The sequence below is a fragment of the Myotis davidii genome, unplaced genomic scaffold, assembly GCF_000327345.1.
Source record: "Myotis davidii unplaced genomic scaffold, ASM32734v1 scaffold153, whole genome shotgun sequence".
NCBI classification, from domain to species: Eukaryota; Metazoa; Chordata; class Mammalia; order Chiroptera; family Vespertilionidae; genus Myotis; species Myotis davidii.
In genome coordinates this window covers 1,640,649-1,712,737 of record NW_006284615.1, presented here as the reverse complement: position 1 = coordinate 1,712,737, position 72,089 = coordinate 1,640,649, and positions in this window count along the sequence as shown.

Sequence of the window (72,089 nt, the reverse complement as noted above, 5' to 3'; positions counted from 1 at the left end):
CCCAGGCCGTGGGAACTGTGTTTTTCTTTTCATCATTCTATTAACATAGTTCTCTAGAAGACCACCAATCGCTCTTCCAGTTGCCATGGAGACTTTTCTGTCACTGGGACTCTAACTTTTTAAACAGTTATTAACTTCTTTCTTGATATTCTTCACCATTTAGTTTTTATAATCCCAAACATCCTTGTTTTGTTTAGTTTTGCTTTATTGATATTTTTTTTTCTCTATCTGCTTAATGTGCTCTTCTACCAGGACACTTAACAGTTGACATTCTCCAGATTTTCATTGCCATCCCATTGTTTTGCTCACACTGCATATTTCCCCTGTCTCATATCATCATTTTTGAACTTTCCATCTCTCATTTTTATGTGATAATTTTACAGCCTGTAAATTTCCAGAAGTGGATACAAGTCTATCTATTCAGATTTATTTAGCTCTACTTCTCAACTGAACACCCCCTGCATGGCTGATAGGCCACCTTAAACTTAACATGTGTAAAGCTCAGCTCATCGTGTTTTCCCCCAAACCTGTTCATCCTTCTGTGTACACTCTGTCTCAGTGAACAGCACCATGCTTCACCCACTGATAACCAAATAAATAGTATTGTTCTTGTTTTCTTGTCCCTGCAAAGTGTCATGTTACAAACACTTCTCATTGTATTTCCTAAATAATTACCTGAATCTTGTATGAGTGATGACATTTGAGTTACAAGAGATAGAAACCCAACTTAAATTTCCCTGAAGCAAAAAGGAAACTGTATACCCTTGTGTCATCTTGACTGATGAAACTACATCTGGGGAACAAGGGAATTCACGGTCCCACGTGTCTCTCTATAGCTCTCAGTCTCTCCGGTCCCACCCCATGCTGATCTCTGCTTCTGTCTGTGTCTTGGCTGCATCCTCTCTGGCAATTAAGTCCAGGCTCACAGATTCATAAAGAGAGGAAAGGTTCCTTCCTCTCCTAACTCCAATCCTAAGAATTATTTTTTTGGATCAGCTTGTGTTGTACCTCCTCTCCTTGGTCCAGTTACTGTGGTGGTGGTGGGGGTTGGGGGGCGGCATGTAGGGTGAGAGAGTAGGAGGAGTGAACAGATTTGACCTGGCCTGGTACCCAGCCATGTTTGGTATGGTGGTGATGCTGGAGGAGGAGGTTGGGGAAGAAGATGGGGATCCATTCCCCAAATAAAGAGGCTGACTTTTATTAGAAGAATCAGAGAAAAGGGTCCTGTGTAGGCAAAAATTAATAAATATCCACTACAAAGGTATTCATACCTCACTATCCTTCTACTTCCCTTGCTTATCTTTTTTTAAACTATTCTCCTAAATTACTCTTACCTTTTCTTATCTGCTTGTCACTAAGTCACAGTCTCTCTAAATCGATTTTCAACACAGAGTACAGAGGCCTGATTTCATATAAAATAAATAGTTTAAAAATAAATAAGCCTGTGTGTGTTTGTGAGTGTGTGTGTGTGTGTGTGTGTGTGTGTGTGTGTGTGTGTTTGTGAGTGAGCGTATACCCATTACCCATCTACATCAAACCCTTAAAAGGTTCCACTTCCCTCCAGGTTAAAATCCAAGTTTCTGATGGCCTTCATAACCCCTAAACCCATCCTTGTCAATCCAACCTCAAGTATTTTCACTTATGGTCCTCCACATCAACCTGCAGTAATACCAGACAGCTTGTGTTTTTGCTGAACACAGTAACCTTTCCTTTGCTTGTCTAATCATGTTGCCCTTGCTTCTGCCTACTATGCTTGCTTCCAGACTTCCTCTACCCAACTCTTATTCGGTCTTCAGAGCTCAGTGCCTATGTTATCTGCCCATGAAAACCTCTTTATCGGGTACTGAGCTCCCTTAATCAGTTGTGCATATTTGCATTACTGCAATAAATGATTCTATCACCACTCTCCCCCACCACAATGCAAGCTCTCTGAGGGCAAGAACATTGGGTTAAATTACCTTAGTATTCCCCATATTAAAACATTGTTTGCTGAGTGGTACACACTCTACAAATACTAAAAAAATAAAATTGAGAATAAAAATACCATAAACTCAATCAATTATATGTCATTAATTCTGAGATACTGACAGAATTTTGCCTTAACACATTTTTAAAAATCACGTATTTGACCACCTGGAAATCATGTTGTTGTACCTTGATTATGTCTATTATACTTGAAGTTCAATTAAAATCCTTTAATTAAATGGTCTGTATTGAAACTTAGATAATCTGATTATTTTAATTTTTAAATAAGTCAAAGAATGTCAGAATTATTTTAGTCTGTATTTTCCAACAGAACAAAGGGGCCAAATGGATTTTTTCTTTTATTCTACAATATACATTATCCCAGCAATATCATAATTGATATTATCATTTACATAATACTATCTTGGAAAAAGGTATCAGATATTAGATCAGCTCTAAGTGTAAGGTCTAGAATGCTTTTAAAATAAATCCCTTTATCAACCTATACTGATGAAATTTATTCATTAACCTCCCTTGATAGACCTGATTTTAATGACCCTATATTCCCTCTTTCTTTTATGATGTCCATCTGACTTCCCTTTCCTTTCTTCATGGTACTCACTCTACATCTCCTTGACTGCTCTGCTCATTCAGTTATCTGCTGAGTTCTTTCTGAGAGTTGGTCTTCATCACTGAGCCTCTGCTCCTGAGCCACTTTCTCCCCAGGTGTTCTTATTTGCTTCCATGGTACCATTGTTGTGCCCAACATAGACCTCCACAGACCTCTCTTCTGAGCTCCAAAGCCATTTATTCTTTGCCTCCTCAACATCTTTGCTTGGATTTCTAACTGGTAACTTGACTCCACATATTCCAACCTGAATATGTTTTTCCCCATTTCTTCCTTCTTGGCAGTGAATGGCACCATCCTACACAGAATATGTTTGTTGCAACAAACACACTGGAGTCATTTTTCATTCTTCTCTTCTCTTTCTTTCTTTCTTTCTTTCTTTCTTTCTTTCTTTCTTTCTTTCTTTCTTTCTTCTTCCTCTCTCTCTCTCTTCTCATCTCTCACATCCACTCCCCACATGCCACTCCCTCTGAGTAGAAAGCTTTTGTTTCTCTTCCTTCCCGGAGTCTGCTAGACTCCAGAATGACCCCTGATATCTCTCTCTCTCTCTCTCTCTCTCTCCCCAACCTGCCAATCACCATATCACATTTCCTGCCTATGTCATATTGCTGCCATCCATCCACTTACTTCTTTCTCCACTGCCACTGTCACAGTCCAACTCACCACCATCTTCTTTTCTGCATCACTTTAATTCACTCCTAAAAAGTCCCTAGCATCTGCTTTTGTTCCTTCCAATCTATTATTCACACTGTTGACCCAGTGATCCTTTCAAAAGGCATCGATCTGATCATGTCACTCCCATGCTTAAAATGCTAAATGATTTCCCATTACTTTTAGGACAAGCTCCAAAATATATTTCAAATGGCCTACAAAGACTTGCCTTCCTTTCCAGCTCATCATTATCTTTCTTCTCCTGGATCCCTCTCTATGCATCAATCTTGCAGTTTCCTTTTGTTTTGCAAAGAACGTTCTTTCCTACTTCAGGGTCTTTGCACACACTTTTTTCTTGTGTTTCTGTTCATATTAAAGCAGTAATAAAATAGCCACATGTTAAGAAAAATTAAGCAGTACAGAAATCTATAAAATTAAAATCTTTTCTCTCACTCCCACCCCTGCCACTCTTATCAAAAGTACCCAGTGTCATTTGTTTCTCATATATTTTGCTAAAATGTGTGTGTGTGTGTGTGTGTGTGTGTGTGTGTGTGTGTATTTGGAAGGAGGAGAAAGAATTGAGTTTACTCTGCACTTTATTCTATAATAGAGTGCAGTGATTGAAGTATAAATTCTGGAACCTGGCTGCCTGAATTAAAAATCCCATCTCTACCACAAAGAATATAGGTGTGTGAGCTAGGAAAAGTTACTTTTCCACTCTGTATCTTAGTTTCCTCATCTGTAAAAATCATTACCCTGCCTTCCAGCAAGGCAGGGACAAATTGTACAACAGGCTGGAGAGAAAAAAAATTGCTTCTGATTGCAAATAATACTCACTGAGATTTGGGAAACCCTGACTAACTGTTCCCAAACTAACTGTTCTGTAAAGTCTCCCATGTCAAAAAATAAAAATAACAATAAGAAAAAAGAAAAAAGAAATAAATAGATCTATTTGTAAAGCATAAAAACCAAAAAAAAAAATTAGTCTCCCATTTCAATTACTAGGGACCCATCTCCCCGCCCCCAACAGTGTCTTAATTTTCTAGAGGAGATCTAGTAAACCTCTGAATTAATTCTAGATTACACCATGTGACAACTGGTTTATCTACTCTTCTTTGTCTACCATGGCCCACCAGAGTGCTGCCCTTAACGCCAATTAATTTCATAGCCATCATTCTCTATCTCATCTAATCCTAGGTTTTCCCTAATTCTATGAAGCTAGTTGCCAAGACATTTTATTTGACGGCCATTTCTAAATTATTCAAGGCTCTTAGTACATAAAAGTTGAGCCTTAAGCATGGTTTTTCTTTTTATTATATTTCATATTGTTACTGTTTACATAAAATGAATCTAATACTTTTTATATTTATTTTTTAATCCTCCAACTTACTGATTTCTCTAGTGTTTTATTCTAGCACTATCCCAAGTATGTAATTATTATATCTCCAAATATTAGTAATTTTCTCCTTTTGTTCAGTATATATAGCTCATTTCTTTCTGCGTATATATTTTTTGCTAGTATTTCTAGAACAATGTACATAATAGATGTACATAATGGATGTATTGGTGGGTATTCTTGCCTTGTTTGTGCTTTTAATGGTAATGTTTTGACCAGTGGTTCACCATAAAGATTATAGGGGCTGACCTTTAGTTTGAGAGAGGTGCTATACAGTAGTAACTATTATTATTTTTGAAGTATCTACTTTTATACTACCAAAGAGATGTTTATAAAAACAGATTAAATTTCATCAAATGAGGTTTAGGATCACTTGAAAAGATTATAATTTTCTCTTTTGACTTATTAGCATGATATACTTTAACAGAATTTCTAAAATGCATCAAATTATTTTCAGATATTTCACTCATCACACTCTTCCTTTTTTCTTAATGCCTCTTCCTGCCTCTTTTTTTTTTTCATGGTTATACTAATCAACAAAATAAGAAAACTTATTTTGGGACCAAAACCACTCTTGAGATTTAATTAATATACTTAATCAATTTTCTGAGTATCATCTATCCCTCTTACAATTTCTCCCTTCTCTATTATTTCTTCTCCCCCTATCCTTTTCCCTCTCTGTCCCTTGCATAATATTGGTGGGAGAATCACATCCCAAGACAACTCATAGTGGGTACTTATGAGTAACTCCCAGTGAAATTTGGCTAAAAGAACAGATACAGGCACATACATACATGTGTCTTTGGAAATTAAGGTAGGAGATTCTAAAACAATTCAAGATTTATTAAATGCCTGCAAAATTCTAGGCATGTTGCTGAAATGATGATTATGTCAGTTTCAACCTTAAAGGAACCTTAAGTCTGATCAGAGACCAAGGGGTAACTACAATACACTACAATGACATGATACTAGGACATGCAGGAGGGCCACTACTATCTGGGAAAGACCCCAAAGTGCTCAACATCTAGTTGAGTTCAGAAAAACTAACAAAGAACTACTTTCTTGGTTTGAAAAAGTTAATAAAGATTCAAAAGAAGAAGGAATTATATATCAAATTCTAGATCTATTTGAAATATAGACAGCACTTGTGATTTTTTCTAAGTCAGATTTCTAAAAGAACAAAATGGAATGCTTTGAACTGCCTTACAAAAAAATGCAAAATTATTAGCACTTCACTTCAGAGGTTGATGTCTTCCACCTAATTGGTAGAAGTTCAATATCACATGGCATTTTTTAAAAAATATATTTTATTGATTTTTTACAGAGAGGAAGGGAGAGAGATAGAGAGTTAGAAACATCGATGAGAGAGAAACATCAACCAGCTGCCTTCTGCACATCTCCCATGGGGGATGTGCCTGCAACCCAGGTACATGCCCTTAACCAGGATCGAACCTGGGACCTTTCAGTCCGCAGGCCGACGCTCTATCCACTGAGCCAAACCGGTTTCGGCAACATGGCATTTTTTTTAAATCCTCACCCAAGGACATGCTTAAGGAGGAAGAGAGCACGAGAGAGAGAGAGAGAGAGAGAGAGAGAGAGAGATTCATGTGAGAGAGCATCATGGACCAATTGCCTTCTGTATATGCCCCAACTGGGATCAAACTTCAATCCAGGTATGTGCCCTGACCAGGAATCAAACCAGCAAGGATGACATTCACTCCATCTGGGTTCACATGGCATCTTAAAATCAGTCCCAAGTAGCTTTTCTACTCTATGATCTTAATTTTAGAGCCTTTATGAAAATTGTAGAGATAAGTTTCTCTCCATCCTAGGAAAATAGAATAACAATTGTTAAGGAAGTGTTTTAATGATATGCCATTGGTTATTATAGCCTAGTATTCAGACTAATGAATGTAAGCCTGGGAGTTACAAGTTGAGGGACATTACATTGACTTACTTGAGTACTATGTTAAGAAAGTGTTATTCTCATAAGTTTTCAGTCTTTACTAAAAGGTAGTACTAATGATAGTGTTGGTCCTAGTGGAGGCGAGTAGCTGGTGCCCAGGGGGCCTTTGTATTAAGCCATCTCATTGGAAACTGTTTTCAGAGACACCCTGGACTTATAAATTTGAAGTCATATCTAACTTTTTGTCCTCAAATGACATTACTAATTATTTTTTCACATATATTACCCATAAAACTTCATCTGAGATGACTTTTGGATGTTTCAAAAGATCAAATTTATTCTTCAAGATTGAATATTTGAGACCTCTGCATATATAAATGCATTGTAGTCTCTGAAGACAGATCAAAAATAGTGGCAATGACAGCATTATTGAAATAAGTACTCAGTTTCCAGGTATAAATATTTGAATAGAAAAACAATCAATTGGATGCCTTGATAAAAAATATTAGTTTTCTTCTATATCCATTCTTCCTTCTATGTAGTAGGAAAGTCACCAATTTTTAGCTGTATAAAGACTACATTTTCCTGCCTCCCTTCAAGCAAGATGAAGCCATACCACTTAGTTTTTTCCCTAATATATATTTTACTGATTTTTTACAGAGAGGAAGGGAGAGGTAGAGAGAGTTAGAAACATCAATGAGAAACACTGATCAGCTGCCTCCTGCACGCCCCCTACTGGGCACCGCACCCTCAACCAAGGTACATGCCCTTGATGGAATGAAACTCTGGACTCTTCTGTGGGCCAATGCTCTATCCACTGAGCCAAACTGGTTAGGGCCCTATTACTTAGTTTTGACCAATAAAATATAAGCAGAAGTGTCATGTGGCAGCCTTGAACCTTCATTAATAGAGAATTGTCATGTATCTATTGCCAGTTCTTTGTCTCTTTGCCTTCCTACTAGTTGGAATGTGACACAATTGTTAGAACTGAAGGTGCTATTTGTTGTTGTTAATCCTCACCTGAGGATATTTTTCCATTGATTTTTAGAGAGAGTAGGAGGGCAGGGGGTGAAGGGGACAGGGGAGAGATAGAGAGAAAGAAACATCAATATGAGAGAGACACATCAAATGGTTGCCTCCCACACATGCCCCAAACAAAACCGGGGATTGAGCCTGCGATCAAGGTACGTGCCCTTGACTGAAATGGAGCCCAGGACTCCATTTCATCTGTGGGCTGACGTTCTATCCACTGAGCCAAACCAGCTAAGGCTAAAGCTGCTATTTTTGGTCCAGGACATGACCTTGGGATTGAAGGGCATATAACAATAAAAATAACAAGTTAAAATTCATGCACTTAAAATTTTTATGGAATTGAGCTCTGTACAAGTCTTACAGTGTTTGCCTGAGGGTTTTTATGTAAGAGAAATAGGTATATCTCTTCTGTCACTGTCATTTGGGGTCTCAAATACTCAAAAGGAACGGCATCCTATATGATATGGGTGAATACATTCCAGTGTGTCTGTTCAAAGTATCATATTCTTCTTTTAGAATCGAGATATATTTTTAGAATAATGGTAAAAGAAAATATATTTTCTAATTTAACAAACTTAGTTGTGATTTATAGTCACATTAGTGTATCATCATTTACATATTAATTTTCAATAAAATTGCCAAATCGGAAAAAATATTGGAGTATCCTGAAGATAGCCAGGGACAGAGAAGGTGGTAAAGGGGACTGTATTCCAGATATCCTTGTATGGACTTAGGGGAGGACATGAGGTATCTTGTGGTCTATGTGAAAATCCAGCTTCTCTGTCCTTACCTATTATTTCTGCCACAAATATGTATTTGATGCTCACTGTGCTAGAGGTACTGTCTTAGGGGCTGACTGTAATGTAATGATTAAAACAAAGCTGCAACTCTCATGGAACCTTTATTTTTGTATCTGGACATAAATGACAAGTAATAAAATATACATAACATGTGAGAAGAGATGTTTTATGTAGAAAATTAAGACGGAATTAAGAAGTAGAGTAGAATTGAGTGTGTGTTGGGGGAAGAGGTGACAATTCAGAGATCTTCCCTCCCTCTGGAATAAGACAAACATGTAACAACCATATACTTTAGTCCACTGTTTTTACTATGTTCCAGAGCTTGCACTTTCACAGATGAGCACACAACACACCAATGACTCCCTCATTCTTGTCCCAAGGGCGGTCTACAGAATCATAAACTTGGACCCTCCATAGGGCTTGGATTCTAGAATGAGAAGGGCAAGATTCCACATTCTATTTTTGCCTGTTTCAGGTTACTTTTAAGTTTAAGCATAGTTATTGACAATAAGATTTAATTTATAGAAACCTAACCTGTGTTCAAATTTTACTTTTCACATATTGTCCCAGACATAATATTTTTACTACTTTTCTCAACCTAGAGATAGATATTTTTATAATCTTTTCACATTGAGGAAATAGTCCTGTAAAAAAAAAATCCTGGAATTCCAGGTGAGAAAAGATCTACATGATCTACATGTGTATACTGGCCATGCCTTCCCACTCACTACCCGAATGTCACCGAGCAAGTCAGCAAGCTTGATTCTTCATCTGTATTATGAAGCAACATTAACAAGCTTCTACAGTTAAACAAGATCCTCCCTGTGAAGAATGTGAAAGAACTAGAAAACCATGGACATTGTCAGTTATTACTATACTAACTGTTCTCTCAGGACGATGATGTTTTAGGGCATTGAGATTCCCTGAAACTCACGTGAAGTCCCCGTGAGCTGGGAGAACAGAGCTGCTGGTAGGCAGCATTTGAGTAAGTGCATATTTGTTTAAACTTGTTTTCTTAATTTATTACAACCATTATGCCCTGCCAGGAAGGGCATATTCTCAATGTTCTTGAACAGTTGCAAATTAAAGAGAAATTTACTGGAAATAAACCCATCTCAGTATTTCATCGTTACATACATGTGCACAGAATAGTTGTTTATAAGAATGAAAGACAGCCTCTAAAAGCAAAATTAGAAGGTAATGGCAAGACAGGAGAAAATCCGTGACATAGGTGACAATAAGGTTAATAATTCTTACAACAGAGGGAACTTTTAGGAATCAATAGGCAAGAAATGTATATCCTGAGAAAAGTAATGAATTATGTAAATAAACCATTTAAATAAAAGGTTAACCTAGAGAGAGGAGAAATTTTTATTCCCAATTTTTATTGGCTATCAAGGAAAAAAGATTTTAAAAAACAGGGTGCAATTTTTTTCCATTGGCAAATATTTTATAAAAACTTAAAAAACAAAATGTAGGTATATAATTGGTACAGCTGGAGAAAATATGGTAACATAAATAAAAAGCCATAAAAATGTGCATGCGATCTAAAGGTCTTGAAAATAGAACTGCTGATTTCATTTCTATTAATTGATCTAGTTAAAAACAATAAAGATGCACACAAAGTTTAATGTACCTACATGTTTATCAGAGTATTATTTAGAGCAGAAAACTGTAGAGATAGTCTAAATACATAACAACAGGGGACTGGTTAAATGAATTAAGTAGTGATTAGTAGGATCTCTTAATGATCTTAAATTGTTTAACGAATTAAATATTATTTAATGAAAAACATGCTAGAGTTAATATGAACATCATGTGCTCACTAAATGAATATATGGAGAAATACATTCCAAAAATTATGGGAGAACAAATAAAATGTTTCTCTTTCAGTTGAATTATAAATATCCAAATTATCTGCAATAAATATGTGTTACTTTATAATTACAAATAAACCCCAATGAACTGAATTTATTTCTTTAAAAATTATGAAAGACTGGAATCTTAAACTAGGGTAGATAATTCAATTCAAATATGAAAGAATATCATTATGTTCTCTAATTTACTTCCCCTTTCTCTTGAACCCATATGTCCACTGAATGGCCAATGCAAGTTTATTGTGGGTCAGGAGAGGCTAAACATTTCCAATTACAATTCTTCTGGCGTAAGGGGTCATTTTTAGGTAAATATTATTCCAGTTCAAAAATCAGATAATGTCTCCCCTGTCAAGGAGACTCCCTTGCTCCTGCTCCTTCCCCACATGTTTCCAGGATAGAGAAGGAAGATGAAGTACCTTAGGAGGTGGCCTCTGCTGCAAGCTGGCCTATGGATGTGCTATCTTGTTCCACAGGTTTCTGGGTATTGGCCTCTTTTGAAATAAGTTTTATTATTTTTCAGGAATGGTGAAGCCAACAGATCAGGAGACAATTGTCATTGAAAATATAGTGTTTTACTCACCATTCCCAAGAGGAGGGGTCACTCCACACAGGGAGCCGCATGGTGAGCACCGGGCTCAGTCAGGAGGGAACAACAAAGGCAGGCAACAGGCTTTACTGTGGTTTCCTCGAGGAAGGAATAGACAAGCCAGGGTACGGGGGTTTAGGATTGGCTAGAATGAATGTCAGCAGGCTCTGGGTGTAGAGGCTGTCCCTAGTAGTCTGGTACCTGGTCCTGGAGTGATTAGGGCAGGCAACTAGTGGCCTGGAGTATAAGAGCTCAATGAAGGAGGTGGTTGTTGGGATAGGTTTCAAGCTGCGTGGTTTGCATGTGAGAGATGCACTTGCCAGACACAGGAGTCCTTTGAAGATCTCCAGACACTAACAAGCCCCAGGATGGGCAGGGGCAACAAAGACCCAGATGTTAAAATGTCAGACACGCCGAAACCGGTTTGGCTCAGTGGATAGAGCCTCGGCCTGCGGACTGAAAGGTCCCAGGTTCGATTCCGGTCAAGGGCATGTTGGTCAAGGGCATGTTTGGTTGCAGGCACATCTCCAGTAGGAAATGTGCAGGAGGCAGCTGGTCGATGTTTCTCTCTCATCGATGTTTCTAACTCTCTATCTCTCTCCTTTCCTCTCTGTAAAAACTCAATAAAATATATTTAAAAAAAAATGTCAGACACACCTGGTTAATGCAACCTTCCTTCTTACACCCATGCCTAACATCCCCCTTCTTCCGGTCTCCAAGCAGCTGACATCTACTATTAATGCCTGTGGACTCTATACTTGATACCCACACCAGGTCCCAGCTCTTGCCAGTTCCTGGTCTGGATTTGCCTCTTGTGGTCCCTGGTCCTATTGGCACTTTCACTTCACTTTGCATGGGCATGTGGCAACTGTGGAATCTCCGGCAAACCCCGCATCCCCATGGGGAACTGAGTCCCAGACTCAGGCCCTCTCTGAGCCTAAAATCTCACAATTTTTGTTACATTGCTCTAGTCCAGGGCACACTGGAGGCAGTGTTATCCCAAAGTCGCAAAGACAGTGTGACCCAAACAACTCTGCTTTGGATAGCTTCCTCAGCTGTGTTTTGGAGAAGTAGATATTGAGATCTGGTTGTCTGTCTCTTCGTCTCTCCTCCAGCTCTTCCTTTCTCTCCTATTGCACCCTTCTCAATTATCTCCTACTCCAAATGTCAGAACTTTCCTTTTTGGGAAACTTAATTTACATGACATCCTCATTCCTCCTTACTCTATAGCTTCTAAAAACAACTGTGATAGAGTCACCTAAGCCTGGCTTTTTATAATTGGAGCTGAAGAAGGCCAAGAACTAGTTTGACTCTCGATAAAAACACAATGGGTAGTAAAATAAAATATTATTCCTGCTATTCTCTCCCCTTAGAAAATGTGGCCTCCCTACAAAGGACATTCAGCTCATGTGTATACCTTCCCTTTCAGAAGGATATCTTCTCAGACTTTATTACTCTCATCTCTTCAAGTTCATGTGGGTAAGCCTGGCATTACACAAGTCCTCACCTTTCTGAAATAAAGGTTATTACCCTTTCTCCAGGATGCAGAGCTTCCTTTACTCTTAGTCCCAGCTTAATTCCCCTTGACCACCTTCATGACCACTAGACAGCGTAGCCAAAACTGTAAGCAAAGCTTCCCCTCAAATGACATAAGACTTGGCTAAGTCTTCAACACCGGGGATGGAGGAAGTCAGCATCTATCTCTGATGAAAGGCAGCAGGACAATTCCAGCTCAGAGCTCCCACCATGTCCCCACCTCGCCCAAGTTATTATGATCTCTCTGGCCCCCAGACACCTCATTTCAGAAGGAGAGAGGGCCTGGATGGTGTGGTACAGTGGTTGAGCATTGACCTATGAACCAGGAGGTCATGGTTCGATTCCAGGTCAGGGCACATGCTCAGGTTGTGGGTTCAGTCCCTGGTATGGTGGCACGGGCCCAGGTCGAGGGCAGGGGGTGACCGATCGATGATTCTCTCATTATTGATGTTTCCATCTCTCCCTCTTCCTTCCTCTCTGAAATCAATAAAAATATATTAAGAAGAAAAAAAAGGAGAGAGGTACAGGTGGAGTCATGAAACAATGTTGCCTTTCCCGTGATCTTTCCAGCAGGCAGCAAATTCCATATATCTTGCTGTGGGTTCCCTTTCTGGCTCAGCTACATTCTCCTGCTCTGAAACAGTCTCCAAATGTGCCCCAGGCCACCGCTCCCCTCCCTGAGCTGCTGCTACGGAAATTGTAATTCCCCTCTAAGAAGAGTCCTTTAAAAGTCCAAAGTCCAAGTCAGGGAACCAAAAAGATGCCTTTCCAAGCCCCACCCTCTCTGCTATATGCTAATTACCCTACATCTACTTCTGTATATGGTTGCTTCTGCAGAATCTTGACCTTCAATTGGAAATGACATGACTTCTAAATTTGGGTCCATTTAAGGTCAATATAGATTCTGATCTCTACATTTTATGGTTTCAATACTTGCATATTAATATATAGATATAAGGTAGCATATTATTTTCATTTTCTGTAATTTAATTTAAAAAAACAAATTTTTGATCAGGATATACACATATATATCTATCTCTAGATACATACAGTGAAACTGCAGAACATTAATGCTACAGAAAAGCATCAAAAGATATCAGTGGGAAAAGACTGCATTCATTTAAAGGAACAATTAGCTTGACTGTTGAAAATTTTGCATAATTAGCTATCATTCAAGAGTTAGAATAAAACACAGATATAGAAAGGAAGACAACGTACCATCCATGACTACTACTGAAATAGTTAATAAAGGATGTAACTCAAAAACAAGAAATGTGAGTCCTGATAGAATGATTAGAATGTAAGCAACAATAAAAAGAACAGAAAATTTTAAATATATTGGCAAAAATAAAAATATATTCAATGACGAATGTTTTTTAAAATATAAAACTAAGAATGAATTAGTCAATACATGGTTTGAATAAATTAGTTGATGAACTACTGGCTACCATATGCAAATTATTTTTTACCAATTTGGCTTTAGACAATTTTGACACTGTGTTTTCAACTATACTGCAGTTCTACATTTTTGTATGGCAAAACTGTCAATCTTCTCCTTTGTAGTTTTTTTTTTTATTTGATATTTGGTTTAGAAAGTTACATTCATACTCCAAGTTTACAAAAATATGTGATTTTTAAGAACTTACATTGTTTCTCTTATTTACAAAAGTATAGCACATAAACTTATTCATGTAGGAATTAGGAATGTACATATATTGAAATAAAAATCAGGAGATACGGTAAAATAAAAAAAAATCATAATTTTAAAGATTCTGAGGCTAAAACAAGAAGAGCTATTGTCATAAAAACTTGAGGCTCTGGATAAAAAATTTAAATTTACTCTGAGAGTTGATTGCAAGTTAGGGTACCAATTATTTCTTCTAGTGTACTGAGCAGCTGCTGTCCCATCAGTAGTCTTACCTCTCTGGTATTTTTAATTAGAGATTGAGGGCATCAAATGTGATAAGACATTGTGTCTATTTCTTTAGATAGTTTAGATTATACTTTTAAGTGCTTTAAAACACTTTAAATGTGTAATGGAATTATTGGGTTAGAAAAAATTCCAATTTGATGACAGTTGATTGAAGCAAAAGGTTAATTTTATTAAAAGCTCATGTAGCTGACTATCAATAAAAACCCCAAATAAATAAAAAATAAAACATTTTTTCCTATCTTCAGTCCTATATCATGCTTTTTTCAGTGTAGACAATAGACTACTTTCATATATATATATACACATACAGAATATGGAAAAATATTTTCTAGATTCTCGTGTGTCTCCTGATGTATTATTATACATATATATATATATGCACATACAGAATATGGAAAAATATTATCTAGATTCTCATGTGTCTCCTGATGTATTGTGTTTGCATTTTGAGTCAGAAGAAACACAGCCTTTGTGGCCAAATGCTCCTGGATTAGGGTTGCAATTTTTAGCAAATAAAAATACAGAATGCCTAGTTATTTCAGCTGAAACAATAAATAAAATTTTTAGTGTATATCCTGTGCAATAATTTATCAGGCAACCTAATCCTACATTGGAGCTCAGCACCATCTCTCCTGCTATGTGACTTTGAAAAATTAACTAATCTCTCAGACTTTAATCTCCACGTTTACTACTTGGGAAGAATAATAGCCAAATTTGGAGTCTTGACATATATATTGTATGCAAAAAAATTGAATAATATCTGAAGCATGATAGGTAATTAGAAAATGTTAGATTCTTTCCTCTATTCTTAGACTCTATCCAGCCACAGGGAAATAGCAGCAGTTACAAATTTACAATCCTTCATGTCAAGAAGTATATAAATCAGTCATGGATAAACTAATGAATTTGGATGTTGGCAGCCAAAAATTTAAGACATTCTACAATTAATTGATTAATTTATGCTCATGTTGCACCTGTTATCTCACAACAAGCACTAAAATTTTCTGGTCCTGAAAGCTGGGAGGGTGGATGGAGGCTACACTAGAACATTTGGATGTTAAATTTAAATTGCTGAAAATAGAATTTTTGATTCCCATCCCCATCTAAGTGTCTTTCAGATTTTCCAATTTCAGAAAAGGATGCAATCATTGGATTCAACTAAAACCTAAGAGGATGTCAGTGTGATCCCAATTAAAATACCAGTGGGCTCTCTATAGAAATGCAAAGCCTCTAAAAAACCCAAGATGATGTTGGAAAAAGACAGAGCACACCTAGCATCCAAATTTTGTTTTTAACACCATTTCTTAATAAAAGGACCCAGGGATCCTTGGATAAAAACAAGTTCTTAAACTTGGGCAGGGAATATACTAGTTGAACCTGAAGAATTTATAGTTCCAAAAAGTAAGAAGTGCTAAAACACACACACACACACACACACACACACACACAAATAATAACACCCCAAAAACAACAACAACAAAAAGCAACCTTACATCAATGGGTATTTGTCAAGGTGACATAGGAGCAGATAGAAAGAACTCCCAGTAGCCAAAGCTAGAATGATTTGAGCAACAAAATAAATGAAGTAGTACTGCATTATAACCTAAAGTATAAAATAAATATTCATGAATTCATACTAACATAAATAAATAATTGAATGAATAAATAATGAGGGATAAGTGACAAATCTTAGTCGTATAACAATTCCAAATACAGCAGTCCTCCATTATCCTTGGAGATACATTCCAAGACACTTATTGAATGCCTGGAAACATGGATAGTAATAAACCCTATATTTACTGTTTTTTTCCTGTACTTGCATACTTAAATCAAACGATAAAGTTTGATTTATAATTTAGGAACAGTAAGAGACTGACAACAATACCTAATAAGAGAACAAAAATAACAATATACTGTAATAGAAGTTATGTCAATGGCTTTGAGCCATTTTTAATTAAAATAATGGTGACTTGAGCACAGCCCTGCAACATCACTATAGTGAACCTGATACCTGAGCGGGCTACTAAGTGACTAATGAGCATATACAGCTTGGATATGCAGAACAAGTAGCTTTATAGTGGTGAGACTCACAAACATTATCTCAAATAGGCAATCAAGGTCAACATCAATGGTGGGAGATTATGTTGTACTATGCACCCTTGATATGATGTGATGAAAATGCCACTTTACCTCTGTATTCTTCTTCCCCCCAAACCCATAACTTCAGCCAAAGATGGGGAGCAAGTGGAATTCTTATACATAATTGAGGGAAATATCTAATGACACAACCACCCTGGAAAACTGTTTTAAATGTTCCTTATAAAACACACACACACACACACACACACACACGCACACACACACACACACACACACACACACGACCTAGCAATGCCGCTCCTAGGCTGTTTATTAAAAAAGAAATGAAAGAAAAAAAAAGTGTTATAAAAAAGTCTTGGACACGAATTTCCTGGTGGCTTTATTCAAAATAGCCAAATACCAGAGGGAAAAAACCCACAAATGTCCATCAAATAGTGAATGGATTGCAAATTGTGTTCTGTCTCTATGATGGAATAGAACTCCACAATGAAAAGAAACAAACTGGGTTCATGTAACAACATGGTGGAGCCTTACAAAACATTTGAAGTAAAAGAAGCCAGACACAGAGAGTACATAACTTTAAAGAAAATTCTAGAACAGGCAAAACTAAACAAGTGTGAAAGATTGCATATTCATGTTTGCCTGGAGCTAGGGGATCAGGAGTGGGGCGTGGGGAAATGAATTCCTAAACATCACAGGGGAAACTGTTAAGCAATGGCAATATTCTGTATCTCTATTGTGGTGGTTGCTTCATAGTTTTAGACATTTGTAAAAAAAATCATTGAACAATTCACTTACAGGTGGTGTATTAAAGTATACGCAAATTACACCTCAAAAAGTTGATTTAGAAAGAAAAACGACATTGTATAGTTAGTATGTCGTTATGGATCAAATCACAGCTCTGCCACCTACTGTCCATGTGACCTACTTAACCTCTCCCTGCCTCAGAATCTCTAAGTGGGGCCAACACCAGTACTTGTCTCCCAGGGAAGTTAAGTTAGGAGGGTTAAATGAGCAAATACATTTAGGTGAAGTGATTAGAGGCTGCCTGCCACTGATCACTACATAAGTAAGCTCTACATAAGGAACAGTTGCTCTTTCTACCCTTTATTTTTCTCTTTTCTTCAATATCCTCATCCCGTAGTGATCATGATGAATCACATCACTTTTACTTCCAAAATATATATAATGCCTTCCTCCATTTTTTTTTTACTCCTAAAACAAATAGCCCTTTAATTTATTTCTTTACACCCACTCTTGTCCCCCTTCTCTGCGGAGTAGCTTTTAAATATACGAATGAGTTCGTGTTCCGTTCTTGCTAAAGTCCTTCGATGATTTTCCTTGGCACCTTAAATAAAGTTCCAAACTTCTTATCATCACCAGTGAGGCCCTTCCCCAGAGGCTGTCCACGCATCACTGCTCTCTTATTCGCCAGGCCCTGCTCTACCGGACACTCATTGTCTTTATTCGTGGAACTCTCTGAACTCCTTCATGCCCTGAGGGCTCCGGGACCAGCTGTTCCCTCCGCCTCCAGCTTCTTCAGCCAGATCTGTGAATGGCTAGCTCTTATGTTTCAGCTCTCAGCTTGGAATACCACCTCTTCCGAGAATATTTTCCTGACAATACAAATTTAAACGGGTTGCCCATGTGCAGCCGCCATCTACCGTGTTGCCGTTATGCACAGGCATTATTTTGAAACAATCACAAACAGAGAAAAAATAGAAGCGTGGTTGCAAGAAGATGTTCTTTGTCTGACTTGCTAGGAAGATGCCGCTGCCCCGGTGCCCCAATCACGCTGCCATGTTAGGGACTATTAGCTACAAACATGGGCATTCAGTTGTAGATAACTGCAATGCAAGAACACAAAGGAAATTAACATCAAAACACTCTGCCATGTAAGCCTTTGGCTGTGTTTACATTGTGCCAGTAATGTATCCTTTATAACAGAAGGATCCAGTTCAAAATCATGCATTGCATTTCGTTGTCCTCAGGCTCTTCCATCTGGAAAAGTTCCTTGGTTTTCTCTTGACTTTCATGACCTCATTACAGGCCAGCTATTTTGTAGGATGTCCTTCCGTTTGGATTCACCTGATATTTCCTTACGATGAGATTGTGTTATGAATCACTGGCAAAAACATCCCAGAAACGATGCTGTGTCCCTCTCCCTGCTCCCGCCCGGGTGGCACATGAGGTTGATTCCGCCCTTTGTGAGTGATGTTCTCTTTGATCACTTGATTACGGTGGTGTCTGTCAAGCTTCTCCACTAGAAAGCTACTCGTTTTCCTTTGTAATTTGCAAGCATTTTGTGGGGAGGTACTTCAAAGCTGTAAATATAGTTTTCCTTGTCAAATTTACATTTCTTTAGTTAGTTATTTATATCTGTTCAAACTAATGGTTCCCTATTTTATTCCCTATGTTTTAACCTGTTGTTGTCATTTATTCTGATGCTCACACTCGCAGATTTGACTGGGTAGGAGCCTCTCCAAGCTCACTTCTCTTTCCTTTTGGCAAAGTCCAATCATCGTTTCAGGGTTTCCTTCCTTTCCGGGCTCATCTTGTGCCTTCCCTGCTCTGAATCAACCAACTTTGCAAGGAGCCCTGTTTTCTTTTAGTGAAAAATAATATTTAGAACACAAGGTCTGGGCTTTATGTGTGCTCACTGCGATTGGAGTTTGGTGCTTGATTTCTCTCAGTGTAAATTTTTATATAATATATAACATATATTATACATCATCTTATATAATAAAGAGGTAATACGCAAATTGACCCTCACTCTGTCACACTGTCACAAGATGGCTGCGCCCACAGCAGAGGCAGGGTTCCCATAACACAAGATGCGCCCACAATGGAGGTGGAGGTTCCTGTAACAACCTATAACGAGTGACCAGCAGGGACCTGAGGTTGCATGGCTTTGGGCTGGGATGGGGGACCTGAGGCTGCACCCCCCGCCTGGTGGGGCTTAATGAGGGATCTCAGGCCGAAACCTTTACCCGGCAGGGCTTGATGGGGGACCTCAGGCAGTGCTCCCCACCCCGGCACCAGGCCAGGGGACCTGAGGGTGCACTGGGAGACCTGGGGCTATGTCCCCGACCCGGCACCGGGCTGGGGGACCGGAGGCTGTGCCCCCTTCCCGTCAGGGCTTGACAAGGGTCCTGAGGCTGTGCCCCAGCCTGGCAGGTCTTGATGGGGTTGAGGTCGGCCAGGTCTGGATCACACCCAATGAGGGTGGGACCAGCCTGGTCTGGGTCTTGTGCAATTTCAAGGTGTATGCAGGTGGGTGGGGACTTGGCTCTGGGTCCTGCAGTGTGCCCCAGACTCTGACAGGAGGAAGATTTTTATACACATTTTACTCATTTTCTTTCATCTCTGACACTTCTGTAATAGAGAAAGGGCAAATGGTAATATTAAAATATTCCCTCTAATTAATTTCCTTTTAATGTGCACGAATTTTGTGCACTGGGCCACTCGTCATATAACATATTCCCTAGCTATTTCTATCGAGATATAAAACATACGTTTTTAGATGTTATTTAATATAAAACACAATTATATATTTAATATATATGTATTTTCTCTATAATATACATTATGTATATTTGAAATCTTTGTTATATAAGATGTCTGCATCTCTACATATGTGTTTATTTCTATATTTTTCTACACATATGTTAGCAAGTATAAATTTCCCAGTCCAATCCAACCACACAGGCAGGATTATTCCAATTTTCCCATTTTTAAAATTAAAACTCCCTTTCCACCAGTGAGAAACCTGGCTTTCGCTACCCTCCATGCCTTTTCTTCTATGAATCTTCCTGGCTGAGCAGGTGTCCTTTGCCTGCACAGGCTCTGATGACAAACACCACTGCCTGATCCCCCTCCCCTCCTCTCTCTGTCCTGTCTGCCCCATCCAGTTGGAAGACTGAATTGTCCCAGAGTGGAAGAGAAGAGGAAAAGGTAGAGGAAGAGTTGGTCTGTTCCATAGTCTCATGGAAGTTACCACACTATAATTTATCCTGTTTATTTCTTTTATTGCATGTCTCTCCCAATGAGAACATAAACTCTGCAAAGCCAGGCATTTTTTTCTGTCTTGTTACTGAAAAACTGGAGCTCTTGGGAGGCAAGCAATGGACATTTGTTTCTTCTGCAACGCACATGTAAAGGATTAAAAAACTTCAGGCACTTATTTGTCTTTAAATTAGTAAAACTCGGTCTCAACAGTTCAGATAGCAGTCAGTTTAATTACATCTTTCACTTCAAAACTGGTTGTTTTAGGCTTGTAAAGGCACAGTGTTAAAATGATAATTTTGTCAGCTTTGGAGTTACTATCATGAAGATAAAAGTCCTACTTCTTGGTGTTTAGTGACAATGAATTATTACCTACATTTTTAAGAGTGTTTTAACTATAATACCCCCCCCCCAAAAAAAAGATCATTCAGTTGTATGGGCTTATGTTAGACAACAGAATATAAAGATTGATTCAATTGAAGATTCACTTTGTACATTTAAGTTATGTAGTTTCTTTATGTTTTTTTTATTAATGTAATATGCATATTTCCATTTTGAAAGAATTGTAGCAAAGAAAAATTTATTTAAATATAAATTACCTTCTAATTATTGATAAGTATAATTCATTATGAGAAGAGGCTGGTTTATTTATTTTTCTGTTTCCTGGTATGATTTCTTGCAGAGGGACAAGATTTTGACTTGGAGACATTCTGCATGCTACAGCACGTCCCATGTGATATGCTAGTTGCTAAGGTAACTGTAGTTTCCTGAAAATACCAAACTAAACAGGAGCCTGAATCATCAGCATGCAATTTGCTGCTATTGTATTCATTAAAATTTTCCTTAGCATAACATTCAAATAAACACATAATGACCAGATAATTCTGGATTCTTTCTATGACCTCCCCTGCTCTGCCCTTGACATTTGAAAGCACAATCACAAGGCAGTCAATTACACAAAGAGTTTAAAATATTGCATGAATTTGAACTCACATAAATTCTCAGGTTCTGCTAATTAAGGTATATGTGATCATTTGATTTTAATTAAGAATATCTTTGTAATCTCTCTGCATACACATTTGCTAAGCACAGATGAGAAGAAATTGGATTGCAGGATACCAGAAACTGTTTTTTCAGAATCTTAATCGGTTTTTATAAACAAATTGATATCTCCAATAACAATTCAGTCTTCCTTTTTGAAGCAGAACTTCAAAACATAGGTTCTTTACTTAAAAATATCTTACTAAAAATGGTATAATAGCTATGTATATGGATAGCTATACATATATATTATATCCATTTGAAAATAATATGAAAGTCTTTATTTTTTCCTATAACTAAGCTGAAGTTCTCTATTTTTTCTTATAGTTAATATATTTCCTAATTTAGACTCTTCAGTCCATAAATTAGCAAGTTTGTTTTAAGAAAGCTTTTACTCAAGAAGCAACTTAAAAGATACACAGACCTTTTTAGGCTTTGCAACATTATTCATGAAATTGATGAAACCACACATTGTTGGTTGATTTCTGTTAGTTAAAAGCGTACCTTAAAATTGTCAATTTCTCTCTTGTTGCTTTTTGATTCCCTGCACGAATTACTAAGAATTTCAACTGCTCTTTGAAAGCACATAAATATATTTCCTGAATAGATTTAGGTTTAAGAGAGTGCACAGTAACATTTTGAAAAAGAAATGTTACCTTTGGAAACAATACTCACATCTGATCCAATGAAGAAGAAATCTGCCTGAATCAGAGATTGCCACTGTTTCTAGAATTAAATGGCCAGAATTCAAATTCAGCTCTCCCCTTGTCAACAGTAGGACCTGAGGCTCGCCAAGAAAGTGGCAGTATTTTGGAATTATAATAATGTCTGCTTCTTAGGGTTGATAGGAAATTAAATCAGATGATCTCTGTAAGGAAATCATTATGATTCTTGACACACAATAAGTGCTTCATAAGTGTTATCTGCTATTATTTCTATTATTATTACTACTAGAGGCCTGTTGCATGAAAAGATTCCTGCAGTAGGCCTTCCCTTCCCCTGGCTGCCAGCACCGGTTTTCCTCCGGGACCCGGCACCCAGGCCTTCACTCCGGCCTGAGCCACCTTCAGCACCTTCACTGCTCGAGGGTCTGCTTCATGCCTATGCATGCAAATTAACCGCCATCTTTGCTGGTGGTTAATTTGCATATCTTGCTGATTAGCCAATGGGAGGTGTAACAAAGGTACGGTCAATTACCCTGTTTGTCTATTATTAGATTAGATTGAGTCCATTGGAATGAGAAACTCATTTACAATATTCTTTTATATGTTGAATGTAATGTTTGTGACTTGAGCACTGTAGACTTCATCACATGCTATTTTAACTTTCTATAGATATAAACCTTTATCTCAGAGCACTTGGTGAGGCATCTTTTGGTGAAAGTGCCATAGCATTTTTATAAGGAAATGAAGGTTTCAACAAGTTAAGTTTGAAAGTGAAGTTTGACCCCTCCCTTAAATGACAAAGCTTTCTAGTTTAGTTAATTGCAAACTCCCAAGTCTTAGTCAAATAGAAATATTTGAACATGGATTGTTATTTTCTTGATGACTCATGCTGCTGCTTACGAACTTAAAGAGCTGCAATCTAGCATTATCTTTGGGGATTTCTGAGACACATGGACAGGTTTGTCCTGGACAACTGGTGATTTTTTTGTTCGGCTTCTTTCATCTCCCTCCTTACTGTCAGCTGTCACTTCTATGCCTTTAGTAGTTTTGACCCCATCTCATCTGTAATGGAGTAAATTGGAAAGACACCAGGCTACCAAGTGAAATAAAACACCCAAGCAAGGAGAACATGGGGAAAACTTATATGCAGTGGTGAACCAGCTGGACCTGGGACCACGGCTCTGCTTCCTGTAGGTATTCCTTGCCGGGAGTTTTGAGGTTGCTATACGTCTATCAACAGGCCAAATGACACAATTTACAATTAAATGTAGAAGTGTTGGGTGAACATAAAGATGGACTACTGAAGAATGTTTCATTTAGTGGGGAGACTGAGAATACCTGTTGATCCGACTCTCAGTAGCATGAAATAACAATGAGTCATGCTTGTTGCATAATGAGTTTATCTCATGAGTCATCACTTCTCCAGAAGCAGCTTCACCTGTTTTGTGTGTGTGTGTGTGTGTGTGTGTGTGTGTGTGTGTGTGTTCCATCCACATAGTCATCCAACTGTTATTTTGGTTACATTTACAGTTTCTGCATTTTTACTTATACTATGTAGTCCTACTTCAGGCAAATCCTGAGAAGGCAGAGTTTTTTGTAAAAGATATTAATGCTTGGAAAAACAGAAGGCAGCAGGAAATGAGGAAAACTAAATATGAGAAGAACTGGCTCCATAAAAAGCCATAGGGCCTTAGCCTGTTTAGCTCAGTGGATATAGAGTGTTGGCCTGAGGACAGAAGGGTCCTGGTCAAGGGCATGTACCTTGGTTTCAGGCTCCTTCTCAACTGGGACTTTGGGCAGGGTGTGTGCAGGAGGCAACCAATTGATGTGGTTCTCTCATGTTGATATTTCTCTCTGAATTTCCCTCTCTCTTCCATTCTTTCTAAAAATCAATGGAAAAATATCATCGGGAGAGGATTTTTTAAAAAGCCATAGACATGAGTCTACAGGAACTGAGCAGGGCCGTTGAGGACAGGATACTATGGACATCACTCCTTCATAGTATTACCAGGAGTCAGAGCCAACTCAATGTCACATAACCCACATGTAGTCTGATGCAGAAATTAGTTAATTTGAAGCTTCTTTTAAAGATTTTTCTCTTAAAGAACTCCTCATGGTTTTATTGATTAGACTCTTTATCACTTGTAAACATTACATACTGAAGTCTGTTGTCTTTCAAGTTTGAAGCTTTGAAACTTCTTTCTTTTGAGATGTACAATTTTATACTAAGCCTCATATTTTCACTTATTTTTTATGACAAAAATTTGAAGACATATATCTTTATCTGCATTAATTAATCATATTGTCTACATACTATCACATCTGTTATTTTTGTAAGCTGTTATTATTTAGTTGATTCAATATCTGTATTTATTTCAATGTTTTCAGAGCCTACTTACCTAATTAATTAAACGAACATTTTTTATGGTCTTCTCATTCATTATTTTATATTATTAATAGCTACAGAACACTTGGCATACATCAGATGCTCAATATATATTCATCATGAATAAATAAAGGGATAAATATTGATACTAGGTCTGTGTTAACTTAGTTGTGAAGCTGTAGAACTTGATGAAGATATTTTTGATGCTAGAGGTGTATTTTTGCAAACCCATCAGCTTACGTGATTGTTTTCTGTAACCGGTTGAAGTTTTGCAGATTTCTTCAGTAGCAAGGAAAGGAGAAAGATCCATCGGCTCCCCTGTTGTATGCCCAGCACTTCCCTAGGTATCAAACATATGATAGATTCTCAATAAATATTTATTGACTCAAGGAATGGATTCAGAAAACACATTCTAGGATAATGAACAAAGAAGAAAAAGTAATGTATTTGCTCTTGGTGAGAGCTATGAGCGTTATGTCTCCATCACAAGTTCATTATCTCTTTGTGAATAGTTCTATGTGAGAAGACAAAGACCAACTATAATTGTTTTCAGTATTAAGTGATGACTATAAAATCCTCCCTAACTACAACAGGCTTCTTAAAGAGTATGAAAATAATCTATGTCCCAGCCCACAGACCCAGTTATTGAGACTTATCAATCAGAGCATATCCTGTGCCTGAGTCCAGTTACTTCTGCTAGTATTTCAGGTGTTCAAGATATTCCATTGTTGACCACAGCATCCCTTTGATAATTATATTCTTCATTTAACTATGAAACCACTGTCTTAAAGACCATTCTGGAGTTATACAGGATATGTCAACCTTAGAACTTGAACTTCCAATAGCAAACTTATTCACTTCCAAGTTACAGAAGTCCTTAATGGTCTTCTTAATTCATTGAAAAAAATGACTAGCATAATGTATAGACTTGTAAAAAATATATATTTAAAAATGAACCATCTCCTTGTTGCTTGCTACTTCCCATCCCAACTCAAACTTTTAAGACCAACATCTGGTTCCAGACTACAGGTCTATTGTTATTACATCACAATTATGTTGTTAGAAGATCACTGAGACTATAAATATGTACAAATAACATATGTAGAAAGCATATGGAGTGAGGACAAAGTACTATCAGTAACACAGATCATGGGAGCTAGGAGAGGCAGTAGAAACAGCCATGGCCATCACCACACTGTTGTCTCTGTCTATGGTCATAGAAAAAGGGCGGCAAGGGACGGGGGTGAGAAGGAGGTGGACAAAGGGGGGATGAAGACATTTGTAATAGTGTAAACAATAAAAGTAAAGTTTAAAAAGGCTATGGAAAGAGCTTTTACTTAACAAATATTAACTGAGCATTTACTGTGTTAGCATAAGTAATTATGGTGGAGGCAGAAAAATAGATCCCACATCCTACTTCCTAGAACTTATGAATGTCACCTTATATGACATGAAAGTGTCTTTGTAAATGTGATTAAATTAAAATCCTGAGAGTAGGAGCTTATCCTCGATCTTCCTGGTGGGTTCAATGTAATCACATGTGCCTTTATAAGAGATACACCTCGAGAGGGGGTGTGAGACAGAGCGTAGAAGACTGGCCTTGAAGACTGGAGTGACATGGCCACAAGCTCAGCAATGTCAGCAGCCATTCCTTGAAGAAAACTGGAAAAGGTAAGAAAGAGATCCTCTCCCAGAGCTTCTACCAGCACCTTGATTTCAGCCCAGTGATACCAATTTCAAACTCTGACACCCAGAACTGTGAGATAATAAATTTCTGTTGTTTCAGGCCACCAAGTTTGTGATAATTTATAGCAACAGCCTCAGAAAACTAATACAGTGTCTGAAGTTATATCAGTAGGAATCACACACACACACACACACACAGAAATCTGGTTCCTCACTTATTAAGTACATAACTAAAAGATAGGGGATCTCAGCTGGCATAGTTCAGTGGTTGAGCATCGACCTATGGACCAGGAGTTCATGTTTCAATTACCAGTGAGGGCACGTGCACAGGTTGGGAGCTCGATCCCCAGTGTGGGGTGGGCAGGAAGCAGCCGATCAATGATTCTCTCTCATCATTGATGTTTCTATCTCTCTCTCCCTTTTCCTTCCTCTCTGAAATTAATAAAAATATAAATAAATAAATAAAAGGGGAGATTTTACATCTACTAACTATTTACAGTGTGCCAGGCATGTAGGTACCTAATATACATAATTGCAATCTTTACAACACCATTGCTTTTGCCTGACCAGCACCTACATTTTTAGTGATAGCTTTCATATCGGTGTAAACTTTAGCTTATAGCAAATATTACTTGGACATTTAAATGCAGTAGTTTGAATTTAAATGGAAAGCTATGTGTAAATAGTATTTGACTGATTAATAATAACTGCTTTTGCTTCAGATGGTATATGTTTTCGAGTTTTTTATTGTTATTCAAAATAGTTATATTTACTGAGTTTCTTATTATCTTTGCCTGTAAGCTTAGGGTTACCTAAGGGTATCAGTTACTCTGTCTGGAATTAATATTAGGGAAAATCTGAAGGACAGACCATAGACTTCTTAAGAAATTATTTGTATTTGTCAATCTGTGACCAGCTACTGCTTATATCTAAATGCTTAGGAAAGAGTAGAATTGTAGGAAGCCATACACGGGGGGAGTAATCCATCAATCTTGGGATGTGGAGGGTTAGGGTTAAAGGGGTTGGTAGGTAACATGTGTTTTCATCAACTCTCTGCTTAACCAGGCTTTGGTGCTATTTGATAGTTCTTCTGAGGACACCAGCCCCAGTACAAGTTGCTATAAAATTCTGACACTAGGAGATTAGCTAAGATTGTCCCAAGGGAACACAGTGGGCAAGAGGAATAGCAAAACCTAATTTGATCTCTCTCTCTGCTGCTGTTAGCCACCCTTGACAACAGGCTCACCATTTCCCTGATCCACCAAGAGACACCCTTTCAATCACTTCCCCTCTCCGGATGGTTTTCTCCCATAACCATTTGTTATGTCTTAGAATCTGTATTTCCTTCATATGGTGTGACCACAGAAGAGAGGTCTTTATTGACTATCTCTCCAGGGCAAAGACTAGGCATTCGCATCATGGGCACCCAGCTGTCCTGACTGATCCATCTCTTTAGGGGCCTGTCGGCTTTAGGAATCATCCAACCACTATTTGCCATCTGTGTGTAATCTGGGAATCCTCTCCTTTTTTTCTCTATTGAGTCTGGAAACCAGGAAGGTAGCATTAACTCTGGTTGTATTTTACCTCCTTAACTTATATCTGGTATGCTGTATTCTTTGTGTAAATGTCAGGTTGAATAAACAGGAAACTTTCTTTTAGTTCTACCTTCAAAGCTCAGAAATTAGTCTTAACCAGACTGAACACCTGGACAAGGAGATGAGGATAATATCCAATTGAAGCCAAATAAACACTCCTAAGAATATTGTCAGAAACTCATAAGTCTGAGAAAACTCTGAAACTTATTGATTTCAAAGACAGTGCTCCAAATTGCCTTATTTTCAGTCTTCAATATTAGCATGTTTTTTATTTTACACATATTTGACACAGTCCATTTGTCCTGCTTATCACTAAAAACCTCCATCAATTCACTGAACTTACAGATTATTAGGGAAAATTAACAATGTATGCAAAGCATAATGGTACTGCACAAACATTTGATGAATGTAAACAATTTATATTATCAAGGGTGATGGAGAATATCAAATTAGAATGATATGCACAGGTGCTTTGTGGAAGTTATAAATGTCAGTCATTATAAGTTTGTTATCATTCTTACTCTGAGAGAGATGAGTCAACATATTCAAATGATAAATTCTTGTTACTTGACCTTATATTGTTTTAAAAATTCAGTCTTGTGTGTTCACTCATTAGAACTTACTGTACTTGTTCTTTCTCTTTAGATAAACAATGGTAATGTGTTCAAATTAACCCAGTTGGAATTAATTAAATTAGCCTATTGGCAAAATACCATATTTTAGGTACATTTCTGAAGACCCCATCTCAACATTAAGCATTTCCTTAAGAAATTAATAAAATCAATTGATGGTTTGTTTTATCTGACCATCTGGGTTTCTACACTAATTGCTGCTGATGAGTTGGTCTTTCTGTAGAATTTTTAAGTTCAGGTAGAAATAGCATTTTGTTCTTTGTCATTCATGCTTCAATTCACATTCACTCGATAAAGAGAATTCAAACAAACAGATTAAGAAAATTTAGCTGAGGCATATTCCAGGGTAAGTCCATAAACTCGCTAGAAAATAGGTGTAGGCCTTAAAAGTTAAAATATTTCTAGATTAAACTTAATTAAAAAGAAACAAATAAATAAAACCATTAAGTAGATGGGTCTTAGCCTCTTGGTGTAATTAATGCATAGTTCAAATTTTCTTTCCTATATACAAACATTTTACAAGTGTTTTTTGTGCTCAGCCACTGACATTGTTATTACAGAGGTTACATGAGACACCCCAAAGAAGTTAGGAATTTAGAGTCATAAGACTTAGGCGAAGATCCAGCTTCACCATTTATTAAATACTAGAGGCCTGGTGCACAAAATTCGTGCATGGGTTGGGTCCCTCAGCCTGGCCAGCTATCAGGACTCATCTCACACAGTCCTGATGGGGCTGATTGGGGCCCACTGGCTGCAGGGAGGGACAGCAAGAGGTTGGCTGGCCGCAGGAGGTTGGCTGTGGGAGCACACTGACCACCAGGGGACAGCTCCTGCATTAAACATCTGCCCCATGGTGGTCAGTGTGTTGTCATAGTGACCAGTCGTTTGGTAGACCAGTAGTAACAGTCACTTGGGCTTTTATATATATATCATATCTGATGTTCCTCAGCTGAAATATAGGAACTAATGATCCTGCATATAACTCAAGGGGGTACTGGAACCAAATATAGTAGTCCCCCCTTTTCCACAGGGAAATGTTCCAAGACCCTCAGGAAATGCCTGGAACCGTGGATAGTGCTGAACCATATATGTATTGATTTTTCTTACACATACATACCTATCATAAAGTTTAATTTACAAATTAGGTACAATAAGCTATTACCAACAGTAATGAATAATAAATAGAATAATTATAACAATATAAGTAAAGTAACGGTTACCTAAACCCAAGCACCCACCGTGATACTGTGATGTTGATCTGATAACTCAGACTACATCTGCTACGTGACTAAAGTGGGAGTGGGGGGTTGCATAAACAGTGTGGATATGCTGGACAAAGGAGTGTTACATGTCTGGGCAGGATGGAATGGGACAACTTGAGATCTCATCATACTACACAAAACAATTTAAGATTTATTCATTGTTCATTTCTGTGATTTCCGTCTAATATTTTTGGACCTCCATTGACAGCAGGTAACTGAAACCACAAAAAGCAAAACCACAGATAAGGGGGTTCACTGAAGTATTATGAGAATACTTGATAAAAGTATAGTCATTATTTATTATGTTCATTTGAAAATATAGCAATTGGTAAGCATATGCAATTATTAGGAAGGCATTATCAAATTTCTCAATTGCACTTTATAATAGGATGTATGTGTAAGAAAAAACACAATACGTATATGGTTCAGCACTATTCATGGTTCCAGGCATTTCCTGGGGGTCTTGGAACATTTCCCTGTTGAAAAGTGGGGAATACTATATTTAGTTCCAGCACTCCCTTGAGTTGTAGGCAGAATCATCACCATCAAAAGCAACATTGGTGGTACAGACTACTTCTGGAAACATTCATAACCAGGACCAAAGTTTCATGAAGTCAATGAAATTTAACTGATATTTTTCCTATATTAGGAAACATCATCACCTTGGAATTATATTTCATGCGTCTTTCTTTCTCAAACATAGATCTGATCCATCAGAAAATTGTGTTGGCTTTCCTTTCAAAACAGTCCCCAGGTCTGTCCAGGTTTCCTCACCTCCACATCCTACTCCAAGCTCCATCACCTCACTTGGCAAAGTCGGAAGTTCCCCAATGGCCCCGCCCACGTGCATTTTCTATAGAGTCTCTGTTAATTATTATCACAGTACTCAACAATTCATAAAAATGTAAATCTCATCTATTACTCCCCTGTTCTCAACACTTTAATAGCTTCCCATACATTTAGAATAAAGTGAAAAATGCTTACCAAGGGACACAATGCTCTCTACTACCTGGCCAATGTCTGCCTCTGCAACCTCATTTTCCCCTCCTCCTGCCTCATTTGCTGGCCCCAGCTTCTCCTAATCAAACTCAAGTTCCTGAAATCTCAAAGTCTTTGCTCTGGCTGGAATATTGAATTCTACCTCATACCAGATATAAAAACACAGATACAAAAAAAAAAGTTATATGTAAATAATGAAAGACAGAACAATTTGCAAAGGGCAAAACAGTAGTGTTTAGAAAGCTTTTGAGCTAAGAAAAAACTATCAAATATGACACACAGAAAACACTAACTAGAAAAGATTACAAATTGAGTACATTGAAATAAAAAATTTTTGTTGCTCAATAGATACTATTAAGAGAGTAAAAACAATGAATCGTTAAACTGTACACTTTTGTTTTCTGCTTTTCTCTACACATATGCTTTATTTTATATACTTGCATACACATAAGGACTACAAACTTGGAAGGGTGACTTAGCAAGCACTTAGAGGAGTGGTCAGAGAAGAGAGAAGTTACACAGAGAGCACAGGACCTTTCATGCTATTTAAAGAGGAAGGAAGAATTGCATGTTGGTGGTCCAATGTGGTTGGAGTGAGGAGCCCCCAAATTAAGCCCCCTCTCTGGGTTGTCTGGCAACTGTGCTGAAAAACACATCCTATCTAGTATGTGTGTGGTAGGTTATTTTGAAATAACTCAATATCTTTACTCTTAGTACTCTCTTCAATACGTGCTTCGTTTTGGGAAAAGCTCATTACAAAAAGTTGAATCATAATTAGATACAGTTTTCCCTTTTTTTTTTCTGTGGGATCTCACAGAAACAAAAATACATTCTCATGAAATCTAATTAAAACACTAGATGATAATCCCCCAGTGCTACTTTTACGTGCTGATTAATTAGTTCAAGTTTTATAATCTTCAGTACATATTAGAGAGAACAGCTGTTAAGTTAACAATTAAAACAATCCCCGACTTTCTTGTAAGCATTGGGTAAGGAGAGCTCAGGGTTTCACACCCATCAGGACGTGTGTTCTACTATAATACTGACATGAATCAAAATGTTATACCCGATATAGTCATTTTTCTCTGAAGTCAAGATTTTCAATTTGTTATTGCTCGAAATAAACTCATCATAGTTTCTAAATATGTTGACCAAGCTTTAAAACAAAAGCAGCTCATTGTAAATATTTAGCCAGGAATTATTAAATAGATCAGCCCAGCGTGACTACTCCAGCTGGAGGAGGAGAGTGGATTTCTTGCTGCTCATATTACTGTATAAACCATTCTTTAACTAAGGCGGAGAACGCCAGCACTGATTATTTCTGCTCCTGGGATTCATTACATTCTCACAAAACAATTGCCAGCTGAGATTCCGTCATGTCAGACAGAGCTCAGGGGAAGTTTGCAGTTACAGTCTTCAGGGTATTTCCACCACCTTAAATTGCCTTTGTGGGACTCCAGAAAGAGGGCTATACCTTCTACAAAGTGAGAACAGTTAGCGATACCAGTGTTTTATGACTGGACATGTGGAGTGGTCCACCTCTGGTATAAATCTAGCTCATTTGACAGAAATCAGGCCTCAATGCAAAGCTATAACTTTTCCTTGCCTCAATTCCTAACCACAATCTATATTTCACCATGTTCAAAAATAATATTCAATTGCAATTATACCTTCATCTCTGCAAAGTACTTTTGGACTGACATTGATCTCTAATATATCATCTGTATATTGTGTGTCCACCACCAAAAGTCAAATCCCCTTCTGTCGCCATATACTAGTATTTGACCCCCTTTACATTTTACTACCTCCTTCCCACCCTCCTTTCCCCCCTAAGTGTTGCTTGTGTCTATGAGTTTTTGTTTGTTTTTATGTGTTTGTTGCTTTCAGTTTTATACCCCACATAGAAGTGAAGTTATATGATTCTTGACTTTTTCCATGGGACTTATTTCATTTAACACTTAGAGGCTCAGTGCACAAAATTTGTGCACTGGGATGGGGTGTCCCTCAGCCCAGCCTGCACCCTCTCCAATTTCCATTGGGGGACATCATACTGCCGGTTTAGGCCTGATTCCTGTGGGATTGGGCCTAAACCGGCAGACGGACATCCCTCTCACAACCCGAGACTGCTGGCTCCCAACTACTCACCTGCATGCCTGCCTGATTGCCCCTAACCACTTCTGCCTGTTAGCCTGATCAGCCCCTAACCACTCCACTGGCTGCTGGATTAACACCTAACTGCTCCCCTGCTGGCCCAATTGCCCCCAACTTCCCTCCCCTGCTGGCCTGGTCACCCTCAACTGCCTTCCCCTGCCAGCCTGATCTCCTCCAAAGGGCCCTCCCCTGACAGCCTGATCTCACCCCAAATGGCCTTCCCCTGCTGGCCTGATCTTACCCCCAACTGCCCTCCTCTGCTGGCCAATTTGGTTCTGATTGGTTGGTTTCTATGCCAGTCAGCATCAAAAGCTCCATCTTCTAGACAGCCATTGGCTCTTCACAGTTGACCCAGATTTGGCTCTGATTGGTCAGTTTCTATGCCAGTCAGCATCTCTGGGCCTATCAATGGGGCCTGATCAAAAAGGCGGGGCTGATCAGCAGCCCTGGTGGAGGCCTGGAGAGAAATGGAGGTGCAGCTGCTGAACAGAGCTAAAAAGAACCAAGTGCTGTTCAACAGCTGCCACAGAGGCTACGGATCAGACCCTGCTTCTCTCTTTAGGCCACTCTCTGGGCCTGATTCGCAGCCCCCTCAGCAGGGAGTGCTGGGTCACCATGAGACTGCAGGACTGACTTTCAGTTGGTGGAGCCTCCTGGTCATTGTGGATGTGACTGACCCAGGATTTTTATATATATTAAGATGATATTTTCAAGCTCCATCCATGTTGTCACAAAAATTTGAAAATATTTATTTGTCAAAAATATGTATCTCTTTGTTTATTGCAACATTATTCATGGTGGTCAAGACATGGAAACAACCAAAATGTCTTTTGCTAGATGATTGGAAAAAGATGTATACAATGGAATACTACTCAGCCATAAGAAAAGATGGAATACTGCCATGTCATCTTTAAAGTGTTTTTTTATGTGCATGTCTATATATTTTTCCTTAAAGCAATTACCAGAAGTCTAATTAATATTAAAGATATATTACCCGTCTGCCAATAAGAATATCAACCTCAGAGACTATTTAAAATATAAAGGGCCATGAAATAGTGAGGTTAGGAAATACAATTCATTGTTATTATCACACTTCTCATATGATTTCCAATTCTGAAATACAAATTTTTTTATGGACTTTTGATAATTTTACAGTTTTCTTTATTCTTAAAATTAACCAAATATAATAGTTATTGCACTTGTGAGTGTTTTCTCTTGGTGTTGACATTAATAATTAAGCTGTTATTGTTCCATTTTGCTTTCCAGGAACTTTCCTCATTATCCAAACTTAGAAAATGAAATTTTAATTTAGACCATGTCAAAGCTCGAGAACTAACGACTCTTTCTTTTCATATGGCTTATTACCACCTCAAGAGATATGAGTCAAATCTTCCAAACACTTGATAATATTGTAAACATGTTTCCAGTTGACAGTTATTTTACTTTTTTCATTAAAAATGAATGAGAAACAGATACAATTGCCACATGTAGTGATCCTCTCATCAAAGCGGAAGGAGAAACGTGTGTCCAATTTTTACAACCGCAGTATAAGCTGTTACTCATCTGGTTGTGTTGTCCTGGCCTATAAAAAAAGAGAATGTGTAAGTGGATGAGCACAACTCATCAATCTAGAACAGAAATAACTCAAAAAACTGAAGTAAAAACTAAAGTGTGTGTGATGCATCTCAGTGTTCAAAACACATCTACACACATTACATTTTCAAATGCAGCCCATGACCATATTCTTACATGGCCAGCATCACATGGAGACAAAACTTGCCTGTGAACAGTCACCTTGGCAGTAGGAAGAATGAAACAGGAAAGAAGATGGGGTAGGATAATAACATTGAAGGATTGATGTTGCCAGGCTATCCTCAGAGAACTTCCGTGATGGCCATCCAATGTATCAAAGCCCAAGTCCCTCCACCTGCCCTGGCTGAGTGTGAACACTCCCAGGCCTCCTCTGACTCTCAAAGAAACTGAGTCTATGTTGGGACACAGTCCCTTAGGAGCAGCAAAGAACTACCAAACTAAAGCTTTCCTCCCTTGCACATGTGTGACTCCACTTGTCAAACATGGAAATTAAAAGGCAGTAAAGAAGCTCCTTTGAAAACCCTGCCCATCCATACTTTAATATTTGGCTTATCCAACTATTCCTTCAGGCCAACTGGGAGCTCCTTGACGGTAGGGGTTGTGAAGTCCTCAGGGTTAATACAGGACTAGTTGTAGGCACTAAGCATTTAGCAGTTGTTTGATTGAGTTAATAATTAGTGAATAAAATTTTAAAGAAAATTAAATATATTAAAAATAAAATAATATTAATATTAATGGATCAAGGAAGAGGTCATTAATATTCAAGAGGTAATGAAACTATACACATAAAAACAAAAATAGTCATTTTTCTGTTTCTAATATTTTCTACAGTCAATGATATATATAATTACAAAAATCTGTTAAATTTTTATGTATGTCATAATGATATAATACCTTTCTATATTTAATGCTTATTTTAATAATATGTGATGTTTTCTATATTTAATAAGTTAGCAGATATGAAAATACAAAATAAATTAATATAAAATACAGCATTTGGTCCGGCTGGTGTAGCTCAGTGGTTGAGTGTCAACTTATAAACCAGGCAGTCATGGTTTGATTCCCGGTCAGGGCATATGTCCCGGTTGTGGGCTCGATTCCCAGTGCAGGGCATGCAGGAGGCAGCCGATCAATGGTTCTCTCTCATTACTCTCCATGGAAATACAGAGAGACTCTTAGCTTGATGCCAGGCCGACAGCAGCCTTACTTGAGGAAGATATAATATCTAACACGTTAAGCGCCCACTCAGTCACCGGTGACTGTTAATCCACGAGAAATACTGCCATAAAATTTAAGCATGTTGCCGGCTGGTGTAGCTCAGTGGTTGAGTGTCAACTTATAAACCAGGCAGTCATGGTTTGATTCCCGGTCAGGGCATATGTCCCGGTTGTGGGCTCGATTCCCAGTGCAGGGCATGCAGGAGGCAGCCGATCAATGGTTCTCTCTCATTATTGATGTTTCTATCTCTCCTTTCCTCTCCCTTCTTTTCTGAAATCAATAAAACATATATATTTTAAAATAAATTTTAAAAATAAATAAATAAAATACAGCATTTGGACTATTTGAAAGAGTTTTAATAATAATACTTACTGATGGTGAGGACATAATAAAAGATACCCTTGCCGGAACCAGTTTGGCTCAGTGGATAGAGCGTCAGCCTGCGGACTGAAAGGTCCCAGGTTTGATTCCGGTCAAGGGCATGTACCTGGGTTGTGGGCACATCCCCAGTGGGAGATGTGCAGGAGGCAGCTGATCGATGTTTCTCTCTCATCGATGTTTCTAACTCTCTATCTCTTTCCATTCCTCTCTATAAAAAATCAATAAAATATATTTTTTTAAAAAGATACCCTTATGTGTCATTGGCAGTATTTAAATGGTAGAGCTCTCTTTTTGGAGACCCATATTGTAAGAATCAAGAACAATTAAAACTATAGATACTATTCATCAAGTTAATCCCATACCTGGGTATTGAACCTAAGGCATTAATATAAAATTTGGAGAGGGAGGAACCTAAAACATATATTCACTGTAACACTATCCAAAAAAATGAGGACAAATATAAGCAATCTAAATGTCCATCTGTGGAAGTACTAAGTTCTTTCACAACCGGGACATGTGCCCTGACCGGGAATCAAACCAGTAAAATATTAGGCAGCTTCTGAAGATGAGAAACATGAAATATGTATAGCAACAGAGAGGCTCTATATGCTAATGTAAGAAATGCAGATGTCACAGCTGTGACCACATTGAGATGGCAATTATGTAAATGTAAAGCTTGCTTATTACCAGAGCCTAGAAGCGTTTGAGGAGAGATAACACTTTCATTTTGTAAGTTGCATGGCTGTGAGAGAATTTTCTCAGTTATGTTAATGTTGCTGTGTTGGTACTATAATGTCAATTAAAAGAGCATGCATACCTTCAAGGAAAACTTTCTGGTGCTTTCTTCACACATAATGGGAGAGCTATTACAGAAATGACACAATGTTCGATCCAGCTGTAGAGGAAGGACATGTAGTAGGCAGAGGTCAGGAGCCTGAGCTCAGGACCCAGTTGTGCCACGTGTGATCCTGCACATACCTATGTGCAACTCAGTTCGTTGATTTGAAAAGTAAGATGGTTTGATAAAATGTACCTTAAGGAATATCTATGGGTATAAAAGTGTATATTTTCTCTTTCAAATGCATTTGTGCTTAGGCTTCCACTTTTGGCAGAATTGCTATATTTTTTCTTTGTGTAGGAAAAAAAAAAGGCCTATTATGCAAATGACTATGATCCCCAAGTCTTGAGGATGTCACCTAGCAAAGACAACATCCTTACAGAAGGTGTGAATGTCATCATTAAGAGCTTCAATATAAATTGGAGACACTTGTAAATCTGGCAGACAAATAGGTGCATATAGTGTGTTCATTGTAAAACCACCCTATAAGTGACCAAAGCCAGGTTAGGTAGTGTGTTCACTTGGTCTCATTCTTTTATGAAACAAAGACATTAATACCAAAGTTAGTTTTATTCTGGAGCAATTGGAGTAGTGCATCTCAGCACTATTTAACATATACCAAGAAAATGCACCTTTCAGCACCAAGAACACTTCACGTGAACATGCATTCAATATAAATTGATTGTCTATTTCAACACAGCAACGTTCTCTGATAAGCTAACAGCTTGGAGCCTAGTCATTCTTTTATTTTTAGTTATGACAATTTACAGTTAAAACTCTGTTCTCTTTTCACTTTGAAATATATGATAATTGGTATGATTTACTTTTTAATTGCCTGAATACACAAGTGAATATATATTTGTTAATTTATATATCACACATGTACCTATATGTGCATATTTTACATATACCTCAGATGAGATAATTTTAAAGGAATTAATAAAGTTAGGAATAAAGTATTTTAAGAGCAATTTTATCAAACTTCTACTTTTTGTCATATTCATCTTAAATGAAGTCAAAATTGATCACTATCTTTAGCTAAATAAGTTTGGATGAAATATAACCACCCTTAAAATATGTCTCCTAACTGAAAGTTGGAAGTAAAAAAGTATTTTCATCAACTTTAGGTACAGAATGTGCTGGAGAACAGTCTTGGATTAGCATGATGACAGTCTTTCTTACAATCAGAGTTGATTAATTGCTCCTAAAATCCCACATTAACCAGAAGTGTTTTCAAAATAGCAAATCTTAAATATAGCGATTTTCAGCTGAGGTGCCACAGCACACTGGTGTGCCACAAGAATTTTTAAAACATGCAACACCTGATGTTTTGTCAGGGACACTGGCCTCTTTTCCCTTAGATTATCATGTAAAAAAATAACAACCGTCCAGTGTGAATGAATCAAAATTATACCTATTTTTTTTGTCAGACCAGCAAAAAATATATTTTTGTGTGATACAGAATTTTAGTAATTAGTTTATGTGTGCCATGAGATGAAAAATGTTAAATGGAACCCTAATGAACCTACTCAGTGTCCATTCTAAATAAACCTTATCAAGTAATTTTGACAACACTATATTTGACAACACTATATCAACACTATATTTAGATATTACTTTGTAATTCTACATTGTGTCACTTAGAAAATAAATGGTACAGTACTCTAATTTTTTATAAGGAAAATGGTTTAAACATCTATAAGAGCTGTCATCCTTAATAATAATTCTTTTTTTTTATCTTGTAGTTTACTTCTGGTGATTAATTTAAATTCTTAATTATTTTTAGGGTTTTGTAGTTTTATATAATGTCTATTATTAATCATAGATATATGATGTATTCACTCTTTTAAGAAATATTTATTGAATACCTATACATCAACATATACTTTACTAGTAAATCACTTATTTACAGGTAAATGTTATTCCTTTGTAATTTATATAACATGATTTTTAATTAAGATATACTTCTATTACCATAAGCCTTATAAAGTATGCAATTCAGTGGATTTTGATATATTCACAAGATTATACAACAATGAGCACTATCTAATTTCAGAGTATTATCACCCTGAAAAGAAATCCTGAACTCATTAGCGACCATTCCTTATTCCTCTATCCTACTAGTTCCTAGAAATCTGTATCTATTTTATATCTTTATGGAATTTCCTCTTCTAGACATTTCATATAAATCTATTCATACAATATGTAACATTGTATGTCTGGCTTCTTTCACTTCGCAAAATGTTTCAAAGGTTCATTCTGTTGTAGCATGTATCAGTGATTCATTTTTTTTGTAGCTGAATAATATCCCTGTGTATGAAATACCATATTTTGTATGTCCATTCACCAATAACAAACATTTGAGTTTTGCAATTTTCAGTGTACCAATCTGACTTTTCTTTTGTTAAATATATTCTTAATTGTTGTCATATTACTAATTCTATTCCAAATAAAGTTTGTTTTCTTAATCTCATTTTTGGATTATTCATGTAAATGTACAATGTAAAAAAAACAATTGATTTTTGTACATTGATCTTGTATCCTGAAACCTTGCTGCACTCATTTATTAGATCTAACAGCTTGTTGTTGATGATTCTTAGAATTTTCACGTAGGAGAGACTATCCTCTGCAATTAGAGATGGGTTCCATGCCTCATTTGCAATATGGATAGCTCTTATTTCTTTGCCTTGCCTAGTTGCCCTGGATAGACTCCTCAGTATAATGTTGAATAAAAGTGATGTTTCCCTTAGGGGCCCTTTACCAGGCTGAGGAAGTTCCCTTCTATTTCTAGTTTCAGTGTTTTTACCATGAAGTGGTCTGCAGAGTTGCATGTTGTCAGTATGAGTTCTGTGATAACATAAAAGGGTTTTGCTTTTTAATTATGTAACACTAGGGGCCCTGTGCACGAAATTCATGCACTGGGTGGGGGTGGGGGGAGTGTCCCTCAGCCCAGCCTGCCCCCTCTCACATACTGGGAGCCCTCAGGCATTGACCCCCATCAATCTCCAATCACAGGATCGGCCCCTTGCCCAGGCCTGAGGCCTCCGGCAGAGGTGTCAGGCCTGGGCAGGGGCCCTCCAGCTCCCCATGATCTCCCGCTCCGCCCCTGCCCAAGCCTAACGCCTCTGGCTGAGGCATCCGGCCTGGGCAGCGGGGACCACCAGCTCCCCGCGATCTCCCACTCTGCCCCTGCCCAGGACTGACCCCTCTGGCCAAGGCGTTAGGCCTGGGCAGGGGACCCCCAGCCCCCTCCGATTGCTGGCTGTGCCCCCCGCCCAGGCCTGATGCCTCGGCCAGAGGAGTTGACCCTCATCACCATCCACTCGCTGATCACCGGAACGGCCCCTTGCCCAGGCCTGAGGCCTCCGGCAGAGGTGTCAGGCCTGGGCAGGGGCCCTCCAGCTCCCCATGATCTCCCGCTCCGCCCCTGCCCAAGCCTAACGCCTCTGGCTGAGGCATCCGGCCTGGGCAGCGGGGACCACCAGCTCCCCGCGATCTCCCACTCTGCCCCTGCCCAGGACTGACCCCTCTGGCCAAGGCGTTAGGCCTGGGCAGGGGACCCCCAGCTCCCCACGGTTGCAGGCTCTGCCCCTGCCCAGGCCTAACGCCTCTGGCGGAGGTGTCCTGCCCGGGCAGCGGGGACCCGCAGCTGCAGCGGCCCCGCGATCATGTGCTCCGCTTTAGTCCCAGGCAAGGGACCCCTAGCTCCCGGGACTGCCTGCTTCGACTGTGCCCAGCTCCCATCGCTGGCTCCACCCCTACTTCCTGCTATCACTGGCCATGATTCTCCGGTCATGGCTCGGGGGCAGGGCAAAGGCGGCCCTGCTCCCTGGCTCTTAGCTCCCCCCTGGGTTTCCGATCACTGTCAGTGGCAGGGGGCTTCTTCCTGCTTTCCCTTTCGCCTCCCTGCATTGTGCCTACATATGCAAATTAACCTCCATCTTTGTTGTCAGTTAACTGCCATCTGAGTTGGCAGTTAATTTGCATATAGCCCTGATTAGCCAATGAAAAGGGTAGCGTTGTACGCCAATTACCATTTTTCTCTTTTATTAGTGTAGATAATACATAATTGTGCTATTCCACTGCTTAATATTCACTGAAGGTTCCCATGTGGTTCCTGAATCAACAGCAAACTGCCCAATACAAGGTTCTCCTCTTTGTCCTTCAAGATCCAGCACACGTGTCAGTTTTTCTTTATTAGATGTTTATCCTGTGGCTTCCAAGAGCATGCTTACTCTACCTGCTTGTCTGTCTATATGACCTCAACTGTACTAAAAAAAAAAATAAATGTCTAACCTCCTCTAGACTAGGGATTTCCTGATGTAAACTTCCTTTTATTCCCATTATCTGTCATGCTAAATAGTACAGAACAGGTTCCTATATTAAATAAGTTTTAGTTCTAATGTCATGAGAACTAGCTTCTGGACAATGAGCAACTCTATCTTACTTATAGAAGACTAGAGGCCCAGTGCACAAATTCGTGCACAGGTGGGGGGTCCCTCTGCCTGGCCGGCGACTGGGGCTGATTGGGCCATATTTCCCAGTCCCGATTAGAACTGTTTGGCCGGGGGGTAGGGACTGCAGGAGGTTGGCTATGGGAGCACACTGACCACCAGGGGGAAGCTCCTGCATTGAGTATCTGCTCCCTGGTGGTCAGTGCACATCATAGCAACCAGTCGACAGGTCATTTGGTTTTTCAGTAGTTCAGTCGCTTAGGTTTTTATATATATAGATGGATTCCCTCTCCCGCCCCCCCCGCACCCCCCCTCCCCCGTTACCACCAATTGGCCCATAGCAAGGCATTTCAAACTTTTGGCATTCATAAATAACTTAATGGGCTTTTGACATATATTCACGCCACAATGTTTGGATACATTTACAGAGATATATTACAATTTGAATTATTAATGCATAATATTTTAAAAATGAACATCAATTATAACACAAACCATAAAACAACCTCAAAGAGAGGTAAGATACCATATGTAATCCTGCTGCGAGGTTTCTATAAATCTTGACGATAAAGAGCTTCTTGGTTCTTAGTCAGGAATCAAGTTCCACATCACCACTATGTTTTTTGTTTGCTTTAAATTAGAAATTCCTAAGTCACAATACTGACATACAGAGAAGGCAACACATGTTTGATGAATCTCTGATATGGTTCTAGAATAGATAGTTGGATCATAAGAAAGTGTCGTCAGGCTTGCCGGCATGAGGCAGTGGTTGAGTGTTGACCTAGATACCAGGAGGTCATGGTTCGGTTCCCAGTCAAGGCACCTGCCTGGGATGCAGGCTCCATTCCTTGTGTGGGGCAAGCAAGAGGCAGCCAATCATGATTCTCTCTCATCACTGATGTTTCTATCTCTCTCTACCTCTCCCTTCCTCTGAAATCAATAACGATTTACTTTTTTTAAAAAAGGATAGTCAGATTACTCATCACGGACTATTTCTCAGTATCATCTTAGAAGCTATGACACAAATGTACACCACTGAAGAGTGTAGAAGTCAGAAATAGAGGCAAATAGAGCTCTCATCCATTTTTCATGTTGTATTTCAATAGCAGGTGAGGATTTAAAATATACCTAATAAGATCATTTCATTCTTCCTATGATAAGTACAGAAAATTCCATGGGAAAGAATCAAATATTAATGATGGAGACATTTGTGTGTATTTTTAAGGAAGCCCTAGTACATATACTAAAGAGTAAAACTTGTTATGTTTCCTCCTGGAAGTGATAGCTTTAGGTTATCCAAGATGATTATAGCATATACTAGTAAGCAGTGGTCGACAAACTGCGGCTTGTGAGCCACATGCGGCTCTTTGGCCCCTTGAGTATGGCTCTTCCACAAAATACCGACTTCTGCGCTTGGGCCACAAAGTTTCAATCTCACTGTACATGCACGCCTGGACGTGGTATTTCGTGGAAGAGCCACACTCAAGGGGCCAAAGAGCCGCATGTGGCTCGCGAGCCGCAGTTTGCCAACCACTGGCTAGGCATCTAGGCTCTGGAGTCAAATTTTTCCTGGGGTAGAATTCTGGCTCCACTATTTTTTCTCTTGGGACCCAAAGCAATTTATCTAACATTGTTTTAAAGTGGGGGTAATGGTAATTTCTACTTCAAAGGTGGGTTAAGAGAATTAAATGATGTAAAAACGTTATGTGCTTAGGGTACTGCCTGGCACATAGTATGTGCTCAATGGCAGGGTGACTGAGCAGAGAGAAAATGGGGAAGAAAATCCTGAACCTTTTCTCTTCGTCTTCTGTCCCCAACCTGTGCTTCTTTAGGCAAAGCCAGTAACAAACAAGCTGGTAACCTTTGGGTCCATGTTAGAATCATGCCTCCCAAAAGGCCCATAACAATTTGTTCTTACCTGTCTATTTTAGCCATCTGGTCATTGCCTTATAGCTAATGCATCTCTTTTTTCTCTAGTTGTGAGTTCCTTGGTGATAGGGATAATATCTTTTTCATAATTGAATCTCAGTAGCACTTTAATAAATATTGAATTGAAAAAGTACTGTAAGAATGATACATACTCAGTCACAGAGGATGTATCTTATAAAAAAGAGGAAGAATTTTTGAAAGTAGCAGTATTTAAGATAGACAGTAAAACATGGTTAATTTCATTTTTCTTTGCGATAATTTTCATTTTTTTCTATAATTATGCATTTGAAGTTTTTCACAAAAACAAAGTCTGCATAAGCATTCTTTGTAAAAAATATTTAAGCAATGCATAAGCATGTAAAATAATAAAATGTCATTCTATCAACCTCTCCAAATTTCATTCTTCTCATCAAAAGTAACTAATCTTAATAAATCAGTATGAATTTCACCCAAACATTTCTCCACACAGTTAACATGTATGTCCTTATGGGTGATGGGCGTGTTTAATTATTTAACTGTATAGTGTGGATTCTTATATAATTTGGTTTATATTTTCTGTTGCAACGTTCTGAGTCCTGAATCTTTCACTAGGAAATATATCTTGGAGATCTTTTCTTCATATAAACCAGTGATTCTCAAACTTCTGGTCCTTTAAATACAGTTCCTCATGTTGTGACCCAACCATAAAATTATTTTCATTGCTACTTCATAACTGTAATGTTGCTACTGTTATGAATCATAATGTAAATATCTGATGTGCAGGATGGTCTTAGGTGACCCCCGTGAAAGGGTCGTTTGACTGCCAAAGGGGTCGTGACCCACAGGTTGAGAACCACTGAATTATAAACTATGCCGCAATGAACATTTTATACATGGAATTTCTTGCACATTGGAAACTACTTCGATAATATACTCTGAAATGGAATCGTTGGGTTTAAAGTTATTCATATTGTAAAAAATGACAGAATAGGAAGAATATTAATATAACATTGTGTTTAAATTTAATATAACATGGTGTTCAAATTTTTCTTTTAAAATATATTCTAGAAACTTTTACAATTGATCCTGAAGCTATTTAGGTAAATGAACGTTTCAAATGACCAAATATCAATCTACAAAGACTGGTTGAGATTCCTTAAATAAAGGTGCAAAGAGAGACTTGCTGTTGGTAAATTGGTATTTTTATTATTTTCTCTTTATCAACTTGTTCTTCAAAAAGGCTTAATATCCAGATGAGTTTCCTTTTTTTAACTTTTTAAAAATATATATTTTTATTGAATTTAGAGAGGGAGAGAGAGATAGAAACATCAATGATGAGAGAGAATCATTGATAGGCTGCCTCAGGGGATTGGTAGCCTCTGGGGATCGAGCCTGAAACTCAGGCATGTGCCTTGACCGGAAACCAAAACGTGACCTCTGGTTCATGGGTCAATGCTCAACCACTGAGTTCCTAATTTTCCATATGGTGGAGACTTGGAGGAGAAGTTGGAGGAAACAAACTAAAGAAACATTAGCAGGTTAAAATTGTTTATAATAAGGTAACATTTACCTCAAATGAACATCTTTGCATACACCAACCAAGGACCTGGTGAAGTGCCCAGAATACAGGGTTCAGCTGCCTTATCAAAACTTGTTTAGAATAAGACAGAAAGATATCTCAGCTAAAATATGAACGTCTAGATTGGATTCCTCAGAAGCAGAGCCTGGGAGGGTTTCAAGTCTCCTACATTCTCCTTCTGCTGCTCTAGGGTTACCTATTATGTATGTGGTGCAGGATAAGCCTTTGTTTCTATATTCTAATTCTATCTTTTAATATCATAAGGCATTTATGGTGAAATAATAATAGTACCTATTCCAGTGAGCAATACCATTTTTACAAAACTTCTCAGTTATCTTGCACATATCAATTTATAGACCAGTTTTAAGAGTCCTAAAGTACTTTCTGAAATTTAAAGAGGGCAGTTGAATCATACTATGTTTCTTTTTCTCCTCTGGTGGTTATTTAACAAATGGTGTTCATTCAAGGTCATGGCTATTTTGAATACAAAGCTGAAACAACATAAGCCAAAGCCCAGTTAAAACTTTGTTTTTCTGCAAGCGAAATTATTTTTCTTCGCCAACATTTTCTTTCTCACAATGTGTCTGGGTCATATTTTTCTCAAATAACAGCGACTAGATCTGTAATTTCTATAAGACATTGTTTTGTTGAGGCTGACATCCAAGAAATATGGAAGAAATAGATTACTTTCTCATTGGGAACCCAGGCATTCAAATTGACTGACAACAGTCCGCTTCTACTGGATGAGTACAATGGCACATTCTGAGAACTTAGTTACTCACTGTGACAGTCATTGCAGGAAAAAGCAACTGTTCACCGTAACAAATTTCGCTTTTCCTGTGGAACAATGCAAAATTCAACCCGTGCATTCAAAGGAACTGGCAAAAAGCCTCAAATGTGTGGGTTTCCCTTTGGATGGAAATCTCTCTGTGGTCTCCAGTCATAATGTAAACAGATAACAAATGACTTCAAGGAGTGGGACAAATATGACTAAAACTGCCCAAGTTTGTGTCACCAATAGTTCACATATATGTTGAGGTCATGAGTCAGAGGCATGGTGTGATTTATTCCACTCGCAGTCAGAGTTCAAAATTCAGGTCCCAACTCTAACCTCTTGACCTTGTGGATGCCAGGTCCTTGCGCTACAATGGCTCAAATGAAGTTACTGGCAATAAGGAAATGTACAAGTGCGCTTACTCCCCTTTCTTGCAGACATTCTAATTTTTGCCAAGTTTGATCCAGCGTGTTTACAAGTATTGATTACTGGACTTTAGATGTACTTGCTTATTTACTTCATTAGAAAAACAGATCAAGGAAACTCTGTAAGAAAATAGCTTTAAGTTATGCATTGGGGAAAAAAAATGTGTAAATCTATTACTTTCACGCCCAAATCAAATTTACCTGAAGTCTAAGGAGCTAGAATGTAAAGCTGACCAAAATGGATATTACTCTTAAAACCTAAGCCTTGAATCTGAGAACATATGCCAGTGGATCTCAGAATGCTTTCCCACAGGGTTAGCAATTTGGCACCTGACCATTTCCTTCTGTTGACAGGTTACAAATTGAGAAGAAAAACATCCTCCTGGTGAGCCTACCTATGAACCTACATTCCCACTTTTAAAAACTAAATAGGATCCCTCCAAAGCATTCTTTTTTTTTTGGTGTATGAATAATGCATACTTATTAAATTGCTTAATGTCACAACATGAAAAATTTCTTCATGCTCCTAATTCTTCTTAGAGAATAGAGCCTTAATGATCCTGCATTTATCTTTTTTGTTAGATAATTGGACATGAACAACAGTGTTTTGCCCTTTTATCTGTGTTTACTAGAAAGCTCTGCGCCTGCTTTTGTACTTAACTCTTTCCTGTATCCTAGGTTGTCATAGAATAATTCCGCATATCTTGCCTCTCATTACTTTGACCTATCATTTTACTCATTCTATTGGATGCATATTTTGTTGTAAGTACTATTTGTTATAGTGTATTCTATTGCAAGTAATATTTTTTTTTTCACTGAAACAACTAAAACTATGGAGAAGTAAGCAAGGGGGATTCGAAATGAAAGCTAGAAATGCAGACAAGCCTTTATTTGATTTCTTTTTTTAAAGCTTTTGGTCCTAAATATAGTAACTAAATTCTGATATTAAAAAGTTGCCTGTTGTAGCAAGAAGCACCGTGTGTTAGAGGAAATAGCATGGTGCTCAAACACAGGACTCAATATCTATTCCCTGTGTAAATATATGAAAAAAAAACTTGGATTTTCTGAGTTTCTGCTAACTGGATAGTGAAATAAAATATAATGCATTTGCTGAAACATAAAACATGATAATGTTTGTAACATGCTTAACACATAATGGTTAACGAAAGTTGAACATTACCTAGATTAACCTATGGCTTGTTTGGTTTTTACTCCCTGGGCCAAAAAATCATAGAAACATATTAACATCTGCTAAATCTCCCCTTGTCTAATTCTTTTTGATTTTGGGTTCTAGCAACAATTTGGTAGGTGGAAGGCAGTGTCAACTGCTTCTTCTTGCTGAAATGTCGGCACTCATTCCATTTACTGTCTGCATTTAGACTTGAGCTTTCTTCCACAGGCCATTGCCTGGCTTATGCTACTCATTTTGCTTCCCTAAATTAAATTCGTACGGTCTGGAGGAAACAAATACCCTTTGCTAACATGCGGAAGTTTCTGTTCTGTACCCTGCTTTGCTTTAGTTAAAGTCAATATAGGCTCTCCCCCTTTATGTCTCTTTCCTGGTGAAAAAAAGAACTGTTAACTTAGCCTTGAACTGACCACAATCTTTTCTCTATTAATCCACCCCAGCGTGTGGTTCTTGTTGGCTACTATGTAGACCTCATTTTTATTTTCCTTGTAATTTTAGTTTCCTTCAGCATTATTGAACTTGTTTGCAAGTGATTAAAACATTTTAAAGCAAAAGAAGAAAAGAAAGTAGAATCTCTCACATCTCTGGAGAGATAGAAAAATGCTCATTGGTTCCACGGTCCTACATCAATTTTGTGTGTGTTTATGGCCAGTTTTTATTGTATGTAAAGGATGAAATAAAAATTTTAAGTGTACATTTGAACATTAAAAGTAGTAACAATACAGATTTATGTCCCAACAATTTTGAATTTATAGTGATAATTTTTTAAAAAACACTTTACTTTTACCTCTTTGCACAGAATTTTAACTGACTGTAAAAACACTGCTTTTCTTCCCTAGGTGCCTCATCTTAGATTAATGTCCCTTTAGTGAAATCTTTTGCTTATGATTACAAATTACTGAAGTTGTGTAAAAATATCCCCTAAAACGGTCTCAAGGTTTATGAACACTGAACTGCTCCTATAAATTTATTTGGCAAGGGCAATTCACTTCAAATTCCCATTGACAATATCTTACTAAGTAACAATTTCATGGATCTTCAGAAAGGAGAGCTTGCCCCAGATATGTATGCTCCTTATCAGGAAGGCTTTACGTAGACTGGTAATTATTACATTTGGAAATATCTTAAATGAGGATAAGGCATCCTCCCCTGCTGTTAGGAGTCTTTCTTCCTTAACTCCTCATTCCCTCTTATCCTATTAAAACCAACCTCCTATCAAAACCATCGACAAAGTATGTGCTCTCTTCCTTCAGCACATTCCCAGCTGCTTCTAACCGTCCTGGTCCATGCTCTCATCCCCCCTCTCATAGGTTATTAAAATAGCTTCTAACTCCCTTCTACAATGTAGGCTTAACATAGCAACAAAATGAGCCTTTAAAAACATTTGGGGGACTGGGTGAAGAAAGTGAAGGGATTGAGAAGTACAGATGTAAAGTACAGCACAGGAAATATCTTATAAAATACAACCATAATATGCAAATCGACTGAATGGCCGAACAGCAGAACGACCATCCGGAGGACCATCCAGGACCACGCTTGACACCCACCGGCACCAGGCCAACCAAGGCAGGTGTGATGCTATTGGTCAGGGCCCAGCCATTGGCCCATGATCGCCCTGCAGAGGGAGGCCCTGGCCACTGACCGGTGGGTTGTGGTGGATGGGCAGGGCCTTCCTCAGAAGCTTGGGTCCCAGGAGCCAGCGGCTGGAGGGAAGCCCAGGTCCCGGGTGCAGGAGGGAAACCAGTGCTGGCAGCCCGGGAAAGGAAGGCCTACTCTTGCACAAATTTTGTGCATTGGGCCTCTAGTAGTCAATGATATTGTAATAGCTATGTGTGGTGCCAATGGGTACTGGAAATATCAGGGGTTTTCCTTACTTCTTCACTGATTTCCAGCCTAGAAGATTTTCTCCATTTACAAATAAACCACAGATCAAATAGCAGTTAGGCAATGCACTATCCTAAAATGCATAGGATAGCATTGTACTACTCCTCATCTGTTACATTAGACAGTCTGTTAGGACAGGTGGAATGAACCTATTAAAAGGTAATTATTGAGCACCTGCCCTGTGCTATTTATGCTAAAATGTAATTTTGTATTATTCATTAGATTAATATCTAAAGAGCTAGTCAGGTAAATATTACCGTCCTGGCATTGCTGTCCTTCAGTCATACAAGGCTGGATATACAAAGTTGGAGCTCCTGAAACCTAGTGTAAGACCAGGATGTGTGATGCCTTCATAATATTGTGCATCAGCAGATAAATATGTGCCCTTTTACCCTGATTTTCTCTAATGATCTGTCCAACAGAATGCATGAGGCCGAATTCCTTATAAGAAAGAAAACTAAGGAACAACATTGTTGGGGAGGCTCTCCTAGTCCATTTTCGTGTGCCATGCTATTCAACCTCCAAACTTGTGCCCTAGCTGGCAGAATGCCAGCCTTGCTTTTACTCTTTGCCAGGCTTCTTAGCAACACATTTGAGACAGCACATGCCCGGTCCCAAGTAGCTCAACAAAACAGTCCTTTCCACTCTGGATTATGTTTGCACAGGGAGGAGTTCCGTCAATACACCTCCTTCAGCAGAGTCAGTGATTGTTCTCTGCTTTGAGAGATTGGTGCCCTGGGCAGGTTGACCCCTTAAGCCTGTCTGGTCAAAAGCTGACAGCTCTACCAGGTATTACTTAGGAAAGGGGAAAAATGTTGTTCTTTCCTAAGTGATGTTTCTTAGCTGTAATCATTTGAATCTAATCTTTCAACTTGGTTCATTGAACACGTCCTTCAAGCTAACAGGGTTTTTTATTATTATTATTATTATCATGGACAGCACTCAAGTTCAAAAAAGAAAAGATAGAAACCATATTTTCCCCCAAATCTAAATTAATATTAAAAGTGAAAGAAAATTGTTGAGCTGAGCACTGGTTAGGCAATACGTGAATCAATCCGATTCTATTGCGGTTCATTTTGATTTGCATTGCATTTGATTTCCCGAGGATGTCCTAAATGGCCTCTGGGGTGCCTGCTGAGTCCTAGGGGCCCCACCATGGAGTCTCAGGGTCTCTGTTCTGCTGAGAGGTCCATGCTGATGGGAGTACAAAGGCCAAGGCAGTAATGGCAGCAGGAGTGTTGGTGCCCTGATAGGCAACAGGAGAAGCAGGCAAGGACAGTGAGTGAGAGAGTCAAGGCTAGAGCCCATGGAAAAGTTTAGTAAGCTTCGAGTCGTGTCTTTTCAGCTTCGACACCACCATTTCCAATCACTACAGCTGGGTAGTGGGGAAAGCGCAATATCTCGTTTTCAAAGCAATAGGCTTGTGTCTATTTATGCCTTTTTTCAAACCATTTCCTGAAGTTTCAGCCACAAGCTAGAACTTCGCAGGAGGCATTATTCAGCCCCTCATTTGTATATCCTTAATGGGCCTCAGTACTAAGTACAGTGTCTTACTAGAGTCCATATTTCAAAAAAAATACTACCTTACAAATAGTAAATGGACAATGCATTTATTTGTAGGAGGATCATTGTAATAAGAATTGACCACCTTTTTTTCTTCCTTAAGGCAGAAGAAGCGAACACCAGAATAAACTGCCTGTAGCATAATTGGGAGAACTTCCTGAGCAGACAGGCATTTGTTTAGACGCCTTCACTTAATGTAGCATAAAAGAACCAAGCAAATGAAATGCGGGGAATCCTTTTCATCAGCAGCGGACTTGTTTGTCTTGTATCTTTTCTTGGCTAAATAACAAATATAATTTATTAGGTATTTGGCTTAGGAAAGCAAAAATGATATCAATTTTTAAATTTTCTGAGTTCTCCTATGAGACCCATTTTCACTTTTCCTGAAAGAAAAATTAATATATGTGACTCACTGTTTACATAATGATTAATCAGGTGGTATAAATAATATATGTGTCTACATTTGTGACCCCTGAGAAAATCTATTAGAAAGCTGTATTGTAAACTGTATAGAAAAAAAATTCTATTCTGTAAGATTTTATTTATTGGATTTGAATGTATTAGCTTAAAAACCAATAAAGGAATTAAAGCAATGCTTATTTCATCCACAAAACCCATAGATAGAAAGAGGCCAAGAGTAAGGGAAAAAAATCAAAGTTATATGACAAAAAAAAAAAATGTTTCAAGTGAGAAATGTAAAGGAACAAAAAAATGTGGTGACCATTAAGCTATCAAAAGTGAGGTTTCAGCCAAAGGTCTGTTTCCGACAAAGGAAAATCTACTGCTTAACACAAGCAAATTTCAGGCCCTCCATCATTGGCTCCTGCTCTGGCAGACACTATGCTTGCCATCACAATAGATATTTCTCCTTTCCTTCTTCCTTGCTAAGAAAATCTTCATTTATCAGATTCCTTGATTTGGGGAAAATTGGATTCTTCTTTTAAGGTGGGCATACTACACAGGAATAAGGGGAAATTTTCTGGAGAGTTAACTGGGAAATAATTTTTTTTCCACCATAAGAAAGACGTAATCCAAGAGACAAAGTTCTTTTCTGTGCCATTCGGTGCCTTGCTCCCTGCATGTAAAATGGGGTAGGGATAACATCATCACAGCTGTGGCAGCCACATTGACCCCATGAGGGGAAGACCTAGAGACAGAGCTTAAGCCCTCATATAATTAAGCTACTGGATCGCTGCCAGTAAATTCTTACCACAAAACTTCTTGTCAGAAAACTAAGTTCCTACCGATTCAAGCCACTGTTGTTTGCATTCTTGTTATTTACAGCCCTTAGCAATCCTGACATATGCGTGCCTCCCTTTCTTCACCGCCTTGCTCCACACTTGTCACCACTCTACACTCTGCTGTCCTCTGCTTCTCTGCCTGCATCCAGCATTGCCCTCTGAATGCCTTCTGCCTTCTGTCACCCTCTGAACTTCTACTCACCTTTCATTTCATGAGCTTTCACTTTATGAAATTCCTTCGATGAAAGCTTCCCTGAACCCAGTGACTCTCACATTATCACTCTCATCTTTTGTTTTACCCACTACCATCGAAACAGAATTTCCTTTTTGGATTGATTTCTATGTTCAGGCCACACGAGTCTTCTTTCCGTTCCTCAAACATGCTGCACCAGTGCCTCCCTCACAGCTACTCTCGAGGGTCGCTTGGATTCCCACCCTCACTGTTCTCTTGCCAGCGATGTCCTGCCCCAACATCTTCACACGGTACGTTGCCTTTTGTTCTTCAGGTTTTAGTATCAACTTCTACAAGGAACTTTCAGTTCATGGAAGGCAAGGTCAGGTTCCTCTTGCATCTTTAACACATACAACGTAGCCTTGATTTGAGCAGGTTCACAGTAAATATTTGAAAGTGGACGAGTGAATTAAATTCTATACTTTAAATGGGAATCTATTCGATGTCAGATAAGGCACACTATTCATTTATGCAGATGACAGTTACATTCTCGGGGTGATGAACACAAATGCTCCACAAATGCTGACTGGAGGGGTGACTGCCATCACAGGTTTGCCTTGTGTTTTCCCTCTCTCTAGTGAAAAGCACATGCTTATTTGCAGGAAAGACTGCCGTGACAAACAGGAGTGGCAATGCTTGTGGGGTCAACGCTTTGTAGATTGATATCACTGTACATTGAGGACTTCACTGTTAGCAATCCTAAGTGTTTACTTATTAAAACTAAGCATTCCTAGAAAGACTTTGTTCCCAGAGTCTACAAATTGGATACTGGGGAGAGAGGTCGAGCCATTGATGGTTATGCATTTTGATGGATCTGTGAAAATATTTCTCTCCTAAATATTTCTCTTTATAATAGGGATGGGTGCACCAATAAAAGGTTTATAATTAACCATTTTAGTCAGTGGGCTTTTAGATTGGAAACTGGGAAATAAACCTGGCCAGTGTAGCTCAGTGGTTGAGCATTGACCTATGAAATAGGAGGACACAGTTGGATTCCTGGTCAGGGCACATGCCTGGGTTGTGGGCTTGATACCTAGTGGGGGAATGCAGGAGGCAGCTGACCAATGGTTTTCTCTCATGATGGATGTTTCTCTCTCCCCCTCTCCCTTCCTCTTTGAAATCAATAAAAACATATTTTAAAAAATTAAAAAATATATTTTTAAAAAAAGAAACTGGGAAATAATAATTAGATGGTGGATTTAAGTTAAAATTAAATCTAACTCTCTTTACAAAGTTATCCATATAAATAATGTTCAAAATGTCTACATGTTAAATGGCAAAGATAGAAACTTAACACAAATAAAATACCAAGAACAAAGAGGAAAAACAAAATCCCTAAATATTGGCAGAGACAGACACTCTGTTTCTGTGATACAAGAAGTGGTTCTGAGAATTCTTCAGCATTTCCCTCATTGTACAACTTCATCTAAATGTAGCAATATTATTTTCCATTAGTCAGCCAGTATCTACTGATGTCAGATGCGTATAAAGGGATGAAAACAAAAAACCATTGGTCCAAAATTTCCTCCTACTTTTTCATTTTAAAATGTCTGTTTAAAACATTATGTCTTAACCACTAAAACAATCTGCTTCAAAATCCATATTTGTTTCAAGATAGAAACTTGAATCAAATGCACTTTCCATTTGCTGGAAAGATAAGATTTAGACAAAAGCAGATCAGATGTTAAGTACTAAAATAGGTGTGACAGTAAATGTTCTAGAGCAGTGGTCGGCAAACTCATTAGTCAACAGAGCCAAATATCAACAGTACAAGGATTGAAATTTCTTTTAAGAGCCAAATTTTTTAAACTTAAACTATATAGATAGGTACATTGTTATTAACTTTATTAGGGTACTCCTAAGGCTTAGGAAGAGCCACACTCAAGGGGCCAAAGAGCCGCATGTGGCTCACGAGCCGCAGTTTGCTGACCACGGTTCTAGGGGATTGAGAAACGGAAAATGACTTCAGGATGGGGCAATCTCATGTATAAGGTCGATTTGTGAAGCTTAAGAATATGGAAAGGACTGAGTTATCAGAGGTGAGAGAAACCAGGCAAGCACCACAAGCAATATACATAAGTATTATGAGAGTGAAACGTTCACAGTCTGATAGTAATAAAATCATATTGCAAATCCAAACACATCACTGCACAAGAGAAAGGGATCTTTTTACCACTGGCGATAGGAAATGCATATGCTGTTCTGATTTCAATGTCACCTTTGCTGACAGTGGTGAATCAGGTCATTAGAGGAGCGTGTTCATGGCCTGTTTATTGAGGCTCTTGGGGTCTGGCTAGGGAGACCAGATTGGAAGATGTAATAGACTTTACAGGGTCATTTAGTATTTATTGCCTCTCCTCTCTCTCTCTCTCTCTCTCTATCTCTCTCTCTCTCTCTCGTTTCTCCACGTTAAATGTACACACATTAAGCATTTGAAATACACACACATTAAACATCTTTCGGATTCTTTTCTTGGATAAGAGCATCTTTTGGGATTCATCTGATGATTACCTTTATGAGTCATTATGACAAAAGAAGGGCAAAATGACCTTTTTAAGTCCTTCCTATCCAACTGAGAATTCTTTGCTCTTTGAAGACAAAGTGAAGTCTTTCATCCTAAATTTTCGGTGGGGCTACCTCCTGTAAGGTCCTGGAGCAAACAAGTGCACCAAGTAAAAACACGTATCTTCCCATCAGCCAGGTCAAGAGCATTATAGGGTAATTAACTCAGATCTGTTATTGTATTTAGCACATGGATTCTTTCAGCTCATTACTAAGTGTGAGACTGTACAAAAATGGGTAGGGGAAAGTCCAAAATTCAATCTGGAGAAAAATATTAAAAATAAAACAGAAACATATGCAAGCAAATGAAAAGGGATTTGTAGTTGATGAAAACCTGGACTAATTCGCAGGGCTGCATGGTATTGTTTCTCGTTGTAAGTGTTTGTAACTTAGAAGCCAGGACAGATCACTCAAGAAACTTGAAACTAAGAAAAATAGGAGACTTACGAACCATGTTTTCATTGGCATTCTAGATTAACCTTTATGTTTTGTTTATATTATATATAATACTCATATCCATGGCCATGCATTTACTGTATGAAATGCTGAGCAAAGAACGTCATTTTCCAAGTACTTATAAATACACGATTATGTTCCATAAAGTTAGATCTCTTGTAGGTTATTTTATTAGCTTACCATCCTTTATGTCTTCACTGGTCAGGCAAGATGAATTTGAAATGCTATGATATAAATGTTATATTAAAAACTTGAACTTATTAACATACATGGATCATGAGGGTCTGTATTGAGTTTACTTTGATCACAAAAAGACAGTGTCTTTAAAAAAAAAAAAAGAACGTATAAGTTCTGATGCATAATAACAAAATGTAAATGTTGAGAAGTTGAAAGTTGTCCATGGTAAAGAATAGACAGGTTTTTCAAATCCCATATAATATTAAAATTACATTGAAAAAATGAGTCGTTCTAACTTTTCATTGGAGTGCCCCTTTCCTTTCTTCAAATTAAGTAAACCCCAAATATGTTTTCTGATGTTTAAGATAGTCTTTGCTTAGATATTTTAAAGTAAACTTTTTGCGTATTTCATGTCAGGGAAGAGGTTGAGATTAGAATGGGAAAACCAAAATTGTCCTATTTCTTGTCCTTCAAACCCAACTGTTGTCCAATCACCTTCCCGTCCCTCTTTTTCACCATCCTTCTTTCATTTTGGTCATGAAGAAGCAAGAATTGGAAAGAAAGCGATAAAATCAACAAGCGAAAGGATAGGAATGAGTTTGGAGAAATTTTCAGCTCTTTAAAAGTGGAGGTGAATACTTTAAAGCAACAAGCATTTACCAGTATTCAGTGACCTCCATATGTAAGACATTAAATAAAAGCTCCCATGTGCCAAAGTAGAACATTGATTCCTACTCTCTCTTTCCTATCCCCCTACCAAGATATTTCACAAACAACATTCTATATTTCTAGATACAGATATAGAACTGAGCCCAAACTACATTCTACTGATAGGACAGGACAGCTTGAGGGAAACTAGACCAGGGGAGGTCTGATTTGGGCAAGCTCTATCTCTCCCTTTCCTTGTTCCTTTCCAGCTGGCCTGAAATTTCAAGAAGGCCTGGATGCTCCTCAGCTCTCTTTTCTCTGCCTCACCTTACCAACAATCTCCACCCCCCCAAAAAACTTACCTATAGGGCATCTACAAAAGATCTCCCTAGATGAGTGAATAAATGAATGAGTTACTGAGTGTTGATCTATTCCTGTGTTTAAGAAGAGTCTTTAAGGGAGTTTGTTAAACCAAAGAAATGGCTAAAATAATGAGACCGAAGGAGAACCTAGGGAACTACTGGTAAGGTAGAACAACTGTGAGAAAACATTTGACTTCGTGGAACCTCTCAAATCCCAGCATTCTAGAGGTCACATGCTCCATCACACACGGTTAGAACTACAGAATGGGGAGATCTTGTTCTGTATGACGGGGGTCAGAAAACTATTTGACTCAGGAGCCAAATCCAGCCCACTGCCTGTTTTTGTAGATAACATTGCACAGAAACACTTTCACATCCATTCTTTAGTTCATTCGCTGCTTTCACGCTATAATGGCAGAGTTGAGTAGTTGCAGCTAAAATATTTGCTTTCTGGCTTTTCTTAGAAAGTGTTTGCTGAACCTTGATCTCTAGAAATAATGATATTGAAATGTGTGGCAAATCTTTCATGTTACTTTTTCTTCTTCCTCTTTTTTTTCCAACTTATTTTTCTTTAATCGTAGAACAGAGCAATTAATACTTTTAGGTTGAATACTTAGCAAGGAAATCTTGCTTAAAAGGCAAAAAGGAAAGAACCATGGCCATATGAAACATCTTCAAATCTTGCTGCCTCTATACTATAGATATAATTGAATGAGAGTTTGTAGTTATTGTCTTGCTTTGGTAATATAACTCCAAATCAATTCTCATTTGGTTTCCTTTCATCACTTCTAAGGACTGATGTATTAACATACTGGGAATTTACTACTAATGCAGTACAGAGAAATGCATATTTTCTTCTCTTCTTACAGCACTAATGCATCATGTGCATAAAGAATGAGGCACAGTCCAGCCACAGTAGCTCAGTGATTGGGCACCGACCTATGAACCAGGAGGTCATGGTTTGATTTCCAGTCAGGGGCATATAGAAAGCAGCCAATCAATGATTCTCTCTCATCATTGTTGTTTCTATCTCTCTCTCCTTCTCTGAAATCAATAAAAATATATTTTTTTTAAAAAAAAGGAGGCAGAGATGTTAGGAGTTTACAAATATTTACAGCAGTGGTTCTCAACTTTGGCTGCACATTAGAATCATCTGGGAATCTTTTTAAAATCCTGATTTCTGGGCCTCATCCTCCGGAAATTCTGTTTCTTTGTTACTAATGTTATGGTTCCCACCCCATAACTAAGAAACAGAATTTCCGGAGGATGAGGCCCAGAAATCAGGATTTTAAAAAGATTCCCAGATGATTCTAATGTGCAGCCAAGGTTGAGAATCACCGACATAGAGAATATAACAAAAACCTGGGCTATCACTATTTTCATTAAACTTGAAAATTACGAAGTGGCCCCTATTTTTTAAATATGAAACTTCACAGTGCATTAGTAGCCCATCCCTTATTTTAGGCATTCCCCAAAGCATGCTTCCCAGAAAGTTTCTAGGTAAGTAGGTAAAGAAAGAAAAGCGATAAGGATGTCAAATAAGCTTGGGAATGGCAACGTTCAGTGGAGGTACAGTGGGGCCTTACGAGTTTAATTCGTTCCGAGACCGAGCTCGTTAAGGAGCTCATTAAGGAGCCCACTAACTCAAATTACTCTATCAACTCAATGCAAAAAATCGGACAAGAGACAGCTGGTATCTCAAAAAACTCGTTAGTCGGGACACTCGTAAGTCAAGGCCCCACTGTATTTAGGGCAGGACTTTTAGACCATTTAACATGAAAACACTCATTGTTAATTGTAAAGAGAGTGCAGAGTGTGCTTTGTTCTTCAATTCATTTATTTATTCACTCATTTAATACATGTTTCTTGAGTCTGTTCTCAGCACGCCAAATAAAGCATTTCAAAAAAGTTCAGCATTTATGGAGAATTGGAGGATCACCTAGGTTTAGAGAGTTTGGGGAAGAATTCATAAAGAAAAGGATCTCTGATAATGAGTGGAATTATGATAAGCAGGCTTGTCTGGGGGAGAGACTTGCTGGAACTAGAAATACATGACTAGCAAACGCACATAGACAGGGATTAATCCGCACTTATTGAATGCCATGACATTACATGGAATGGGACAATCGCAATAGCATGATGAAATCTCTGTGTTGCGAATGGCACCTCATATGAACTTCCAGTTTGTACATATATATGTTCACACATGTGTTCAAGACCATACACCTAAATACTGAAATAGACTTTGTTCTAGTGCATCAGGTAGCATATTACTAACCTGCTAAATATTAATCAAACTATCCCCTGAGTTTGTTTCTATTAGTTTTTACAAACTTTAATTGGATTTAAAATTCTTTTCTTCAGCATTTGATTGACTTATTAGTGTCCTTAATTTGGTCTTCTGAAGTCACCCCCCACGCCCAGTGTCTTTTTTATTCATTCTAAGACCTTCAAGCAAACAAAAATGAAACACATAATTTTATTCTCAAATGTTAGTTCAATTTAATACATAAATGATGATGCTCGATGTCTCCTGAGTTTTCTGTTGGGAGACTCACTATTTATCCAAATTGACTGCTGTTTAATTTACTGTTCTATTTAAGGGAGAGTTGCCATGGCATACATTCATCTGGCTGGGTAAGCAATTTGCATAGGGTAAAAATGAAACATATCCCATATTTAACTATATCTAACACATTTATATCTCCATTTGGGATCTTTCCAGACACTGACAAATTAATATACTTTCTTGGAATTCTAATATGCATCTCCTACTTCATGGGTCCAAAATTAAGATTGTGATCTTCTGCCTAAAACCTGCTCCTCCCCGTTTTCCCATCTCACATTCCACATTAGTCTATCCCCAAGTTTTGTTGTCTCTGCTTTAAAAATATATCCACCCTCAGGTCCTTTTCACAGCCTCCACTACTACCAAATGGGGATCAAACCCCAGCTCATCCATCTTCTGGGTGATTGCAAAATTCTCCTACATATTCTTCCTATTTCTTTAAGTCTCACCATAGCTACCACAATGGTTTTGTTCAATTACGCCACTTCTCTACTCAGAGCCTGCTGTGGGCATCCAACTTAATTTGATTTAAAATCCTGAACCTTTACAATGATGTTCAAGAGCTGGCATCTATTGTTACATCTCTGTCCTCATCTCCCACTGGCTGTCCTTCATTGCTCTGTTCCAGCCCCTCCGGCCCCATTGAGGCTCCCTGGTTAGTCCAGCCTCAGACCTTTGCACTTACCTTTGTGCTTGGAGGATCTACTGGTTCCCCAGGTATTCACAAGACTTGGCTTCTTCAGCTTCAGATCTTTATGCAAATATCAGCTTCTCAGGGGATTTCCTAAACACTCTATTTAAAATGTGAATAAACCCAACTCGGACACATCTTACTCTTCTTCCCTGTTATATTTTTCCACTGCCACTCATCACTATCTGATATACTATTGCACTTATTTAATTTGTTTACAGGCTCTCTTCCTCCTTTAGATTTTAGATTCCACGAGGGTAAGGAATTTGGGTTTATTGTTCAATGTTGTGCCTGGTACACAAGTGACACTCAAAATACATTGACTCCATGAATAAAACTATGACTTTGATTATTCAAAATTTACTTTTAGGTTGTTAGTGTCTGGGAGACTCATGGTATCATGCTATATGCAGAAGCTTTATAATCTGGACTGATTCTAACATATGTAATGGAATTATTAATTTGGGGGTTTTTTTAGAAACAAATTCCTGATATTAAATGATTAGCATAATTCAAAAGCACCTGGTGTATATTAAAAAAAAACAGTAAAAATGATAGCTATTTTATTTATGCCACCTTTTAGTAATATTGTAGTAATAATTATAATAATATCTATAATTTTCATGCTTACCAGCCATTGTTTATATTTTATCTTCCTTTACACTTTCCCCAACTCAGCCTATTGGATTTATTATCCCCATATTGGAGAAGAGGTAGGCTAGGAATTTGTACATAATCAGGCAAGTGATAGTGACCAAGCTAATTCCTTCCATTGTCTCTCCCATAAGGAAAACTCCAATGCAAAATTATCTGCAGGAAGCCAAGCACAGGAATGCAAGTGTGTATCTTCAAAACAGTTCTTTATGGACATCAAGAATCCTGTGTATGTCCCAGTACTACAAGTATCAGTTAGTGAATATTACCAGATATCATGACTCTCATTTAATCCTTTGAACAGCCGTGTGTATTGGCATTATTGGCCCATATTGCAGATGAAGAAACTGAGGCAAGGAGTGTTTAATACATTGTCCTAAGTCATATAACCTACAAATAGTAAAACTTGTGTCCAAAACCAATAGTCTCATTATGAAGCACACAGTTGTCAAATGCACAAATCACCACCTCCTGTTACATCCTACTATTTTTGGAAGGATACATTAGTGTCACAGGTAACCCAGGTCTCCTTACATAGAAGGAGATTTATGTAAGATCTTACATATTATATTTAAAAAATCTCTGTTGCCCTAACTGGTTTGGCTCAGTGGATAGAGTGTCGGCCTGCAGACTAAAGGGTCCCAGGTTCGATTCCAGTCAAGGGCATGTACCCTGGTTGCGGGCACATCCCCAGTAGGAGGCATGCAGGAGGCAGCTGATCGATGTTTCTCTCTCATTGATGTTTCTAACTCTCTATTCCTCTCACTTCCTCTCTGTAAAAAAATCAATAAAATATATTGTTTAAAAAATCTCTGTTGTCTGGCACAGTGATCCTATCAGGGTCCTGGAAGAGAATATCAGAAATTAAATCCACAGTTATTATTTATCTTTAAAAACCAGAAGGAAAATAAATTTACTAATGGTTTTATTTATTTATTTATTTGTTTGTTTGGATGGACCCTGGGACCCTTGGTAGCTCCCTATGTCATAAGGTCACTGTCACACACGTATGATATCCTAGCCGTGGTCGGCAAACAGCGGCTCATGAGCCACATGCAGCTCTTTGGCCCCTTGAGTGTGGCTCTTCCTAAACCTTAGGAGTACCCTAATTAAGTGAATAACAATGTACCTACCTATATAGTTTAAGTTTAAAAAATATGGCTCTCAAAAGAAATTTCAATCGTTGTACTGTTGATATTTGGCTCTGTTGACTAATGAGCTTGCCGACCACTGGCAGTGGCTTAACGAGCTTCCTGCAAGGAAGCTTAAGATAGAAGATAACACTAATAATGAGTACAAAGGCAAAGTGCAAAAAAGGGGCAAAACAAACATTTCCTCGACTCTCTGTATAAGCTCTTGGTTCGTTATAGCATAGAGTAACAGTGATGATCTAATGACATGTGTCAGGTGTCAGAAACAACGTTGAGATTGTCAGGATCATTGAAATAGAAATGTTATCCACCACTGTTCATGAAAAATATCATCCTGAGTATATGTATTGTCTTTTACATCAGTTAATGATGTTAAGTAGACTGTTTGATTGACAAACATTTTAAATCTGAGCATCCAAAGTTATTTTTAGTGACAAGCAAAAGGTTTTTTGCTTTTGTGCAGTTAAAAGTAAAATAAATAATGACTCACTATAAGTTTATCTCATCCTTTTAAGATTCTATATTTGTGCATGTTTTATAATAAATAAAAATTTTATAGAATGGGACATGTCTATAATTTATACATAAACATGGAAAAATATATATTAATGGTCAATGGTAAAAATATGTTTGGAGATGGGATGAGCAATTATAAGTTTTTATAAGTTTTAAAACACTCCTTGGTAGATGGTCATTTTAGGCAAGTAAGAGACATTGTATACACATTTCCTATTTTTATTTGTCAGGAGTTAAGCTGGTAAACCAAAGCCTTATTTGGCATATATTCCTTTTTAGGTTTCTTCAGATGCTTGAAATAAGTTTTGAATAAGCCTGGGAAAATATAGTTAGCCAGTTGGAAAATCCTCAAACATCTAATGCTCTTTTTGTTAAAAATCAGGCCCTTTGTAAAGACCCAGATTAAAAAAAAAAAGACCTATGTCTTTTTCTTCAAATAAGAATGAATGTAATTGTAGGTGTTGTGAGAAGTAAGGACATAAAGCACTTTTTCTGGCTGGTTTTCCATTCACTCCTTTCAAGTGTTCTCAGCCTTGCACAGAAACCCAAGTTTCATTATGTAAAAGAGTGGTTTGCCACTAATCAGCAGTTCCAATGCCAGTGAAGAAGTGTTTGTATGTTCTACACGGAGCTTAATTAGACTGTACTCTAAGATTTGTCACACGATCCAAGCTAATAAGGTTATTTTGAAGCATGTGTTGAACTACTGGGCTTCATTTATTGAAAATTAATTAGAACAATTTATATTATAAGATAAATAATCGGTCATTTACCAAAGCTACTGGAAGAATCTCCTTTTAGCATGGCCATTGCGGAGGACAGACATGGTGAAATATAAAAAAACAAAACAAAAAAACTTGCATGACAGTACTAATGACATATCCTAAACAAATCTGTCCCCTATTAGTGTAGTCTGTGGTCTGATACAGAAATGACTGAGTCTATTTCTGGCAAACTTTCTGTATGGATGTATACCTATAGCAGTCAGGAGCTCAGTCTAAGCCTAGTGGACCAAGGTCTATGGGTCATGAAACTCTGGGTGACTTATTTAAACCACCATGCTTTTGATTGCTTATTTTTGAAATGAAGACAATAATAATACCTTTCTCGTATGATAGTTGTGAAGGTTATTGAATGAAATAATGCAATCAAAGTTCTTTTCATGTAAAGAGGTAGGCATATGGGTTTATTTTCAATAATTATGAACTATTATGATAAACTAGAGGCCTGATGCACGAAATATGTGCAAGGGGCTCAGCGCTCGCAGCCACAGCAGCTGCCCCTTGGCCTTCGCAGCCCCGGCTTCACCTGGAAGGTAGTTTGAAAGGACGTCCAGAAGGTCGTTTGGCTGTCCAGTCTAATTAGCATATTACACTTTTATTATTAGAAGTAATTTTATGGTAAACACAACCAAATAGTTACAAAGTATGATACTTAGTATCAGGGCTTAATTGTGCATTATCAGCGATGCAGAAACTTTCAGATCTGGTAACATAAGTAAGAACATATGCCTTTTATCCTCTACTCGGAACTATTAGTTTAAATACGTAATGAGTAATTTCAAGATGAAATTTCTGAAAAATCGGTGCACTATTTCCCCATCGTTGATCTAGATTTCCAAAACTGGAACTGCCTTTGGGACCAGCTGTGATGTCTCCCCTCTTCATTTTTGTGCGGATGTTTGTGTCTTAAACTAACGTCATACCTTTAAAAATTAAGCTAAAACAAAGGTCAGTACATCGCTGCTGAGGCTCATTCTTGTCCAAATAATATATCAACTCTAACATAGTAGACAGATGTGTTGATCAAAATTGCTAATGAACTTCAAAATATCATCAAAAAGTAGCATTCGTGAAAATATAGATGATAATTCCTTGAAGCTCCAAGTCAGTCTAATTTAACCAGCATGCCGCAACAATCTCTTGGGTCCTGAGCATTTGACTGACTTTGTGCAGGATTTTAAAGGGAGTGGCAGCAGCTCAGTTAGCCAATAAGGACGTTGATCTTTGTAAATCTGTTCTTGTCACTGATGCTTCTGCTCAACTTTGTGTATTTGATGATTATTCTATATAATAAAAGCCTAATATGCTAAGTGTCTGGTCGTCCGGCCAGCCAGTCAACCAATCAAAGCATCATATACTAATGATATGCTAAGGCCGCTCAACCACTCTCTATGACGTGCACTGACCACCAGGGGAAAGACGCTCTGACTGGTAGGTTACCTTGCTGCTGGGATCCAGCTGATTGAGACTGAGCACGATGAGACGGACACCCCCTGGAGCCCTCCCTTGGTCCCTCCCTTGCTGGCCAACCTCCTGAATCCCTTCCTGCCCCTGATCGTGCACTGGTGGGGTCCCTCGGCCTGGCCTGCACCCTCTCACAATCTGGGACCCTTTGGGGAATGTCTTGGAGAGCCAGTTTCAGCCTGATCCCGCAGGCCAGGCCAAGGGACAAATTCATGCACCGAACTCTAGTTTCTTTATACTCTGTATGCCTTTCATGGTTTAAAATGAGAGCTGGCACTTTTGAACTGGAAGTTTCCAGTGAGAGCCATACCTCCTGACTAGTTTGAGGAAAAGCGCTGACCCTAGATAAAAATACAAAAATAATGAAGTTGACATTGTGAGTTTCTCCTAGACCTTTTCCTAGATATAGATTATTTAAAATAAATTTAATTAGCAGTCATCAAGAGGTTGGTATACTTTTCTAGTCTTCTGTTGACCAGAGGTCTGCTCACTCTCATTTAGAAAAATCTAAAGAGAAGTGTCAGTCTGTTCTATGAGTACTTGTGAAATAGTTTCAATATATTCTTTTGTGACTTTAATTAATCAGTCATTTTTTGTTGTTTGCAGCTAGAAAGCCTAAGCTGGGTTTCTGCATAGGTCCTATTAAAAAGCCACTTGGTTTTGTATTTCATAGAGAATCAAGTCCACACGAATCTGTTTGACTTTCAAAACCAACTTATATGCCTGAAAAAAAATATATAGTCACTTAAGCTGTAAGATCTGACAAGACAACTAGAAACTGAAAAACTATTGCCAATAATTATCATTATTAATCTTCTCTTAAGAAACTTTTTTATGACTCTGGAAGCTAATCAACAACAAGACTTGATGGCCATAGGGGGGTGAAGAGATAAAAAGTAATAATAGAACAAGAAAACTTAAAAGAGGTGTAGATCCAAATACAGGCTATTGTTTTAAAATCTTTGGTATATCTAAGATTCAAAATGTGCAATCTCTTAGAAAGTTGATTTTAGTTATAAAAACTCTTTGGTAGAAGGGTGTTTTGACTTTGTGTAAACTCATTGTGCCAGTGACCAGCTTTCACCCTGATGGTGGTCATTAAGCTCCACTGTGCTGATGTGAAGCAGTGCTAGGAACTTTCTTTAGAAAACTCTATTACATAGCACTTATTAGTAGAGTTATTAGCGTCACAGATTAAGGAAAATAGCTGCAATCTAATTTGCTTCATCATTTTTCTCTACCCAACAAATCCATATAACTTAATTTCAAGCAGTAAAGGATGGATATTGGCTATATATATATGGGAGGATAAAGTGATGAGTATGCAACCTAGATTATTAGATTGCCTTTTATCATCTCTTTTAGTATTGATTTTCGATTCTCCTTAGATAGAAATCCTATATTAAAATGTTCTAGTTTCGGAAGAATATGATTATATCTCCCCTGCCTACTGCTTATCTACACTTACAAGGAAGGCGGATTGCTGTGAATGCAGTTATTGAAGATTGAGATATCCATCTCTGTGTGGTTAACCTACTGCAGTACATGGTTCCTGCTGCGTTTTAGCCATAAAACTACTTACACGAAATTTTTTTGACTAAAGATGGTATATAAAATGTAACATAGGAACTCATTGTGAAAAGTAGGATATCAGGGATCTCCATTCTGCAACTTCGCAACCTGTCCTTTCATACCTCTCACTCCCTCCTCACTCAGTCACCCTCAGGAAACGCAGGAGGTCTCAGAGCTGAAGGTCTCAGATGTCTGACTTTGAACTAAATGTACTGGTATTGAGAAATACGTATATGTGTAATTTTTAACTAATTAGCTTTATTATTATACTCTGATGTAACATAGGCATGTAAGTAGTCAATATGTAGTCAACTGCTGTAAAACATGTTTAAATACAGATTTTTGTAAATAAAAATCCATGTGCTCTTTCTTCACTATTTGTTCCACATATATTTTACGAAGTTTTTCTGGACTTTTTTGTTGAAATCATCTAGAACTCTTACTCAGGTCACAGTTGAAGGCCACAATGAAGTTTGGGGGGAAAAAGAGAAGTCCTCGGTGGGAGCCGGACATCCCAGATGACTTATGGGACAGATGACTTTTGGATTAATTTTCTTCCACTTTGCAGAAATGAAACTGGGCTAAAAGCTCCCATATCTTCCAAAATTTCACCATGATATGGATCACCTGGGGTAGTTACACTTCTGAGTACAAATTCCCAGATTCATTCCAAATCCATGATTCAGAATTCTCAGAAGGGAGCCTGGAAAGTTACATATGTACGTGCTTAACAAGACTTCCAGGTGATTTTTATCATTGGAAAGTTTGGGAAACAATGAGTTGAACAACTCTAACTGCCATTCTAACTCGCAAATTCTATCATCCTTTTGTTTCTTTGATAACATATTTTAACTGAATCTGTCGAATTTGAAGTGGAGATAGTGGAAGGAAGAAAAAAATTTTCCTTTAAAATAAATATGATGTTGAATTTGGCACTTTTCATGAAAAATAATTTTGTAATATTGAATAGTTAGAAGTTAGATTTTTCTCCATGTCTTTTCTTCTGTATTTTTCATTCCTTTTTTAAAATTACAGATTGCTTTAATTTTGATTAATTGCTTTGCTTTCTCTTATTTTGTTCCTGTTTTTTCTTGCATCTTTCCTCTTAACATTTGATCATTATCCTTATAAATCACTAAAAAGGATGCTGAAATCTTTCTTTTGAGTACCATGTTATAGATTTTCTGCAAATTCTGGCAGAAAATTTCCTCTAATTAACAATATGTTTGAATTAACTTGTCCAAGCAGGACAGGGCATCCACAGGTTTATTCATGCAGAAAGCATTTACTGTGCAATGTCAAGGTGACATTTTAATCGCAGTCAATTTGTGGAGCCTCTTTATTTTTTCTAGTTTCTCATTTGGTTTTAAGTAATGTGGGGACTAGGCAATAGATAGTTACCTCGTTTTAAAAGACATCGATCCAAATTAGCATCTGTGGAGCCACCCTTTGGCTTATGTAGGACTCAGCCCCACAATCCTCAGATGTTACCAATAAGACATCATTCATTCTTGGTATCATGTCTCTCTCAAGGATGACCGCTGATTTCCTTATTTCTCCTCTGCCACTCCTGGGAGCCCAGGGATCCTTCTGCAGCTCCTGGGACCCAGGAAATCTTTGAATTTGTTGGAGGTCCACGACTATATACCTCCATAACCTAAACTGATTTCCTCTGGAGTCTCCCCCACCACTTCCTCTTAAATGTCTACCTTAGAATGCACAGATGCCTTTTGTTCTTGAATTTCATATAATGACCAAGGATGTTGACTGAAAAGCTATCATAGAATGTTGTTTTGCACTTACATCCATTTAAAATGCTACCTAGCTGAGGTATAGATGCCATGTGTTACACTAACCCGTGTTCCATGATAGACATAATTTTCTCTGCCTAATTCTTAATTGCAACAAACACTTATGTATTTATTTTTTTTGAAAAGAGCAACTGCAAATTTGTTCTCATGTGAGCATGAATTACTAATTTGTTAAGTAGACTCTCTACAGCTGCATTCTAAATACTTCAGTGATTTCATCATAGTTTAAAGGTAGCAAAAAGTTATATACTGGGAAAGTGAAATCTAAGAATTAATCAGCTAGTATAGCTCAAAGTGTTTTTATAAAACAACGAAAGAATGGAGGAATGAGAAATGAATTTCCTACATAAATTGAATATATACGTTTCAGTTTAGATACCACTTAAATGATATCATTGTCCGCCTATAAAATGTCAGTGGAATTCTGAAAAAAAATAAAAATAGTGCATTATTTGTTCCATGGCTTATTTTTTTATTTTTTAAATTTATGACTTTGCTTATGTTATTTGTGTTTTCATAGGAATTCATTTGGTCTTTCATGAATTTGGAAGTGATTTCTTTATCTGCTTCATTTCTTAGAGATATTTATGATTTTTAAAATTTTAACTTTTATTTTGTGTCTTACACCTTGTTTGTGGTACCAGAGAATTAGTTTTTTTTTTTTTTTATTGATTAAGGCATTACACATGTGTCCTTAAGTCAGTCAGAGAAAGATAGTAAATATCACATAATCTCACTCATTTGTGGATTATAATGAACAACATAAACTGATGAACAAAAACAGATCCAGAGACAGAGAAGCATTGATCAGACCATCAAACCTCAGAGGGAAAGTAGGGGAGGGTGGGGGTAAGAGGGAGAGAATTACATTTTTAACTGAACTAAGCAACATAATGAGAGTAACAAAAGGTTATGTAAAGTAACTTAGTAGTTTTCATTTTCTATCTTACCCTTCAGTTTTCCCATTTCTTGAATAAATATACTTCTAACAACAGCATTCTATTTTTAACCCAATATTATAACATAAATTTTTTTATTTTACTACCTAATTTTGAAAATTATATTTTAATGTCTATATAAAGTCAGCATTGCCTTGAAATAATTGAACTAGTTTCAAAATTGCCAGTTAGCAATATCCAGTTTGTTTATATTAGAAAAAATCTTTGCAATCAGAATTTTATATATACATTTTAGCCAAAACTGAATGTAATAATATTAGTGGATTAGCGAGCTAAAGATTTTTAGGGCTCAGTATAAATTTTTTTTGGACTTAATGACTTTGAAATTAAACCACCTGTTTTGGAAGTATATCAATTTCAACATACACAAATCAGAATACTTCACATGAATTTCATAGGTTTCATTGTTTTAATATCCAATTATTTTATGAATATCCACAAAAAGAAACTAATCATATCTCCTACTATTATACTGGCTTCCTTTTATATTTAGCATCAATGTCCATATAAAAATTATGATATATAAAGGTGAAATACTAAACAGAATTAATGCATATCAAAACAATCATATATATTGTGAATAAATATTATAAAAATATATAGGTAGATTATTTTGTTTTTAACTCATCTTTATATTAACATTTTTCTATGCAATATTCTAGAAAGCTTAAATTGTATTTTTTTGGTATAATTTCTTTTTATTTAAAAATTATCTATGAAATTTTCTATTGTAATATCCTTTTGTTAAGTGTTGAAAAAAATTAAGGTGATAAAGTTGGTATACTTAATATGATAATTATAATGCTATTGGGATTCGAACCACAATATTACTGTCCATCGCCTTAAAAGTTAACATCTTAGTCTGGCCTTTAAGTTTATTTTTAATAAATGCTTTACTTCACAAATTGCCTTTTAGGATCAGAAAGTTAAGCTGTCAAATGTCAAATTAGATTGGCTTGACTGCCTAATTAAATACAGATTCATCTGGAAAAGTGTTCTCCAGCTCTCAGATTTCACTCTAATATCCACTCACATTCAGAGTGACCCCTACATGGCCTCAACTTTAGAACAAGGACAAACAGACAAAAATATCAACTCTCTCCTGTGTCGCAGTTTAGTCATTTCTTGACCTGAGAAAGGCAATGTCAACTGAGTATACATTGTAGACTTAATCAGGGAGACAGAGGGTGCACCCCCAAAATTGGAGAGGCCTATACTGACAAGGCTCATACTGACAACATAGAGTCAGAATGCATCTGAGTCTCTCTCTCTCTCTCTCTCTCTCTCTCTCTCTCTCAGGGGTCTCCACTTTTTCCAAAACTGTCACAACACACGGGTAGGAGGAGAGAATGGTGACTACCAACTCTAAACATTCTTCCCTAGTAACACCAAGCAGAAAGTGAGAGCAGCCAAAACTGCTCCTCCCCCACTGCATGGGGTGAGCAAAGCCACACCACTTCTCTGGGATTGGGTGTCTTTCCCTGAGAAATAAAGGAGTTGGTCTATATGAGTGATAAGATGTCTCAAGGTTCTAAATTTCTGAAATTCTCTGATTAGCAACCTATGAAAATTGTATTTCTTGGATGCTTGGCTAGTTTTTATGAGACTGTGAAAATCACAGCAAGGTTGAACTTTATATACACAGAGAATGAGCTTAGCTGATTCTCTCTCAGCTAAGAGAGAGAGTTGAAGATGCTAGCTGAGAGTTGAAGATGCGCTGCAACAAAAATTAATCTGAAGAAAACTGTCCTCTATGATGTAAAGGGAATGGATGAGGAACACGCTTGGAGACTAGAAATATTGTTGAACAGTCAAAAACAAAAGTTTGCCTATAGATAAGATATGGAGTTGCATAGCTCCACCAGGAAGACATCTGTTTCTGAGAGGGACAAGCTCATACGATGCCCTGACCACCCTTGGGCATGGACAAAGACTACCCTCTTTCTGGTAAACTGCTGTTCATAGAGAGGAAGCCAGATGGACAGAAGGCACTTTCACTGTGTGCCTTTGCTGGGCACTGGGCTAATCACTGTACTTTGCAAAGCCAACTATTATATTTTAAATTTTTCAAAATAAGCAAGGACTTTGCATGTAGGTAAGAAAGGCAGAATGAATTCAGTGTCTGGCTTACAACACTTAATTTCAACATCTCATTGAAAAGTAAAAAGTAGAACCCATCCAAGCATATTTTCATCCCTTTTCAATGAGTCATAGTGGGAGGGGGGAGAGATAATAATCAGTGTGTCTGACTTAAAAGTAATGACTAATCAACAACTGTGTAATTGCTAACCTTATATGGTTTTTGCACAAAATAAGGATTTTTACATCTGCAGAGCTATTCAATCTCCTTCAAATACAGCAAATGAAGACTGGGTATTTTTACATTTTAAAGTGAATAGAGAGTTAATGTTTATAATATGTGAAATTATAAACCACATGCAGATTAGCAAATGGTAGGCAAATGTACTATATTTATCCTGTCCTAGTTTAATAATTGACCTCTACTAAGCCTTTTTTTTTCATTAGAGTCTATTCTAGTGAGCCATAGGCTTAAGAGGGATTTTTCTAAATAGGTAGAGCATAGAGTGCAAAGAAAAGTATCCACTGAAAATCTAGGGCCTACTGGGGGCATGATAATAACTGTACTTAGATCCCAACGCATTAAAACGCCACATCATAACAACAATAGTGGTATTGAATTAAATTAATTTAAGAAGCAGAAGCTGTTCTACATTTCATATAGAAAAATAAATTTAAAATGTGTTCCGTTGACCTACATTATAGACACCAGTGCTTAATGGCAGATGAATATGAACCACTTATTTAGCCTTTCTCTGTTTAGTTTCTACTTTTGTAGAATAAGTTTCATAATATGATGGATGTACCATATGGCTGTTATGAGACTTAGATGAAATCAACATGGAGAGTCTCAAAAACAGCACATATTAATTCAATGAACAGTACCATTAAATAACGTGGAGAAAGCACACACTTTACAGCTAGAGACCTTTATAATCTTCTTCTGATTTCAACATTATAACCTTGGACAAATCACTTTCCCTCTCTGGATTTAATTTTTTCATCTATGGAATGAGTTAAAAAACACCTAGCATGCAGTGTTGTTTCAACCTTTCGTAATAGTACATGTAACACCCTGGCTTAATATTCAATAATTGTACAAAGAAGGTGCCAACAAAATATGATATATGTATATGTATAAACTCATGGAAATGAGAATGTGGAATGATAAAAAGCATGTTTAGATTTTTACACTCTGAGATTTTAAAGTATTTTAAATGTGTATGCATCATTTTAGCATACATAACACTTTCCTACTGTTCCTTGCTATGCCATATAATCACTTACATAATGTACCATAATATACATCTTCTCCCATTTGTTTGTGAAGTACATGGAAACAAAGGTCAAAAGACTACTGTAGTAGAAGAAATGATTCTAGATGATGTAGCTAGAGGTTGTTTTTTGTTTATTTGTTTTGTTTTTAGATAATCATAAAAAGTGTTTAGAAATACTCCCTCTTTAAATATTATGTATTTCCAACTTGAGCATAACACCAAATTAAGTATTTGAAAGCATTCTGTC